We start from the raw sequence: 72089 nt of genomic DNA, 5'->3' as shown, positions 1-72089 counted from the left end.
TCTTGGGTAAGCCCAGTTCAAGTAGTACCCAAGAAATCTGGGGTAACAGTGGTCCAAATGATGCAAACGAACTTATCCCAACTAGGACCCAAACGGGATGGAGGGTCTGTATAGACTATAGAAAGTTGAATGCTGCGACAGGAAAGATCACTTTTCTTGCCATTTATTGATCAAATGTTGGAAAGACTAGCCGGACAAGAGTTTTACTGTTTTCTTGATGGATACTCCGGTTACAACCAGATCCCCATAGCCGCTGAAGATCAAGAAAAGACTACATTCACCTGTCCCATTTGGTACTTTTGCCTATAGACGAATGCCCTTTGGACTATGTAATGCACCGGCAACCTTTCAGAGATGCATGATCAGCATATTTTCAGATATGATAGAACGATTTCTAGAAATTTTTATGGATGACTTTTCTGTTTTTGGTCTAACCTTCTCCGAGTGTCTGAATCACCTGCAATTAGTTCTAGAACGATGTAAGGAGAAGCACCTAGTTCTCAACTGGGAAAAATGTCAGTTTATGGTCAAACAGGGAATAGTTCTTGGCCATGTCATTTCTAAAAAGGGGATTGAAGTGGACAAGGCCAAAATAGATCTAATTGCAAGTCTTCCACCACCTAAATCTGTAAAAGAAATACGTTCATTTTTAGGTCATGCTGGATTCTATAGAAGGTTTATTGCCAACTTTAGCAAAGTAGCACGTCCACTGACTAATCTTTTGGCAAAGGATACTAAATTTGAATTTACTCATGAGTGCTTGAAATCCTTTGAATTTCTAAAAAATGCACTTGTATCAGCTCCAATCATTCATCCTCCTATCTGGTCTGAACCATTTAAATTAATGTGTGATGCGTCCGATCATGTTGTGGGCGCAATCTTAGGTCAACGAATAAATAAGTTGCCTAGAGTGATATATTATGCAAGTAAAACCTTAAATGATGCGCAGCTTAACTACACCACAACTGAGAAGGAGTTCCTTGCCGTTGTCTTTGCTTTAGAGAAATTTAGATCTTATTTGGTTGGGACCCACACCATTATTTACACCGATCACTCAGCCATTAGACATCTCCTAGCAAAGAAGGATGCCAAGGCACGTTTAATCAGATGGATTTTGCTCCTTCAAGAATTTGACCTAGAAATTAGGGACAAGAAAGGCACTGAGAACGTTGTAGCAGATCATTTGTCCCGAATTCCAGTTGCACCATCTAGTGAACCACCCATCAATGAATCTTTCCCAGATGAGCAACTCATGTCTTTGTCTACTGAACCTTGGTTTGCTGATATTGTAAATTATTTAGCCATAGGCAAGATACCTTCTCATTAGACTAAGCAGGATAAATATAAATTCTTTGCCCAAGTGAAGTATTTCATTTGGGATGATCCTTATCTTTTTAAACAATGTCCTGATCAAATTATTAGAAGGTGTATCCCAGATAACGAAGTCATGAATATTTTATCTTTTTGTCATGATCAAGCATGTGGGGGTCACTTCGCGTCTAAGAAAACTGCTGCTAAGGTTCTCCAATGTGGTTTTTATTGGCCCAATTTGTTTAAGGATGCTCACGAATATTGTAAAAATTGTGCTCAATGTCAGAAAAATGGGCCGAATCACCAAGCGACACATGATGCCACTCAACCCAATCTTGGTAGTTGAAGTTTTTGATGTTTGGGGGATCGATTTCATGGGACCATTTCCAAATTCCTTTGGAAATGAATATATTCTAGTAGCAGTTGATTATGTTTCAAAATGGGTAGAAGCAATTGCATGTAGAACACCCGATAGCAAAATGGTCATTAAGTTTCTTAAAGAAAATATTCTCTCCCGTTTCGGTATTCCTAGGGCAATCATTAGTGATCGGGGAACCCATTTTTGTAACCGACCTTTTGCAACATTGATGAAAAAGTATAATGTCACCCACAAATTGGCCACACCATATCATCCTCAAACTAGTGGGCAAGTTGAAGTGTCAAACCGACAAATCAAACAGATCCTGGAAAAAACTGTTAATGCCAATAGAAAGGATTGGTCTTTAAAATTAATTGATGCACTTTGGGCATACCGAACCGCTTTCAAGACCAATCTAGGAATGTCTCCTTATAGGATTGTGTTTGGTAAACCATGTCACTTGCCTATTGAGATAGAACACAAAGCCATGTGGGCCATCAAACAACTAAATACAAATTTGAACGATGCTGGAAACCATAGGAAGCTTCAATTGAATGAATTAGAAGAACTTAGAAATGAAGCCTATGAAAATGCAAGGATATACAAGGAACGAACCAAAGCATTTCATGATCAATCAATTATAAGAAAAACTTTCAATATCGGACAAAAGGTGCTCTTATATAACTCTAGATTACATCTGTTTCCAGGAAAGCTTAGGTCTAGATGGACAGGACCATTTTTAGTAAAGGAAGTTTTTTCACACGGAGCTGTTGAGATTGAAAACCCAAGTAATGGTGTTATCTTTAAAGTTAATGGTCAACGATTAAAACCATTCTTGGAATTACCTGTCAAGACTGTTGAAGATGCCATGGTTCTTTATGAACCAACTTATTCTGATTAAGTTGCTTCGAGGTTTGGTCTGGCTGAAGACATAAAACTTAGCGCTTCTGGGAGGTAACCCAGCTTATTTAATTTCTAATGCTTTCTTTGTTTTCAGTTTGCTTAGGACAAATAAATTAGATAAACTCCATTGGGGACAATGTCGGTCAAGTTGAGGGGAGAGCTTGAACAAAATCAGGTGTTATCATTTCCTTTTCCTTCCACTATGAGTTATTTCTTGCATTTAATATATTATGTAAAAAAAAAATAAAAAAAAAATAAAAATATATATATATATATATATGAAATAAATTAATCTATAAAAGAAATAAGAGTAAGTTAGAAAGTATTTGCTAATGTAGTGAGTCACGGAGAAGATTAGCTGGTTAGACTCTTGGTGGCTTAGGTCATTTAAAGACTATTAGCACTTCCAATTGCACATGCACACTAACAAGGTAAAGTAGGTGTTAATTGTAAGGCCAATTAAGGATTTGAGTATTATTTAAATTAGATAATTTTTCTACACCCCAATTGAAGAAATTTGAATTTAAGGAAAGAGCTACCTGCCTGAAATAAAATGCAAAACACAGAGTAAATGTGGATTGCCCTAAGCCTAGTAACCGGGTCTCTTCACCTAAGTCAAGTGTTGAGATTCGCGTCAAACGGTGGTGGGAAGGCCAGGATGCTCAGCAAAAAAAAAAAAAAAAAAAAAAAAAAAAAAAAAAACAGTGTGAAAGCTACCTTAGTTCTTTGTTTAATCTGGGGTGTATAGAAAATTAATCGAACTAAGTTATGAAAAATGATACAATTGGCCTGTACAAGTTAATACTGAAATACTAAGTTAGTTATCACTCACACAAGTGCTATAAAACTTTAAGTGTACTCTAAGAAAGCTTCTAAGTAGACTGACTACCGATTCTAATTCAAAGCTCATTACTTAGTAATACTAGAAAACTTCTTGAATTTCGATCTTAAATTAATTTGCAAAGGAAGGATCTTTTTGGAATATGATCTTATTTTGGTACATTGCTAAGGGACTAGCAATGATTAAGTTGGGGGGTGTGATTTATGTCACAAATTGACATAAAAAGTATCAATTAATATCTAAATTATCTAACTTTATTAAGAAATTGATACTTGTTATTATATTTTGCAGAAGAAGAGATCATCAATAGAAAGAACAAGGAAAGAGGATTCCAACGGCGCAAATTTTATGCAAAACGGAGTTAAATTGACCCAGGAATTGAAGAATGAAGAAAGAAGACTCAATTGGGTCAAACCCGAGTCAAATCAGATCAAAATTGGTCAAAAATCAACTGATTTGGTGATCTGGTTAGCCGCCTGGTCCACAGCAACAGGCGCATGGACCATGGACCCATCGGCGCACCATAAACCCCTAAAACCTCTTAGTCCCACATCGGAAGTTTTGAAAACCTTATAACCCCCAAATGCCTATAAAAAGCCCCCAAAGGCCCTTGTTTTATGTATTCTTCCTTCCGATCAAGCTTGTAACCCTAGATAGTGGGGTTTTTAGCTCTCTTTTCAAGCCTCGAGCTTTGAAGTTTTTGTAATAAATTTTTTTTATATATAAAATCTTATTTTTATGCAATTTCATCTCTTTACATTATGCAATTTATTTTCTTGCAATTAGGATAGTTTAATTTATGCAATTTAATTTTATGCAATTAGGTTAGTTTAAATTATGCAGTTTAAATTTATTAGGATAGTTTAATTTATGAAATTAGGGTAGTTTATTTTTTTGTATTTAAATTTTGCAAGTAGATTTAGATCATGTCTAGCTAAGCATCCCTTCTAGGGTTTGCGATGAAGCTAGATCATGAGTAGAGATTTACATAGGGTTCTTTCTTTTTCTTAGGGTTTCTTTTTCTTCCTCTTTTGCCAAGAATTTTTGATGAACTACAGTTGGGTCAGAGTCCCTTCATAGTTCATGCTTGATTCAGTGCATAGGAGGAGAAAACCCTAAGGGATCCTAGTTACTACTCCCCTGTAAAGAATCTTGATGGGTTATCGTTGGGCCTTAGTCCCTTCATAATCTATGCTTGGGAAAGACAAGAGGAGTAGTCGTTAGGATCAATAAGAAAAATTTTAGGTAGAATTCCCTAATCTAGATCTAGTGGATTCAAAAACCCTAGATCCTTAGTCTTATTGTCTTTAGCAAACAACTTTCGACTTTCGATTTTTGTTAAAGCTCACTTGAGCATAGATTTGAAAATCATTTTTAAAACCAAGTCTCTGTGGGATCGACCCGTACTCGCTGGTCGTGCTACTCTGCACACCGTGCGCTTGCGGTTTTATTTACAAATTTTAAGATTTGAACATCAGAAAGCTTCTGTGTGGGAGAAAATTCATGAGAAGTTGTTTCTCGTGAATTCAAATGGGCGCAGATAAGTGAGGTGGCGCAGGGAGATGAGGTCAAAGTGGTTTCAACCTAATTGAGCCAACCTAATCACAATAGGTTAGGCACAATTAGACTAAGTTAAACCCAACTTAATTAGGCTTAATTAGGCTCAATAAAATCTTAATCAAATCAAGAATTGACTAAGTCCAACCCCTAATCAGATCAGGGACCAAACCACCTTGGCGATTAGGTCAACACTTAACCTAATCGGGTCAAACCCAACTAAATCCAATTCAATTGGACTTGATCCAAAAATAATTACTCAATCAAATTGAGTTAATTAGTGATCAAATCATAAATTAAACCTCTCATAAATACTGAGTCTAAATCCGATGGGCAATCGGGCATCAGAGTCCATCGATATGAAACCCTGATCAAAAAGTCCCAAACCAGTGGGACTCTTGACCCCGATATCCAAAATGTGTGAAACTCGTGATTAGAGAATCCTGATTCTCGATCACAGAGTTTCAGACATGTAGGACTCAAAGACCATGAGCATTAGGACTCTTCACCAGCCATCAGATCAGATAGGAATCTCTAATGTGTGTGACCTCGCAGGTTCGAACCTAAGTCAGTAGCACAGGAACCAATTTCTGTACTAATCGAAGTGACCATCTAGCAATGGTACCCGACATCTGGATAGGTCGAATAGTCACAATCGCAACACTCAGAACCTACATGAATATGGTTATTGTATAATTCATCCTTTTGATCCCTGTGTTTAGGATGACTCAGGGTTAAACTGTCAACCCTGATTAGATCATCCGAATCATGCTCAACTCAAATAGTTCTGTGACTCCTCACTAGGACTACCCTAGCTAAGATTTTGTTAAATTGAAACACGTCTGTATATAGCTCCTGAACTGAAGTGGTCAATCCCATCTTGACACACGCACCGATAAGTCAAGTACTTGACTACACCCAGCAGCCTTCCGTCACTAAATTAAAAATTCAGGTAGTCCAGTGCCTAAGTGTAGTGAGTTACTTGCAAGTCACCGTGGCGGTCTCAGGTCGAAGGGACAGTTATATCCATATCCCATCTGAGCAAATCTTGATAGCAGAAAAAGCTCTGGAGTCGGTCATGTTCAGTGTAGATGTACCCTTACATCTCACCTGTATGCCATACCAGTGTCTCCACACTCCTTGGTTAAGAGGACAACCAACCCATATGGCACACAACGACCTATACTTGATAATCGTTGTTATCTTTGGTAACAATGTATCATTTGGTTGCGAACATATTTAAGGACTAAACGATAAATCCTCCTTTGTCGAATCTAAATAGTCCTAAAGACTTCATCACAACACAGGAGTTCATTAGAAGATGAAATAATTTATGATGAAAAATATCAAAATAATATTTATTTATTTATAATTCATATACTAATACAAGAAAGAGCACAATCGTCAACAGACTGACGATTGGCTTTGGGATACTATTTCTAACAATCTCCCACTTGGCCTAAAGCCAATCGATGCAGTATCTAATACCCATCTTCGACTTAAAGTCGTCGAACTCCTTCACCACAATATTTTTAGTGAATGGGTCGGTCAGGTTCTCCTTTCCATCGATCTTCTGAAGATCGACGTCACCTCGATCCATGATTTCTCGGATGAGATGGTAGCGGCACAGAATATGCTTCGTCCGCTGGTGTGCCTTCAATTCCTTCGCCTGAGCAATAGCTCCAGAGCTGTCATAGTAGAGCAGAACTAGATCAACAAGGGAGGGTGCTACTGTAAGATCGGTGATGAATTTTTTCAGCCACACTGCTTCTTTGGCAGCATCTGATGCAGCGACATACTCTGCCTCGCAAACTGAATCAGCCACTGTGTGCTGCTTGGAACTCTTCCAGCAGACAACCCCACCACTAAGGGTAAAAATAAATCCTGACACACTCTTGCTGTCATCATGATCAGACTGGAAACTAGAGTCTGTAAACCCTATAAGTCTCAAGTCTGATTCACCATAAACAAGCCACTGGTCCTTAGTATTTCTTAAATACTTCAGGATAGTTTTAACATCCTTCCAGTGATTCTCTCCTGGATCAGATTGGTATCTACTCACTACCCCTAGTGAGTATGCCACATCTGATCGTGTACATATCATGACATACATGATAGATCCCATTGCCGAAGCATATGAAATTCTATCCATACGCTCTCTCTCTTGAGGTGTTGTCGGACAATTCCTTTTTGAGAGAAAAATTTCATGGCCTATCGGTAGATAGCCTTTCTTGAAATTCTCCATGCTGAACCTCTTCAGCATAGTATCAATGTATGTGGACTGGGATAAGCCAAGCAACCTTTTAGATCTATCCCTATAGATCCTCATCCCTAGGATGTAGGAAGCTTCTCCCAGATCCTTCATGGAGAACTGTGACGACAGTCAAATCTTTATTCCCTGTAATGCAGGGACATCATTCTCGATTAAGAGAATGTCATCCACATACAATACAAGAAATACCACTACTGGACCATTAGCCCACTTATAAATGCAGGGCTCTTCTCCATTTTTAACGAAGCCATACGTCTTGATCGTCCTATCAAAATGTATGTTCCAACTCTGAGATGCCTGCTTAAGTCCATAAATGGACCTCTGTAGCCTGCACACCTTAGACTCATCTGTGGATGTGAACCCTTCAGGTTGTATCATATACACCTCTTCGTCCAGCTCTTCGTTTAGCAAAGCTGTCTTCACATCCATCTGTCAGATTTCATAGTTCAGATGGGCAGCTATCACAAGCATAATCCGGATGGATTTGAGCATTGCCACAGGAGAAAATGTCTCGTCATAGTCTATACCATAACGTTGACGATATTTTTTGACAACCAGACAGACTTTATAAGTCTCCACCTTTCCGTCTGTACCCCTCTTCCTCTTGAAGACCCACTTACACCCTATGGGTTTTACTCCTTCAGATGGGTCAACCAATGTCCACACATCGTTGACCTTCATGGACTCCATTTCGGATTTCATGGCCTCTAACCATTTCTCAGAGTCAGGTCTCTGCATTGCATCTATGTAGGTGATCGGATCCTTATCATTTTCATCAAGTTCGACAGGATCGCCGTCTCGGACCAAGAAACCATAGTATCTGTCTGGTTGACGTGATACTCTACCAGACCGCCTTAAGGGTGCAGGAACAATGGGCTTCGGATCTGATCTAACCAAATCTGGTTCAGGTTCAGCAACTTGTGTCGGCTTTTCCACCTGTCGAACTTCCTCAAGTTTGACCTTAGAGGCAACAGTCCCTTCACCAAGAAACTCCTTTTTCAAAAAGATTGCCTTAAGGCTGACAAATACTTTTTGCTCATCAGCTAGGTAGAAATAATACCCTTTGGTCTCTTTTGGGTACCCTATGAAATAACACTCGTTAGACCTAGGTCCAAGCTTGTCCGTAATTAAACATTTAACATAAGTCGGACACCCCCAAACCCTAAGGTGCGAGAGTATTGGCTTACATCCTATCCATATCTCATATGGCGTTTTGGTTACAGACTTACTCGGAACCCTATTTAGAAGGTAACAAGCCGATTCGAGCGCATATCTCCAGAGAGAGATTGGCAGACCAGCAAACCCCATTATGGATCGAACCATGTCCAACAAGGTCCGATTCTTCCTTTCAGACACACCATTATGCTGTGGTGTTCCGGGAGGAGTCCACTGAGAGAGAATCCCATTCTCCCTAAGATATGTCAGAAATTCATTGGAAAGGTATTCACCTCCTCGATCAGATCGAAGAGTTTTAATACACTTTTCAGTTTATTTTTCTACCTCATTTCGAAATAGTTTGAATATTTCAAACGACTCCGACTTATGCTTCATTAAGTAGACATACCCATACCTCGATAGGTCGTCTGTGAAGGTTATGAAGTAGAAATATCCACCTCTTGCACTTGAGCTCATGGATCCACATATATCAGAATGTATCAGACCCAAGAGTTCACTGGCTCACTCACCTTTTTCAGTAATAGATGATTTGGTCATCTTCCCAAGAAGATAGGACTCACAGGTTGGAAGTGATTCACAATCACCAACTTCAAGAATTTCTTCTTGAGCCAACCTATTTATCTTATTCTTATTGATATGACCTAGTCTACAGTGCCAAAGGTAGACTTTTGACATATTCTCTATTTTAGGATGTTTACCGGAGGTTTGAACCACATTAACAGGCTGTGATAGTAAGTAAATTCTATTATTTAGTTGTCCAACAAATATTGTAACACCATTCAAAATAATATTGCAAACATTTTTTTTTATTAAAAATTTATAACTGTACATGGCCAAAAGGCCTACAGAAATAATATTTAATAAAAAACTTGGATAATAGTGACATTCACTCAGAATTACATTACGAGAGTTGATTACAAGGTTCATGATTCCTAAAGCTAGAACTGGAACTTTGCTTCCATCTCCAACGTTCAGGAACCTCTCGCCTTCATCAAATCTCCTACTGACCTGCAGACCCTACATCGAATTACAGATATGATAAGGACTTCCGGTATCCAATACCCAGATAGTAGTATCACAAATGAAAAAGTTGCAAGGTGTTATCATATAATTACCTTGCTTCTTCTTCGGCCTGTTCAGGTCCAGGGAGGCAATGTATAGAGGATAGTTCCTCTTCCAATGCCCCTGCTTCTTGCAAAAGAAGCACTCCGCCTGGCTCTGGTCAGGCTTGCATTTCTTGGTCTGACCCTATGCAGACGTCCCAGCATGCGGATGCACTTTCTTCTTCTTCTTCTTCTTCTTCTTTCCTTTCTTAAAGGGTCAACATCCAGAAGAAGACCCTCCCACAACATTCACCGACTCTTTATGGAGCTGGTGGTCCTTCTCAAAGTTCTGCAGCAACCCCAACAAGCCGTGGTAGTTCACTGCAGACTTTATCATTCGAAAATAAGTAAGGAAGGGGAGGAAGGACTTGGGCAAAGAATTAAGGATCGCATCCTTACTGAGCTACTCGTGCAAGGAAAAGCCCAGTTTACTTAGGTACTCAATCATTTCGATCATGTACAGTACATGATCGGTGACTGAGGCTCCATCCCTCATCCGAGCATTGAAAATGGCACAACTAGTTTTATGCCTTTCAACATCGTTTGGCATGCCAAAGGAGTCATTCAACATTTGAAGCATCTCCTGCGGCTGGGCATTTTCGAACCTGCGACTAAACTCATCATTCATTGCCGCCAGCATTATGCATCGAATGGTGGTGCGGTCGTTGAGCCACTTCTAATAAGTGTCTCAGACCGTCCCTCTAGCGTTCGGGGCTGGCTCCTCAGGTGCCGGATCCGTTACTACATAAAGGATCCGTTCATGCTCAAGGACGATTTTTAATTTTCGATACCAGCTATCAAAATTAGGTCCCATGAGCTTGTCATTATCTAATAATGACCGGAGCGACAGGGTAGTGGCCATAGCTGCATAAAGAAAAATCAGACCTTTATTAGTACATAAATTATTAATACTAAAGACTTGGACTTTAGTTTAAAGTTTCTCTCAGTATTTTTATGAACTGGTAGCCTCAACCTCCAATTCGAGGAATTACTTTAATTCCTTAGTGGGTACTAGAATCCACACAGACTACACACGAGTCCAACTTTGGTTGGTCAACCCATGTGCATCTATGGGTAGGTTCATAACCAGTTATTTCTCTAAATAACTTCTAGTAATTAATTTTGCCCCAGAACCTAATCAGTAGGCTTTGGCCTCCATTGAAAAGATCTGGTTAGGTCTAACCATTAACATGACTTGATTTGATGAATCGGACCAATAAATGATCAGGCCTGACTTTGGCCGACCAACCTGACCACCATTAAAAAGACTCAACCAAATTATCATATTATGAATGATAATTCCATTAGTCAATAAGCATCAGGCCTTTGGGCCTCCAATGATTATTAAACTAATGGACTCATTATCACTTACTTAATGGGAGGCTATGACTTAGTTATCACTATAACTTAATCATTTTAGGGACTTAATAATTTTTGAGGATTTTTATTAAAGGATAGAAGAGAAGAAATTAACCAGTCAATTTCAATCCTCTCACTGACTTCACCAAGTCAGATTAAAAAAAATTTAATTAAAGCCGGCATTAGGAGTACTTAAATCAGTCACACTGATTTATCTAATGACATGGGTGAGCCCTAATCACCAAGTGATCTAATCAAAACCTAACTCACCAGGTTAGCCAGGTAAGTGAGATCAGTGGTGAGGATAAGCCATTAACTCATTAGAGATTGAATCAATGCGAGTAGCTCCCACTTAAAAATCACTAGTCAGACTGTCAAACTTACCTTAGACACCAACCGGTTCATTAGTTTTAATTTGATCAACTTAGTAAATAGAGTTCCACCGTGTAGCCATGAATTAAGTCTATCTTGGTCTAGTTAAAGACATGGACCCATTCAACTACAACTATTGAAGTTGAGTTTAGAGTGTCCTTGACCTAATCTAATTCAACTTTTGATTAGATTTGACCAATTACTCTAATTTAGTCTATTTTTTTAAGCTAACCTTAGGTCTAACCCAATTATGGACCTAATCCATCTAACCCATTGACCCACAAGTTTATGCAATTATCTTAGGTCTTAATTCACAATTCTAGACCAACTAGACAACACTTAATTTTTTTAATTAAGTATTTGGACTGATGGGTCGGGGTTTGACATTTCAAAAATAATTTTTAAATTTGAAAGGTTTTATTTTTTATTCACCAAATGTGTTGACTCATTTCACAAACGGATCAACACATTTCATAAACAGCAATCCTATTGCTAATTACATAACAGAAAATAACTCAATCAAAATAAATCATGAATATTTCTTTAGATCTAATCTAACATATTCATGATAAATTTTATAATTCAACCTTTACAATAAAGTCCTTTCACTGATTCATCTGCATGGGATATAATCGCATCGGTACCCCTACCGCCATAGGAGAATCCCATCGAATGGGAGGAGAGGGCCTTTAAACCCATCTTTTCTCCTATGACCGGACGACCATGGCAACCAACCCAATTAGACTACTTGCTACTTGGATCAAGTATATCTAAATATACCAATTTTAAAATTTAAATTTCAAATTTTAAATTTGAAATAAATTTTAAATTTCAAATTTCAAATTTTTGAATTTTAATTTTTGAATTTTAAATTTTGAATTTTAAATTTGAAATTTTAAATAAATTTCAAATTTTGAATTTTGAATTTCAAATTTTTGAATTTTGAATTTTAAATTTCAAATTTCAAAATTCAAAATTCAAATTTTAAATTTTTGAATTTTGAATTTTGAATAAATTTTAAATTTTAAATTTTAAATTTAAACTTTTAGATTACTACTTAATCTATACATGCAAATGTATATCATATTTTAAAACCCGCTCTGATACCATTTATGGGAAGAACGGTGCAGGGGTAAAATGATAATTTTAAAACTTTTTAAAATTATAATTTTACAGTAAAAATTATTAATTAATCTAATTAATTAATATATTTTAACCCTACATAAAGATCTAAATATGATATATATAGCATATATTTAAATTTAAAATTTTAAATTCTCTATAGTAAATATTTTACTGTTATGTGTTCAGAACACATTACCTTCGTGCAGGTAGTCGATCGCTGTAGTCTGATCATCATCGAGAAGGTCTGATCATTGTAATGCAGTCACACAGTGTGTCTGATGGATCATCCACATGAAGCTCCCGATCTGATCGGCTCCTCACGAATGCTAGTTCATCATAGAACCCTTTCGACGGTCGATGTTGATCGAACTCCTTCGATCTTGTTCTATCAACTCTTCAGATGCTTCGGATCATCAACAGATGTATTTGAGAGGTTGATGAAGCTCTTCCTAAAATTTGATGGGCTTACGACACTCGTAGCTCACCTTCTCACTTCCCGAACCCTAGGCAGAAACCCTAGGGTACTCACTGAAAACCCTGCGTCCACTTTTGTTTCTTTTCTTTTCTTTTCTCTCAAAAGTTTTTGAACTTTCAACTCATGCACAAGGCTTCCTCACGTCCTCTATTCTCTCTCAAAAAATTCTATGCACGCCCCACCTTCTCTTCTCTTTTAAAACAGTGCAAGACGCATCTTATCCGCGTGAGAGGATAAAGATAGATGGTTGCTCACTTGAATTCAAATCGAATTTGAATTCAAATGCAAACCAACCCATCCTTATCCACTCTGGGCAAGAGAAGAGAGGAGGCATGGGTTCTTTGTGCATGGAGAATTTACACGAGAAACTCTTTCTCGTGTAGATTAAATGGCACACAAGATAAGGTGGGTGGCGCATGGATTAGTTGCCCATTCAAATTCAAACATCCTTTGAATTTGAATGGCCAACAAACCAATCTTTATCCAGATAATTGGCACACAAGGGAGGGCATGGGAAGGCTTCTGCGTGGGAGAAAATTCATGAGAAGTTATTTCTCGTGAATTCAAATGGGTGCAGATAAGTGAGGTGGCGCAGGGAGATGAGGTCAAAGTGGTTTCAACCTAATTGAGCCAACCTAATCAAAATAAGTTAGGCACAATTAGACTAAGTTAAATCTAATTTAATTAGATTTAATTAGGCTCAATAAAATCTTAATCAAATCAAGAATTGACTAAGTCCAACCCCTGATCAGATCAGGGACCAAACCACCTTGGCGATTAGGTCAACACTTAACCTAATCGGGTCAAACCCAACTAAATCCAATTCAATTGGACTTGATCCAAAAATAATTACTCAATCAAATTGAATTAATTAGCAATCAAATCACTAATTAAACCTCTCATAAATACTGAGTCTAAATCCGATGGGCCATCGGGCATCAGAGTCCATCGATATGAAATCCTGATCAAAAAGTTCCAAACCAGTGGGACTCTTGAACCCGATACCCGAAATGTGTGAAACTCATGATTAGAGAATCTTGATTCTCGATCACAGAGTTTCAGACATGTAGGACTCAAAGTCTATGAGCATTAGGACTTTTCACCAGCCATCAGATCAGATAGGAACCTCTAATGTGTGTGACCCCGCAGGTTCGAACCTAAGCCGGTAGCACAGGAACTAATTTTTGTACTAATTGAAGTGACCATCTAGAAATGATATCCGACGTTCGGATAGGTCGAATAGTCGCAATCACAACACTCAAAATCTACGTGAATATGGTTATTGTATAATTCATCCTTTTGACCCCTGTGTTTAGGACGACTCAGGGTTAAACTGTCAACCTGATTAGATCATCCGAATCGTGCTCAACTCAAACAGTCCTGTGACTCCTCACTAGGACTACCCTAGCCAAGATTTTGCTAAATTGAAATACGACTGTACACAGCTCCTGAACTGGAGTAGTCAATCCCATCTTGACACACGCACCGACAAGTCAAGTACTTGACTACACCCAGCAGCCTTCCGTCACTAAATTAGAAATTCAGGTAGTCCAGTGCCTAAGTGCAGTGAGTTGCTTGCAAGTCACCATGACGGTCTCAGGTCAGAGGGACAGTTATACCCATATCCCATCGGAGCAAATCTTGACAGCAGAAAAAACTCTGGAGTCGGTCATGTTCAGTGCAGATGTACCCTTATATCTTACCTGTATGCCATACCAGTGTCTCCACACTCTTTGGTTAAGAGGACAACCAACCCATATGGCACACAATGACCTATACTTGATAAATATTGTTGTCCTTGGTAACAACGTATCATTTGGTCACGAACAGGTTTAAGGACTAAACGACAAATCCTCCTTTGTTGAGTCTAAATAGTCCTAAGGACTTCACCACAACATAGGAGTTCATTAGAAGATGAAATAATTTATGATAAAAAATATTAAAATAATTTTTATTTATTTATAATTCATATACTAATACAAAAAAGAGCACAATCGTCAACAGGCTGATGATTGATTTTGGGATACTATTCCCAACAAAGGGGGACTGAAAAGATGGGTCATCACCATACCTCTCAGCAACGTACGTCGCATAATGCATCTGCACAGTTTAAAAATATATTAGTTCTAATATAAAAATTAGTTCCTGTAACAACTTAATTAGTAAATAAAGTTTGAAGTTCTAACCACAATCTATCACAATGTATAATCTAAATAGTCACTAGTCCTCCTAGACTGGTGTGTGACTCGCCACAACTGCTACTGGTCTAGTGGACGACCTCACTACCGTATCTATAATAAATAAATAATTAAATTAAATTAATTAAAATATATATATAAGAGATTTTATAGTTCTAGTGAAGAGTTTTGATATATATTTCTTATCAGTCTGTCAGCCACAACATGTGTGCCGATGAATGTGCCTGATCGGATCCTATTGGGCTATCTGATTCTGTCGGGCCCTCTGCCACCTACCGACGTACTCCTCGCTCCTCTACTAATCACAGACGACCTCCCATACGTTCGCCCACATCCAGTGAACTCTGTAGGACTTTCAGTTCGATGGTGACTAAGAATCAGAATGCTTGATGGTGGATTGCCGTAGGCTATGTAGTCCATCTCGAAACCTACATATGGCCACCTACTCGAAGATTGGATGGTCAGCCTCCTCATCCTGAGGAGATAAGAATCGGTAGTAGTCTTACAAGTAGAAGCAAGTGTGTATTAATAAATAGAATACAAACCTACTATGAATTATTAAATTAAACACCTTTGACTTACTCGTAATATCTCCCAGGCTGCATCATATGCCCCTGATGGCCAATTGGAGAACATGTCCATCAGCTCTGGCATCCATCACCGGATGATCCCGATAACCACATAAGGCACGGAGCTCTCTTTAAATGTACTGTAAAATTAATTTTGAATAATAAATGTTAGACTTTAGAATGACTAAATTTTAAATATATTTAGTAAAGATATAGTACTTACGAGTGGCGCTGAATATGGATGAGCTCTTTATCCTCCGATCGAGTTGGAGGTGTCATGAGTTGGATGGATCCTCTACCACATCTCTGTGTTTGAGAGTCGATCGTTGCTGCGTGTGACTGTGGAGTCACTAGTGACCCCTTGTCATCTGAATCTGCGAGTATCAAGATATCATAAAGAATATTATATTAGATAATAAAGAATAAAATAACATAAAAGAGAATAACTAAAGTATTAGAGTTTACCACATGGTATGTGTGCCACAGAACCATGTGAGCTGACGGCATGAGAGCTCCCTCCTTGACTGTGATGGCTCCGATCTTGGAAAGACATGATCTATAATCTTTAAAAATAAAAATAACTATGTATCATATTGTATTAACATATATCAAAATAAAATATCTATATATCATATTTATTTAACTGTATATCATGATATCTTAATTTTGTACCACATTCATAAAAGTAACGTGCATAATTTATGACTAAAGCAAAAATGAGTAATATTAGTCTGAAATATAAATAAAAAAAAAAGATATCTAATTGCATCAATAGGATACTTTTGCCCAGATCTTGATGATGTACAATTCTAGTTTTCTTTCGAGCATCCTAGTTTCTACAAGAAGTAGTTCTTCTTCGATGAAAGGCAATTTGTCACAAGTATTTGTTATTCAATGGAGTTTGACTTCTATCTTTATAGCCATACAGACCAACACATTATCATATACTATTGGATGAGAATCATTTTTTCTGCTGATACATTATAGATACTAACTAACAATCTTACATAACATCTGATCTCTCTGATGAAGGATTGACATCGATTGGTAGGTCTAGGGATAGGTCTGTTATGGTGCATCACCTACCGTAGATTAAGGACAATGTTACTAGAGGCATCGAGTTGATCTAGTAAAAATAAATAGATATTTAGGTAAGTGGAGCCCCAGTCCATGACTTCCTAGACTTGTAGGATTCCAAGGAAATTACTATTTGTATGGGTGTTTAAGGGAAGGCAAGTTTCAGTCCATAGTGTACTAGCAAGTTATTGCTCCAGGGCTAATGACCTCACAAAGGGAGAAAAAAGGATGTAGGACTTCGAACGTGTAAAAGAAAAGATTAGTTTTCATTGCGTAAAATCTTTTGTTGTCCTCAAAAAGGACAAACAAAATCCATTGGCACCCATCAGATTTTAGATATCATATGGGAACAAGAAAAAGAGCCCATAGCAATATGTGGAGCCATTCTCTTCAATATCCATTAATTAAGTTTGAATCATCATTAGAAAAAATAAGAAGGCAACTATAAGAATATAGCAAGCAAAATCCATTGGCACCCATTAGCTTTAAAACATCATATGGGTAGAAGAAAAAGTGGTCAGTTCTTTCAATATCCATTTAGTTTGGATCATCATCAGGAAAAATAAAAAGACAATCGTAAGAATATAGCAACCAAAATCTATCGACACCCATCAGCTTCAAGACATCATATGGAAAGAAGAAAAAGAGAACAGTTTCTTCAATATCCATTTAATTTGGATCATCATCAGAAAAAATAAGAAGACAACTATAAGAATATAGCAACCAAAATCTATTGGTACCCATCAGCTTTAAGACATCATATGGGAAGAAGAAAAAGAGGCCAGTCCCTTCAATATCCATTTAGTTTGGATCATCATCAGGAAAATTAAGAAGGCAATCATAAGAGTATAATCGTTGGAAAATAAGGCATTGCAAGTTTTTCTACACCTTTAACTATGAGACAGCACTAGCCATTGCTACTGCTATCACTAATACTAACAATAGTAGGTGCGCTGGCATGGGGATGGGGCCATGGGGCAGGGGCCGTAGGGTCGGGGCCACGGGCTGGGGGCAGAAGGGTAGGGGCCGCATGGTCAGGTCGACAGGGATAGGGCCACGAGGATATCGATGGGGCAGCGGCCACAAAGTTTGGCTAGTGGGGTCGGGGCTGCTGCGGGTGAGGCAGGGCTGAGGCGGCTGGCTCGGGGCCATAGTGTAGGGGCACCAGCGAGGTCAGGGTGGCTATGGGCGAGGTGGGGGCGAGGCAGCGGGCTCAGGACTGCAGTAGGGTGCCGGTGGGGTCGGGGCAGCCGCAGGCAAGGTGGGGCCGGGGTGTTGGGAAATGTGTCCCAAAAAGCCAATCGTCAAGCTGTTGACGGTTGAGCAACCAAGTATTGTAATTGATTTGTTAATAAATAAAATATATTTGGCATCTTCATCATAAGCTTTCATCTTCTAATGAACTCCGTTGTTATGATGAAGTCCTTAGGACTATTTAAGTTCGATAAAGAGAGGATTTATCGATTAGTCCTTAAAACTGTTCATGACCAAATGATAAGCTGTTAATAAAGACGACAGCTTCTATCGAGCATAGGTCGCTGTAGGCCATATGGGTTGGTTGTCCTCTTAACCAAGGAGTGTGGAGACACTGGTATGGTATACAGGTGAGATGTAAGGGTACATCATCATTGAACGTGACCAACTCCAGAGTATTCTGCTGTCGAGAATGTCTCTGATGGGATATAGGTATAAGTGTCCCTTAGACTTGAGATCACCTCAGTGACTTGCAAGCAACTCACTGTGCTTTGGTACTGGACTAACTGAATTTCTAATTCAGGGATGGAAGGCTTCTGAGCACAGTCAAGTACTTGCGAAGTTAGAGTGTGATCGAGATGGGATTGACCACTCCAAGAGTTGGAGAAGAATGAGTCGCTGTATTTCAATTTAGCAAAACCTTGGCCAGGGTAATCCATCAGATGGATTTGATATTTTGAAATACAATGTGGACAACCTGATCAGAGTTGACAGTTGAACTCTGGGGTGTCCTATGATCATTTTGGTCAAGGGGATGAATTATATGAAAACTATATCCGCATGGGTTCTAAGGATGTTGTTCTACACATTCGACCTATCCGATCGTCGGGTACCATTGCTAGATGGTCACTTCGATTAGTACAAAAATTTATTCCTGTGCTACCGGCTTAGGTTCGGACCTATGAGGTCACACACATTAGAGTTCATGATCCGATCGGATGGTTGATCAACGATTAAGAATCGTTCTAGGGTTAAATGATCAATACGATTGACATTTGACCCAGTGCAAGTATTGCAGGAAGATCGATTAGCAATTCGATTGCTAATTGACTTAATTTGATTAAGCCAATGGACTGAGATTAAGTCTAATTAAATATTATTTAATTAAATTTATTTTGGGATTGATTGGATCAAGTCCAATGGGTTTATTGGATAAGCCAAGTGCAAGAAAAAACTAATCCTAGTTCAACTAGGACTTGGGTCAATCTAATTTCTAATTTGATTAAAAAATTAAATCAGATTTAAATCTAATTTAATCTGATTAAATTAGATTCTTAATTGGGTTAAGACCTATTTTAATTAGGTTGATCTAATTTTGGTTTGATTTGATTTGGAAAACCAAATTAAAACAAGTCATAAGATAGAATCCTAGTAAGACTAGGATTCCACCTTGCGCCACATAAGCCTTCCCCACGCCCTCTCTCTTATTCAATGCCAATCTCCACTTATTTTGTGTGACAAAAGCCCTCTCCCAGGTCTCTCCCACGTTCACAAAAGGTTTTCTCTCTTCTTTCTTACATGGAAGGTGGTTTGGATCAAATCAAAAAGGAATAAGTTTGGATTTCGAATTCTATGAGATAGAGTTTTAGAAATCCAAAACTCTTTCAATTTTGCACCGAATTTATCCAAATTTTTTTTGAAATTTTTATGGCTTTTAGGGTAAATATTATGCACCCTTTGCTAGTGATCCATGCATGAAAATAAGGAGGAGGTGCTCAAGAGTTGGGCGCCCCTTAACTTGCCATGTTTGGATAAGCCTTGACTAGGTATTTGACCTAGACAAGGACTCTATCATATCTCTCTGTATAAAATGAGTTTCTTTATAAAATTTTTCAAAAAGATAGAGATTTGAGAGACCTTTGAGCTATCCAAAAATTATTGAGAAAGACCTTTCGATCGTGGAGATATAAAAGATGCAAGTTAGGGTGTCTAGAGAGAAAAACGTGAAGAAGAAGAGGGTCTTCTTCTAAGTTTTTTGTTTTCATATCTTTCCTCTCTCCATCTTGAGTTTCCTGAGAGCGTCTCAGATCTGAAACTCCTTTTACTTTTCATCTTTGGAAGAGTCCAAATCAAGAAGAAGGAGGCACCTGATCAACCATCAAAGAAGGATCAGCGCAGTACTAGCATACTGTGCTGATTTCCTGAAGCAGGACTTCTAATCGAGATTCGTGGGCTCGTGTGGATGACTCCTAGAGGCCGGACACGTGTGCGGCTTGCAACATCATCCTCAAGCCCAGATCAGCGAGGTTAGAGCGTCTAACTTGCAAGGTAATAGATCTGATCTATTGTTTAATACATACATTAGATATGGTATAGAAACATGTTGATATGATCAACATGTAGTTCATGCTATATTTATATATTTTAATTTTTAATTTAATGCTATGTAATAATCATATAATAGAATCTTAGATCTAGGGATTCTCTAATTTTAGAAAATAAATTTTGATTTATTTTAGTCTTCCGCTGTATGATCTTGAAAAAGTTTTAAGATCTAACCCTAAAACCCTAGATCTGGTTCCTACAATTAGTATCAGAGCCTAGGTTCTTTATTACATGATTATTTATACATGCTTAGATTATTTTTTAGATTAGATCTAATTTATAATCTGATTATTAAATTTAAAATTAAAATTTTAGATCAATCACAAACTGCAAGGTTGTCCTGCTGTAAGGTTTACCCCTTACAGTGCAAAGGTTGTCCTAGTTTGTGTAGATCTATCTTTAATCATAAATTTGTTAGATATGATCTAGATTAAATTTATAATTTATTAGATTTAAAAGATATTTAAATCTGAAATAAAATTTCTTTGTTAATAATTTTTGTGCAAAAAAATTGTTTAAAGTTGAAATTGTTTCAATTACATGAACCTGTTTAGATTAGATCTAAAGTAGTTTCATGTTTATTTCACTTATATCTTGATTATGAATCAAACATGCAATATGGTTGGTAGAATTATATTGTAAAATTATTTTACAAATATAAAAATTATTTTTTGAAAAGCCAAACCCAACCCTCAGCCCAAAACTTAATTAAGAATTAAGAAGTTGTTTGATTAGGTTCTAGGATTGTGAATTGAAGAACCTAAGACACAAATCATAACATATTGGGTTAATGGGTTAGTGGAAATTAGGTCCATTAATTGGGTTAGACCTATGGTTAGATTAAAGATGGACTTAATTAGAGAATTGACTAAATCTAATCAATTATTGTCTTAGATTAGATCAAGGATTCTCTAGATCAATTACAATAGTTGTAGTTGGTCAAGTCCATGTCTTTAACGAGAACCAAATGGACTTGATTCTTGACTAAGCGGTCTAGCACGAACTGTTAGGTTGATCTAATCAAAACTAATTAAACCAGTTGGTGTCTAAGGTAAACCAGATCGATGGTTTTTAATTGGGAGACCGCTTACCTGACCATTTCTGATGGTGTCTAAGGCAAGCTTTGGCAGACCCTCCCACTGATCGAACTTACCTGGCCTCTTGGTGAAATTATGTTTTGATCGGATCACTTGACTATTCGAGCTGACCCATGTCAGCTAGGTAAATCAGTGTGACTGATTTAGGTGCTCCTAGACCAGCCCTTTTAATGGTCTCCCTTAAGCTGACTTGGTGAAGCCAGTGGGAGGATCATGATAAGCTGGTTCATCTGACCTCATCCTCTATATTATTTAAATCTTCTAAAATTATTAGGTCCTTAAAATGATAAAGTTATGGAGATAACTGAGTCATAGCCTCCCATTAAGGTGTTTGATAATGAGTCCATTAACTCAATAATCATTGCAGACCCAAAGGCCTGGTGCTTGTTGACTAATGAAATTATCACTCATCATATGATGACTTGGAAGTGTCTCTCTAATGGTGGTTAGGTGAGCCAACCAAAGTTGGACTTAATCATTCGTTGGTTAGATACACCAAGTATGATCATGTTAATGGTTGGACCTAACTGGATCCTTACAGTGGAGGCCAAAGCCTACTGATTAGGTTTCTGGGGCAAAATTAATATTACTAGAAATTGTTTAGAGAAACAATTGGTTATGAACCTACCCTTAGATGTACATGGGTTGGCCAACCAAAGTTGGGCTTGTGTTCAGTCTAAGTGGATTCTAGTACCCACTAAGGAATTAGGGTAATTCCTCGAATTAGAGGTAGAGGCTATCAATTCGAATAAAATAGTGGGAGAAACCTTTTGATTAAAGTCCAAATCTTTAGGTTTAATGAATCAATTACTAATTAGGTTATGGTTCTCCTTTGTGCAAATATGGCCACTTCCCTATCGCTCCGATCATTGTTGGACAATGATAAGTTGGTGGGACCCAACTTCGGTAGCTGGTACCGAAAGTTGAAGATAGTCTTGGAGCATGAACGGATCCTATATGTGATAATGGATCCTGCACCTGAGGAGCCAGCTGTCAATGCACGTGGAACAGTCAGAGACACTTACCAGAAGTGGCTCAGTGATCGGACCATGGTGCGCTGTATCATGCTGGCTGCTATGAGCGACGAGTTCAGTCGCAGATTCGAGATGGCTCAGTCAAAGGACATGCTTCAAGTATTGGAGGATGCCTTTGGCACACCCGATGACGTAGAGAGGCATAAGACTAGTTGTGCCATCTTCAACACCAAAATACGGGATGGTGCCTCTATCACTGATCATGTATTATACATGATCGAGCTGATGAAACGATTGAGCAAGCTCGACTTTCTCTTGCATGAGCAGCTTGGGAAAGATGCAATACTGAACTCGCTGCCCAAGTCTTATCTCCCATTCCTCACTCATTATAGAATGACAAAGCCTGAAGAGAACTACCACGGGTTACTGGGGTTGCTTCAGAACTTTGAGAAGGATCACCAACTTTACAAGGAGTCGGTGAACTTAGTGGGAGGTTTGTCTTTTGGTTCTCGACCTTTTAAGAAAGAGAAGAAGAACAAGAAGAAGAAAGTGAAGAAGGTGCAAGTTCAGGCTGGGACATCAGTGCAAAGCCAGACCAAAAAGATCAAGCCCGATAAGAGTCTATTCAACTGACAAGCACCCTAGATTAGATAGTATCTACTTATGGCACTGTAGGCTAGGTCATATAAACAAGAACAGAATAAACAGGTTGACTCAAGAGGAAATCCTCGAAGTCAGTGATTGTGAATCACTTCCAACCTGTGAGTCATGTCTTCTTGATAAAATGACCAAGTCACCTTTTACTGAAAAAGGTGAGAGAGCTACTGAGCTCTTGGGCCTAGTACATACTGATGTATGCGGGCCCATGAGCACCAGTGCTAGAGGTGGATATTTCTACTTCATAACTTTCACGGATGACCTATCCCGATATGGATATGTCTATCTGATGAAACATAAGTCGGATTCATTTGAAATGTTCAAACGATTCCGAAGTGAAGTAGAAAAACAAACTGGGAAGAGTATTAAAATTTTTTGATCTGATCGAGGAGAAGAATACCTTTCTAATAAATTTCTCACATATCTAGGAGAGAATGGGATTCTCTCCCAATGGACTCCTCCAGGAACACCACAGCATAATGGTGTGTCTGAAAGGAGGAATCGAATTCTGTTAGACATGGTCCGATCCATGATGGGTTTTGCTAGCTTGCCGATATCCTTCTGGAGATATGCACTCGAATCGGCCAGTTATCTGTTAAATAGGGTTCCAAGTAAGTCTGTAATTAAGACTCCATATGAGATATGGATGAGACGTAAGCCAGCACTTCACACCTTAGGGTCTGGGGGTGCCCGGCCTATGTCAAACGATTAGTCACAGACAAACTTGGACCTAGGTCTGACAAATGCTCCTTCATAGGGTACCCCAAAGAGACAAAAGGATATTTTTTCTACCATGCTGATGAACAAAATGTGTTCATCAGCCTTAAGGCAATCTTTTTAGAAAAGGAGTTTCTTGGTGAAGGAACCGTTGCCTCTAAGGTTGAACTTGATGAAGTTCAACAGGTAGAAGGACCGACACCAATAGCTGAACCTGAGTCAGATATGATTAGATCAGATCCGGAGCCCAATATACCTGCACCATTAAGGCGATCCGGTAGAGTACCGCGTCAGCCGGACAGATACTACGGTTTCTTGGTCCGGGACGGTGATCCCATCGAACTTGATGAGAATAATGAGGATCTGATCATCTATATGGATGTAATGCAGAGACCTGATTCCGAGAAATGGCTTGAAGCCATGAAATCCGAAATGGAGTCCATGAAGGTCAACGATGTATGGACATTGGTTGACCCACCTGAAGGGGTTAAATCCATTGGGTGTAAATGGGTCTTCAAAAGGAAGAGGGGCGTAGACAAAAAGGTGGAGACCTATAAAACCCGTCTGGTCGCCAAGGGGTATCGTCAACGTTATGGTATTGACTATGACGAGATATTTTTCCCTGTGGCAATGCTCAAATCCATTCGGATAATGCTTGCAATAGCTGCCCATCTGGATTATGAGATCTGGCAGATGGATGTAAAGACAGCTTTTCTGAATGGAGAGCTGACTGAAGAGGTGTATATGATACAACCTGAGGGGTTTACATCCACAGATGAGTCCAAGGTGTGCAAGCTTCAGAGATCCATTTATGGACTGAAGCAAGCTTCTCGGAGTTGGAACATGCATTTTGATAAGGTGATCAAAACGTATGGCTTCATTAAGAATGGAGAAGAGCTCTGCATCTATAAATGGGCAAATGGTCCAGTTGTGGTATTTCTTGTCTTGTACGTGGATGACATTCTCTTAATCGGGAATGACATCCCCGCACTACAGGGAATAAAAGTTTGGTTGTCATCACAGTTCTCCATGAAGGATTTGGGTGAAGCATCCTACATCCTAGGGATGAAGATCTATAGAGATAGATCTAAAAGGATGCTTGGGTTATCCCAGTCCATGTACATAGACACTGTGTTGAAGAGGTTCAGCATGGAGAATTCTAAGAAGGGCTATCTACCGATAGGCCATGGAATTTCTCTCTCTAAGAAGGATTGTCCGACAACTTCTGAAGAGAGAGAGCGTATGAGCAGAGTCTCATATACTTCAGCCGTGGGATCTATCATGTACGCCATGACATGTACAAGACCAGATGTGGCATACTCACTAGGAGAAGTGAGTAGATACCAATCTGATCCTGGAGAAAATTACTGGAAAGTGGTTAAAGCCATCCTTAAGTATTTGAGAAATACTAAGGACCAATGGTTGGTTTATGGCGAGTCAGATCTGAAACTTGTGGGGTTCACAGACTCCAGCTTCCAATCTGACCATGATGACAGCAGGAGCGTGTCGGGTTATATCTTTACTCTGAATGGTGGAGCCATCTGCTGGAAGAGTTCCAAGCAACATACTGTGGCGGACTCTATTTGTGAAGCAGAGTACATCGCAGCATCAGATGCCGTGAAGGAAGCTGTGTGGCTGAGAAAATTCATCAATGAGCTCGGAGTAGCACCCTCCCTCGATGGTCCGATCCTGCTCTACTGCGACAGCACTGGTGCCATAGCTCAGGTGAAGGAACCCAAAGCACATCAGCGGACGAAGCACATCTTGCGCCGCTTCCACCTGGTCCGAGAGATCGTGGATCAAGGTGACGTCGACCTTCAGAAGATCAACGGAAAGAAAAATCTAGCCGACCCCTTCACTAAAGCCCTGGCGATAAAGGAGTTCAACAACCACAAGTTGAAGATGGGTATTAGATACTGTGCCGAGTGGCTTTAGGATAAGTGGGAGTTGTTGGGAAATGTGTCCCAAAAAGCCAATCGTCAAGCTGTTGACGGTTGAGCAACCAAGTATTGTAATTAATTTGTTAATAAATAAAATATATTTGGCATCTTCATCATAAGCTTTCATCTTCTAATGAACTCCGATGTTATGATGAAGTCCTTAGGACTATTTAAGTTCGATAAAGAGAGGATTTATCGATTAGTCCTTAAAACTGTTCACGACCAAATGATAAGCTGTTAATAAGGACGACAGCTTCTATCGAGCATAGGTCGCTGTAGGCCATATGGGTTGGTTGTCCTCTTAATCAAGGAGTGTGGAGACACTGGTATGGCATACAGGTGAGATGTAAGGGTACATCATCATTGAACGTGACCAACTCCAGAGTATTCTGCTGTCGAGAATGTCTCTGATGGGATATAGGTATAAGTGTCCCTTAGACTTGAGATCGCCTCAGTGACTTGCAAGCAACTCACTGTGCTTTGATACTGGACTAACTGAATTTTTAATTCAGGGACGGAAGGCTTCTGGGCACAGTCAAGTACTTGCGAAGTCAGAGTGTGATCGAGATGAGATTGACCACTCCAAGAGTTGGAGAAGAATGAGTCGCTTTATTCCAATTTAGCAAAACTTTGGCCAGGATAATCCATCAGATGGATTTGATATTTTGAAATACAATGTGGACAACCTGATCAGAGTTGACAGTTGAACTCTGGGGTGTCCTATGATCATTTTGGTCAAGGAGATGAATTATATGAAAACTATATCCGCATGGGTTCTAAGGATGTTGTTCTACACATTCGACCTATCCGGTCGTCGGGTACCATTGCTAGATGGTCACTTCGATTGGTACAGAAATTTATTTCTGTGCTATCGGTTTAGGTTCGGACCTATGAGGTCACACACATTAGAGTTCATGATCCGATCGGATGGTTGATCAACGATTAAGAATCGTTCTAGGGTTAAATGATCAATACGATTGACATTTAACCCAGTGCAAGTATTGCAGGAGGATCGATTAGCAATTCGATTACTAATTGGTTTAATTTGATTAAGCCAATGGGCTGAGATTAAGTCTAATTAAATATGATTTAATTAGATTTATTTTGGGTTTGATTGGATCAAATCCAATTGGTTTATTGGATAAGCCAAGTGCAAGAAAAAACTAATCCTAGTTCAACTAGGACTTGGGTCAATCTAATTTCTAATTTGATTAGAAAATTAAATCAGATTTAAATCTAATTTAATCTGATTAAATTAGGTTCTTAATTGGGTTAAGATCTATTTTAATTAGGTTGATCTAATTTTGGTTTGATTTGGTTTGGAAAATCAAATTAAAACAAGTCATAAGATAGAATCCTAGTAAGACTAGGATTCCACCTTGCGCCACATAAGCCTTCCCCATGCCCTCTCTCTTATTCAATGCCAATCTTCACTTATTTTGTGTGACAAAAGCCCTCTCTCAGGTCTCTCCCACGTTCACAAAAGGTTTTCTCTCTTTTTTCTTACATGGAAGGTGGTTTGGATCAAATAAAAAAGGAATAAGTTTGGATTTCAAATTCTATGAGACAGAGTTTTAGAAATCCAAAACTCTTTCAATTTTGCACCGAATTTATCCAATTTTTTTTGAAATTTTTATGGATTTTAGGGTACACATTGTGCACCCTTTGCTGGTGATCCATGCACGAAAATAAGGAGGAGGTGCTCAAGAGTTGGGCGCCCCTTAACTTGCCATGTTTGGATAAGCCTTGACTAGGTATTTGACCTAGACAAGGACTCTATCATATCTCTCTGTATAAAACGAGTTTCTTCATGAAATTTTTTGAAAAGATAGAGATTTGAGAGACCTTTGAGCCATCCAAAAATTAGAGAGAAAAACCTTTGGGTCGTGGAGATATAAAAGACGCAAGTTAGGGTGTCTAGAGAGAAAAACGTGAAGAAGAAGAGGGTCTTCTTCTAAGTTTTTTATTTTCATATCTTTCCTCCCTCCATCTTGAGTTTCCTGAGAGCGTCTCAGATCTAAAACTCCTCCTTTTACTTTCCATCTTTGGAAGAGTCCAAATCAAGAAGAAGGAGGCACCTGATCAACCATCAAAGAAGGATCAGCGCAGTACTAGCATACTGTGTTGATTTCCTGAAGCAGGACTTCTGATCGAGATTCGTGGGCTCGTGTGGATGACTCCTAGAGGTCGGACGCATGTGCGGCTTGCAACATCATCCTCAAGCCCAGATCAACGAGGTTAGAGCGTCTAACTTGCAAGGTAATAGATCTGATCTATTGTTTAATACATACATTAGATGTAGTATAGAAACATGTTGATATGATCAACATGTAGTTCATGCTATATTTATATATTTTAATTTCTGATTTAATGCTATGTAATAATTATGTAATAGGATCTTAGATCTAGGGATTCTCTGATTTGAGAAAATAAATTTTGATTTATTTTAGTCTTCCGCTGTATGATCTTGAAAAAGTTTTAAGATCTAACCATGAAATCCTAGATCTGGTTCCTTCACGGGGCGGTTGGCTCGAGGCTGTGGCATAAGAGGCACCGATGGGGTCGAGGTAGCCACGGATGAGGTGGGGCTGGGGCGGCGGGCTCGGGGTCGCGGCATAGGAGGCACCGGTGGGGTCGGGATGTCGGGAAGGAGGACGCACGGCAAACGGGGAATGTCGGGAAGGACACACTAGGAAGGTGGGTCGCCGCCAGTTAGGAGGCACCGACGAGGTGGGAAAAAGTTGGAAAGGAGAAGAATGAGAGAGGATTCATGGGAAGGAGAAAAATGAGTGCGGATTTTTTTTTCCTCTGATGGGCTGACGGTGTTTTTTAGCCAGATTATTACCGACGGCAAAGGCAGCAGTCGGTAATATAGTAAGGGTATTAGCGACGGCCTTTCCATCGCTAATACCCATTCACTATCACTAATACTATTAAATTTTTAAAAATTTTTAAAATAATATTTTTTTCAAAATTATTAGTGATGACAAATTATTTTGTCACTAATGTCATCTCTAATACTATTAAAATTTTTTAATATTAATTTTTATCTCCTTGATCATTTTTTGGATGGTTAAAAATTATTATTGGATTTTATTAAATTTTTAAGCTTAATTAATTTATGGATCAAGTCCTAATTAATTTAAATTAGATTTAATTTAATTAGGCTTGCTTAATTTAAAGTTAATTGAGTTTTAATATATCAAGTAGGACTTAGATTCAAAGCCTAATTGAATTAGGTTTGATAGGATTTCGAATTGAATTCGAATCAGGTTTGAATTGGATTCGAATTGAATCATGGATCAAGTCCTAATTGATTTAAATTAGATTTAACTTAATTAAGCTTGACTTAATTTGAGGCTAATTGAATTTTATAATCCATATAGGACTTGAATTCAAAGCCTAATTGAATTAGACTTGACAAAATTTTTAATTGGATTCGAATCAGATTCAAATTGAATTATAGATCAAGTTCTAATTGATTTAAATCAAATTTAATTTAATTAAGCTTGACTTAATTTGAGACTAATTGGATTTTATAATTCAAGCAGGACTTGGATTCAAAGTCTAATTGAATTAGGTTTGACAAGATTTCAAATTAGATTCAAACAGATTCGAATTGGATTCAAATTAAATCATGGATCCAATCTTAATTGACTTAAATTAGATTTAATTTAATTAGACTTAATTTAATTTAAGGTTAATTGGGATTTATAATCCAAGTAGGATTTGGATTCAAAGTCTAATTGAATTAGGTTTGATAGGATTTTGAATCGAATTCGAATCGGATTCAAATTAGATTCGAATTGAATCCAAATTATTTTTTAGATTATTAGTGATAGAAAAGTATCATCGTCACTAATTTCATCGCTAATAATATTTTCCAAATTTTTTTTTCAAATTATTATTCATTTTTTTAAAAAAATATTACCGAGGATAAGATTTCTATTGCTAATAATCTCAATTTGTCGTTGCTAATAATTATTTTATATTTAAATATTATAAAAAAATTAAATACTTTTAGTGATAACTTTTGTCGTTGCTAATAATTAAATTATCGTTGCTAATAGTATTAGCAATCGCAAAATTTTTGATTGATTTTATGGTGGCTAAAAGATATTATTAGCGATGGAATTTTTTTCCATCACTAATATTGTTGCTAATATTCAATATTCTTGTAGTGTCTATTAAAATAAAAAAATCTACTATGCCTTCAGATTATATGATATATCTGACTGATATGGGTCAAAAGATTAAAGATTTTGAGATGTTCTTACAAGCCATAAAAGGTAAAAGCTCCTTATAATGGTTGAGCTGTATGGATAACAACTATGTCTAGGAATAAGTTGACTTATCCAAAAAATATGACAAATAGAATGCAAAAGGGTCTATGTGATCAAAAAAAAATCATAATGGTTAAGTTGGATGATGTAAAGCCAAACTTGTAGCAAAGGGGTCTACACAAAAGAAAGGCATTGGCTATTCATCTTTTAGGATTGTCATAGCCTTGGTAGCTTATTTTTAACTTAAAACTATATTGGAGGGATATAAGAATGATCTTCCTTGATAGTAATCTAGATCAACCTTTAGATTTTTATGATCAATGGACAAATGCATATGATTTGCAAATTAAAATAATTCAGTTATAGACTTAAAGAGGTTTCGACATAGCGATATCTTATTTTTAATGAGATAATCACTTTATTTAGATCTAAAGATAGATATATTTGATTAATGTATATATCCGAGAGTCAGTGAGAGTAAGTTTATAATTTTGATATTATATAGATAATATTCTGCTTGCCAATAGTGATTTTAGTCTACTTAAGAAAATCAAATAGGTTCTATCCCAAGATTTTGAGATGTAAGATATAAATGAAGCTACTTATGATATCGGTATTGAGATCTATATAGATAAATTCTTAGGACTACTTGGACTATTTTAAAGGACTTACATCTCTATAATATAAAATTTGAGATGAAAAATATTTCTCTGAGTGTATTCATATAGTAAAGGATAATAAATCTAATAAAGCTCAATATTCAAAAATTAAGATAAAGATAGAGAAAATAAAGTTCATAATCTATGCATCTGATGTTGGGACCTATGCATATATTTATATAGGTCCAGTCTTACTTATATCGCATCGATGTTTGGACATTATTAATATGATCTAAGAATAGAGTATAGAAAAGCTGTAAAAAAAGTTATGTATTATCTATAGGATATAAAAGTTTATATATTCATATACAGTCGATTTGATCATCATAAAGTGATGGGCTATTAGAATTCGCACTTTGTTGGATGCACTAATAGTAGAAAGTCTATTGTCGGAATATCTTTCTACTTACAGGTGCTGCTATATTATAGATGTATATAAAATAAGATTTTGTTTACTACATCCATTATAGAAGCAGAGTGCATAGCCGATATGTAACTTCCTCACAGACTATAAGATTGCAAAATTTTATCACAGGACTTAGAGTTGTTGACTCTATTAGCAGACCGATAAAGATATATTATGATAATTCTGTAGTAAGATTTTCTAATATCTTGTAAGTATATCAGTATCAAATACTTTACTCTTCGTGAAAGAATAAAGGAGAACAATCTATGGAATATATTAAAAAAAAGTTGATAATTGCAAATCTATTGAGTAAAGGACTCATTCCCCAGATTTTGAGAATTAAATGGATCATATAGGATATAGATTATTTTATATATTGGACACTATGTATAAAGTCGTTACATTAGGTTTTATGATAAAGTTTAATTTGTTTTATACTGATCAGCTATTTATCGTCTGATATAGGGATGACCAAAAAATAGGCATATAATTTTGTCTACTTATAAATTTAAGTTCCATATAAAAAACTTGATTATGAGATATCATTAGTGTTATGATACATGGAAGATCACATGTTGATTGATTATATATTTACTATCATGACTCACACTGATGATTATTTTGTAATCAAATATATAGTGTATATCCTACAGAGGAATTAAGTTTTCTAAATATAACCACATCAGTTTTCAATTATCAAATCTAAATAAAATTTTATTAAAATTTTTTGAAATACTTTAAATAATTAAAATGAAGATACTTATGTTAGGTTTAGCCAAGTGGGAGAATGTTGTGATTTCTTTGATTATACATATCCAGATGTGGCCCACACTAACATGCATTGAGTTTTATTTTATATATTTTAATTGATCTAAACTTTGACTAAAGATAAATCTCCGATAAAGTGATAGGGATATATTAGATGGTTTGATAAAATTGAGCTCTATATAACTATCATAGATAACATCTATCTTCCAATTTTTGTGATTAATTTAGATATTATCTATGATGGGCGAGGCACATTATACAAGGACTTATGTGGACTTGGTCTCAATCTAATTCGAGAGCTTGTGAGATCCTCTCCATTAGGTATACTCGGATAAGGGATTAAGAAACCAAAGTGTTACTCGATAATAATGAAAAGCATCCAGGATTGGTTCTCAAATGATTGCAGGTTGCAGATGGTTATAGGATGATTCTTTTGAGCTTGAACAACAATGATTGAAGATATGATTATTTCCGCATTCCCGATTAAGATTTCTTATAAGAGCAGCCTTGGAGGACTTTAGATCGTATCATGAAGAGCGGAGTTATATAACAGGATATGTTTGCACCATTTCTTGTAGTTAGCTAAGCTTTAGGTCAGAATCTTTATTTCTACTGCAAGTTTTGAACTAGTATCATGCTAGGAAGAAGAGAAGCAATGATCTGTAAAGAAAAAGTAGAACTCATGTACTCTTAAGCTGGAGTGACGTCAATAGAGAGACATGTGGATTTCTTAAATTCAAGAATAATATTTTGATATATGGTTCGATTTTTCATTTGTGTTTAAAATTTGTTGGACTTCTAGAGCTCATTTGATTTATGAGAAAAATTCTCTCACTTAAATATATTTTTTAAAAAAATTAATGCCTAAAAAAATGATTTTAACATATTTAATTTCCACATGAAAGCAAACATTGCAAAATAATTAATATTTGATTAAATATTAAAAGAAAAAAATATTGGCTCATTGTACTAATAGCTTTAAGAATATTTTCAGAAAAAAAAGAATCTCAATTTCTAGCCACGAAAATAAAAAATTTATATTCCATATAAAATTCTCTTTTTCATAAAATATAAAATTTTTATTCCGATAAAAATATCATTTTTCAATCTCTCCTTTAAAATTCCAATCAAATATGATGGGCTTCTATAATTTTCCCATTGACCATACTTTTCCTACTTTCCCTTCTCCTCCTGCAAACCAAAGAAGTCCCCAGATTCAACTGCCTACTGCAAGACCATTGTTTGCTTAGGCATTTGCTGAAACTCGAATAACCATGATTGGTCTAGGTAAACCAATATTTTTGTTCATCTTTTCTTCCTCGAAGATTTGCTGCTTAGTGGAAAAGATAATAGCAATTTCCAGACAAGTAAAACAAGCTGAGATCTGCTCACTTTCACTGGAAAAGAGGGTCCAATATGAATAACATTGGAGACATGTCATCATGTTACTCCTGCCACAGGGATGATGCAGGATTCCTTGTAACCAATCATATAACAATCCCAGAATGTAAATCTGCTATCGCCAATGCAGGAACATGTACAAAGGTGTGGGCAATCCTGTGTCCACGCATGCATCTAACACAGTACCATGTGTTCTTTATGCCACTGCCATTTTACAATCTACTTTGAATTGTTTTCAGAGGTTTGAGGACGGTCACCTTACTTGAATTTGGGGAAACCAAATATGCATGGATAAAGCAAGCCTCACGTCATCTTCTTCCCTTTTTTTTTTTTTTTTTTGGGTACAGACCTCATGTCATCTCCTGTTTACAGGCATCAGAATTAACGTTTTACCGCAAGCCGCTATCACAAGTGAAACAATGCAATTAGATCCACAGTTGGAGTACCACTGAAGACAGAACATTTCTATTACAGAGAGAATACAGGCTAACAGCGTTCTGAGGTTTCATGATACAAGATTTCCTACTTATTTGACGCCTTCGGCATTCACATTTTAGGCATCGCATCCTGTTCTTGAAACAGAATGAAGAGGTAGGGTAGCACAACAAAAATATGTCAAATTTAAAAACAAGCATCTAGTCCATTTGCAAGGAAACTTTGGTAATATAGGCTATGGCGAATGTTGTTTCTATAGGTGACATTTACATTTACTCGCACTTGATTGAACGGTAAATGTGCCGCACAAACAGCAGAGAGGCACGGAAACCAACGGTCCCCAACATGAGGAAGAACCCATAGCAGATACAGGTCATGTAACCAAAGAAGAAAGACGTTTGCATGAACCCTGACATGTCTGATCTTGCATGATAGTAGTATATGCAGTAGAAAAAGATGAATATACCGGTGGATCCTCCACAAAGAACCGACCTGCATAAAATATTGAAGCTTTTAGTCCATAAAAGAGACAACAGAGGATTTTAAATCCCAACATTTGTCTATTGTTTTGCTAAGACTCATAGTACTGCTTATATGCATCCTAACAAAAATCAGACTTTTCTTTTTTGCATCCAAAGTTCTTCAAAGATCCATGGACACATAAATGTCATACATTTCTTTGATGCAATATGTCTGACTACTTAGCCAACAAAATATCATCTTATATTCAACATGGAGATGAAAATGGATTCAAGGTGGATCTAACACCGATAAATAATATATTCTTCAACTTCATCACATAATGAAAGCCATACCTCAAAAAACTCAAATAATGATTAATAAGGAGCAGCAACCTAAATAATGCATTGTAAGTTTAAAAAGCATAGTTACTTAAAAAGCCATGATCACTGATAAAATGAACAATAGGAACTGAGATAAGTGCAACTTCTGATGCACAAGAAAAAGAAGTAAAATGACATTAATTATAACTTTTGCAGAACAACACTGCCGTGAACTTGAAAAGCATGCACCAGATGAATGTCATAGCAATATCCAAAGCATCATATTACACGACTTTCAAAGTTTGAGATATAAGACATAATGATTTGCCCAATATATCTATCACGTGATCTCCAGCAGTGATAAAATAAAAGAGTTGTAGTTTTACCTCCACCACCATTCATGATCCTCAGCAGCAAGCTGAAAGTATGTCATTGCCACAGTGATGAATGCTGTGACAATAATGAGGATGATGAAAACAATAAACAGTATGCTATATATGGTGTAAATTTTGTGACCCCAGACACTCGCAAATATATAATACAGCTCAATGTAGATGGCACTAAAGGGAAGGAACCCTGCCATGGCCATTTGAGGAATAGTGCCCCGATACCATGGCAACTGAGGAATTTCTCGTGGATACTTTGTTGTGCGACACGGAGCCTGGAATTCGGTCCTGCTGTTCTTACCAGCAATGCCACCCAACACAAGCAAAGGCAAAGTTACCAGGGCCCATATGAGGATAATCACGAGGATGGTACCAAATGGCAAGGCTGCAGTGGCACTGTATACTATGGCAATAGTGTTAAGAAAGCAGAAAGTTAGGAACAAAGGACCACAAAATAAGCAGCCAGTCAACAGTAAATTTCCCACCTGCAATTCACAGGAGAGAGAAAAATTAAAACAAGTCTACTAAAAAAAAAAATAGAGAGTTCTGTTCTTGAAAATTCCAATTTGCTGAAGCAATCTCATACCCAATTAGTCCCTTCTAGTTGCAAATAGAAGGACGTCGCTGTATATCCAGCTATACCGGAGGTAAGAGCATAGATAACAACAAGAGCTGTGAAAAGGGATCCACGGTTGTATGGATAAAACACCCCCACAAGTGCCAGAAGGAAGATAAAAATTGCACTAGCAGCAGCAAGCAGGTATCAGACTATATTGGACAAAATAAAAAATCTGAAAAATATAGCATAGGGTTCTTACATAGCTAGAAGCTGAGTTCCAGATCCAATTACAGCTGAAAACAAAGACTTGTGCTTTGGGAATCGAAAGACATCCCCATGAATATACTTCCACCCAGTCTCTTCCTCTTCTTCAAGCGACTCATCATCATTAGAGTATCTACAAGAAGACAAGTAAATAGTACTCAGCATTAACGTAAGGAACCACAGATCAGAAGTGAAAAATACTGTGCAGTTCTTACTTGATGAAGTCATTCCTTAGAACACGCATGAGAATGGTAGCAAGAAATCCAGTTAGAAGGAGGACCGTCACACATGAGTTGATAATAGAGAACCAATGAATTTCTAAATGCTGGGGCATAAAAGAAGACTTCTTGTACTTATCCATTCTATTCTCAAAGGGAATATCAGTTTTCTTCCATGTCACTGAATATGAGAACTCCACATCAACTTCCTTATCCTCCGTTATGTCCACAGACAGATTGGGGTCAGTTTGGACATTAATTTCAATGACACGGTCATCATTGTACAAAATCTCAAAGTGAATGTGTTTAAAGAGCAGGTACTTGTTCTCGTTTGGGTCGAGCTTGTCCTTCTCAACCTTTCCCAAGAATCCCCAAAAGGGAAGGTCATCATAGTACATCTGAAAGTAATAATCCTTTGAGACTGCATTTCTGAGCTCTGCAACATTTTCTTTGGATAAAGTTTTCGTACAAAGAGATATGGACTGTTTGTCCTCCCGGAAATTTAACTCATACGGTGCATCAACCAAACGATCACCATTTAACACTTCTCCTAGAGCTTCCTTCTTCTCAGTCACATGCTCTGTGATCATGTGCATCCATCAAGCAGTGAAAGTTTAGAAACCAATAAACCAAGAAAGAGTGTAGTTTGAAAAAAAAAAAAGAATTTGATAGCAAACCTGGTGAACAAAATGGCAAATCATAGTACCGATATGTCTCACTGGAAATAAAAAAGAAAATGCATGGTCACATTCATGATAAACTAAAGAAAGTTCAAAGGAAATTAAACGTCAGCATAAAAATTAAAACGTGAAAAGTTAATCCCAGATCCAAGGGCTGATGGTGGCAGAACAGTTGTCCCTTGGGAACCCCAGAAGCATAAGTCCCATACCAAGCACATAATATATATAATAGCAGAAGCAGAAGAACATGAAACAAACATCTGAAATAATATATTGAAATGGTAATACAAAATGGAGTTAAATTGCGACAGCAGAAAACGATGCATGTCAAGGGCAAGATCTATTATCTTCAATACAAAAGTACGCACATAGACAAGAAAAAAATAAAAAACAAACAGTGAATGGAGATATGTCAACTTAATCTGGCAAAGAGATTGGATCCCCAACAATTAAAATAAAATCAATATATCCAACTTATATCAAGGATTAACCACATTGAAACCCAGCGCATTAACGAGTTAGCAATCAGATATCTCCCATTTAACATGAATTATCTGGTACAAGTCATGATGCATATTGGAAGACACAAAAGAAGCCCTTACACAAGATTTTGACAAATGCTTGAACACTAAATCTCTCATTTCTGGAGGAACTTCGAAGAAAACAAGTAATTAAATTACTACACTTCCCATATTACCTTGGATTGTGAAAAGGCCCTACTTTGTTAGCATACAGAGGGACATGATCCCCCTCCTTGTACCTGTGATCAGACCCATCAGCTTCAACCCCGAATCCACAAGCTGACACTAGAACCACAAGAACAGCTACCTCTATTCTTACCATCATCAAATCTAAGATCTCCAACAAAGAACCCTGATCTCCAGAGCTCCCCCACGGTTTTCTAAGAGGGAAACAAGCCTAACACCCAACCATCCTCACCAAGCAAAGATTTTTCCCAACAAAAAAACGCATCTTTTTCACAGATCCTCGGTTTCCAAGCACGCCCTAACTCATGAAGAGTTGGGCAGGCAGATCCATCGGGAAAGGCGAGATCTTTCCGCGAAAGGTCGGACTGTGGCAGGGAAAACGTAGAATTCGGAGGAAGAGGAGAGATAAATCTCGAGATCCGAGAGGAGGGAGTAAATGCCCCGTGCCAATCTTACCCAGAACTCGAGAGAGTAAAATAAGAAGAGAAAGGATATAGGGAGGCTGAGATCGAATTAATGAGGTGCTCCGATTTTTTGTTGAATTTTATCATAATTTTTTTTTTTATATTTATTTATTTACGCTATCAAATTTAATTATCTCGAACCAATATATATATATATATATATATATATATATATATATATATATATATATATTGATTCGAGATAATTAAATTTGAAAGTATAAATAAATAAAAATAAAAAAAATCTTAACAAAAAATTCAACAAAAAAAAATGGCGCATATATATATATATAGATCAAATTAATGAGGTGCTTTGATTTTTTGTTGAATTTTTGGATAAGATTTTTTTTTATTTTTATTTGTTTATGCTCTCAAATTTAATTATCTCGAATATATATATATATATATATATATATATATATATATATATATATATATATATATATTGTTGGGTATAAAATATTCTCAGCCGAAGTTCTCAACGGGTTTAATTATCTCGAACCAATATATATATATATATATATATATATATATATATATATATATATATATTGATTCGAGATAATTAAATTTGAAAGTATAAATAAATAAAAATAAAAAAAATCTTAACAAAAAATTCAACAAAAAAAAATGGCGCATATATATATATATAGATCAAATTAATGAGGTGCTTTGATTTTTTGTTGAATTTTTGGATAAGATTTTTTTTTATTTTTATTTGTTTATGCTCTCAAATTTAATTATCTCGAATATATATATATATATATATATATATATATATATATATATATATATATATATATATATATATATTGTTGGGTATAAAATATTCTCAGCCGAAGTTCTCAACGGGATTGATCCTCCCAAGACTCATCCGGCTTTCGACTGTAGATGGTATCTCTCCGGACTTCTCCAACAGCCGGATTTTCACAGTGCTGACTGAACTCCCCCAATGGACGAACTCCCACTGCACCACCCCCAAACTCCAACATGAGTTCCCCCAGTCGCCTATCAAGCTGCCCCAAGCGCTCACTAAGCTCTGCCGCCAGTCGACCTCCTACGACCGTCGGCTGCTCCCCGAATCCCTTCCAGACTTCTTCCAGTCAGGTTCAACTCCAATCCGAACTACCTCGGACCTCGCCAACGACCGAACTTCACCAACGGCAGATTTCTACAACTACCAGACTTCGTCCGGACTCCTACGGGAGCCGGACTTCGTCTCCGACTCCAGCTACAGGAAGACTCCGTCTGGACTCCTACGGGAGCCGGACTTCGTCCCCAACCTCAACTGCTGGAAGACTCCGTCTGGACTCTTACAGGAGTCGGACCTCATCCTCGATCTCGACTACAGGTAGACTCTGTCCAGACTCCTACGGGAGTCGGACCTCGTCTCCGACTCCAGCTACAGGCAGACTCCGTCCGAACTCCTACGGGAGCCGGACCTCGTCTCCGACTCCAGCTACAGGCAGACTCCGTCCGGACTCCTACGGGAGCCGGACTTCGTCCCCAACCTCAACTGCTGGAAGCCTCCGTCCGGACTCTTACGGGAGCCAGACCTCATCCTCGACCTCGACTACAGGTAGACTATGTCCGGACTCCTACGAGAGTCGGATCTCGTCCCCAACTTCGATTGCAGGTAGGCTTCGACCGGACTCCTATGGGAGCCGGACCTCGTCTTCGACTCTGGCTACGGGAAGACTCCTCCCGGACTCCTACGGGGGCCGGACTTCACTCCCGACCTCGACTGATGGTAAACTTCATCCGGACTCCTACGGGAGCCGGACTTCGCCCCCTGACTCTAATTGCAGGTGAACTTCGCCCAGACTCCTACGGGAGCCAGACCTCGTCTCCGACTCCGACTACGGAAAGACTCCGCTCGGACTCCTATGGGAGCCGGACTTCACCCCCGACTTTGACTGAAGGAAGACTCCATCCGAACTCCTATGGGAGCCAGACCTCGCCCCCAACTTCTACTACTGGCGGATCTCGTCCGGATTCCTACGGGAGCCGAACTCCGCCTCCGACTCCGATCACAGCCCGCCAGCAACATCTGAGCTCCTTTCAGATGGATTGCCACTTCTCTCCGTCGGACGCCTCAACCGAGCTTCGGCCAACAGGCCTGGACCCCCCGGAAGGCCGCAGTAATGGCCACGACTCTGCTCCACTTCCTGCAACGGCTTTCACGCGGCTCCATCACTCCCTGACAGGCCGCAGTAACGGCCACGATCCTGCTCCACTACCTACGACGGATACGACGCAGGTCCCTCACCCTCTGGCAAGTCGCGATAACGGGCGCCGCTCCACTTCCCGCAACAGACTCCACGTGGCACACCCCGCTGATGGCCACGATTCCACTCCACTACTCCCCACAATTAATTCTTCCTGACCCCACGCGGCCCACGATGAGGCGGTTACAAACAATCGCTATCAACCCGCTGTTTCTCCTGCCTATAAAAGGGGGGACCCCAGATACGTTATTCTCTAAGCTCTATTTTCTATCCCAAAATTCTGCTAAAATTTTCGTTCGAGCACTCTATTCTTGTTGAGGCAGAGAACTGACTTGAGCGTTGGAGGATCTTGCCGGAGCAACCCCAACTCCGGTTTAGACTTCTTTTGCAGGTCCCGACGGCGATCACGACTCCCTCGACTCCAGCTTCTCCGGCGCGAGCGAATTTTTGCTCCAACAGGATTGACGCTAGAGGAAAGGCATGAACCTTCGCAGTCCCCTTGTTCTTAAAGGAGCGCTCAACGGGACTGCCTCTGGTCATCTTCTCCGACATCTACTCCTCCTTCCTTCACTTGGTCTTTGACCGATGCCTCCCCGCAAGGCGTCCACACGGCAATCCACGACCTCCGCGGCCAGATCTCGGGCTCCGGCCTCACCTCCAGTTTCCCAGCCTCCTCCACATCCTCCGGCAATGGTCACCGGCAGGGAGCGGTCGGACAATCGACCTCCGACGGATTTCGCCAATACCATCTCGGGAGGATCCCGACAGGGAGCAACCAACGTACTGGCCGTACCCCCAAGCGACAAAAGATCGAGGAGCCCATAACTTTTACTGAAGAAGATGCTCAGGGAGTTCGATTCCCTCATAACGATGCGGTCGTAGTTTCCTTGAATATAGCAAATTACGACGTCCGCCGCATTTTCATCGACAATGGAAGTTCGGCCGACGTTTTGTTCTACGACGCCTTCTCAAGAATGTCTATCCTTGACGGCCATTTGAGGCCGATTAGCTCCCCTCTAGTAGGGTTTACCGACGACGCTGTTCCGGTGGAGGGAATGATAACTTTGACTGTGGCTGTAGGTCGATATCCAAGGCAATCCAGGGCTATGATGAATTTTTTAGTGGTGAAGGCGCCGTCAGCCTACAACGCAATCCTCGGCCGACCTGGCCTCAATGCTCTCCGAGCCGTCGTGTCAACCTACCATTTGAAGTTGAAATTCCCCACCAACCAGGGGATCGGAGAGGTTCGAGGAGACCAAGCCCCGGCCAGACACTGCTACAACATAGCCTTGCAAAGAAGCGACCAATCTGACCCCTGTCCAGTCGATGGACTGGATGCTCGCGACGACCTCACTGAAGAGAGGGGCGGTCCAATTGAAGATCTGGTACCAATCCCTTTGAACGACAGAAATGCGGAACATGTGGCGATGATCGGCTCCAACCTGAGGAAAGAGGTGCGAATGTGTCTCATCGATTTTCTACGAAAGAACGCGGATGTCTTCGCTTGGGTTCCGACGGACATGCCGGGGATCGACACAGAAGTCATGGAGCACCGACTAGCTATCGATCCAAAACACCGACCAACAAAAGAAAAAATCCGAGGTCAGGCACCAGAGAGGCAAAAGGCAATAGTCGAGGAAGTGGACAAACTCCTTAAGGCCGGATTCATCAGAGAAGTCAATTATCCTGATTGGATTTCCAACGTTGTCCTAGTCAAAAAAGCAAACGGCAAGTGGAGGATGTGCATAGACTTCAAAAAGCTGAATAAGGCCTGCCCCAAAGACAGCTACCCCCTGCCCAGAATCGATCAACTGGTGGATGCGACCTCGGGCCATGAGCTCCTCACCTTCATAGATGCATTCTCCGGCTATAATCAAATCAGGATGGTGCCGGAAGATGAAGAAAAGACTGCTTTCATTACTAACCGTGGCCTTTACTGTTATAGGGTCATGCCTTTCGGTCTCAAAAATACAGGCGCAACTTACCAGCGGTTGGTGAACAAAATCTTCAAGGAGCAGATCGGCCGCAATATGGAGGTCTACGTGGACGACATGCTCGTAAAAAGCAAATCTTCCATGGACCACGTCGCTGACCTCGAGGAGACCTTCGACGCTCTCCGAAAATATAAGATGAAGCTGAACCCGACTAAATGCACTTTCGGAGTAACCTCGAGAAAGTTCCTGGGCTTCATGGTGTCGGGGTGCGGGATTGAAGCCAATCCAGAAAAAATTCGCGCCATCCAGGAGATGGCCGCCCCAAAGTCAATAAAAGAGGTTCAGCGCCTCACGGGGAGGGTAGCGGCTCTGAATCGCTTCGTCGTAAGGTCGGCCGAATGGTGCTTACCCTTCTTTCAAACCCTCAAGCAGCCGAAGAACTTATGTTGGACCCCTGATTGCCAACAGGCGTTCGAAGAACTAAGGAGCTACCTCGGCTCACCCCCGCTGTTGGCAAAGCCAGAGCCTGGGGAGGAACTATTTTTATACCTGACGGTCTCTCCCATGGCTCTCGCGGCTGTCCTTGTCAAAGAAGAAGTGAAAGTCCAACGGCCGATCTACTACGTCATTCGTGCGTTGAGAGACGCCGAGACCAGGTATACCAAATTAGAAAAACTGACTGACGCCTTGTTGATTGCAGCTGGGAGACTCCGACCCTACTTTCAAGGGCACACCGTAACGCTGCTCACCGACCAACCGATCAGGGCGATTTTGCACCGGGCGGATGCCTCCGGGAGGATGGCAAAATGGATGATCGAGCCCACAGAATTCGACATCAACTATCGACCCAGGCTAGCAGTGAAAGCCCAGATATTGACAGATTTCATAGTGGAGTGTACTATCCCAGAGGAGGCCGAACCTGAACAAGGCGAAATTGACGGCTTGAAGCCCCGACCGAACTCCCCCAAGGAAGAAGCAGATCCCTCTGATTGCTTTTGGGCCCTCTACGTGGACAGGTCTTCCAACGTGTCAGGCGCAGGTGCGGGCCTGATCTTGGTCAGTCCGGAGGGAATCGTCACGGAGCATGCTCTGCGCTTTGAGTTCCCCACAATGAATAATGGAGCGGAATATGAAGCTCTGATCGCAGGATTGAGGATCGCCAAAGAGCTGAGAATAGATCGGCTCCGGATCCACAGCGACTCTCAACTAGTAGTGGGACAAGTCAACGAAAATTACGAAGCGCGGGAGGACAGCATGACTAGATACCTCGAAAAGGTAAAGGAGCTCGTCCCCGCCTTCAACAGCTTCAACATCAGACAGATTCCGAGGTTGAAAAATATCAGGGCTGACCTTCTCTCCAAGCTGACAATGTTGGCTCCGGCCGAATTGCCCAAAGGCATTCTTTTCGAAGTCCTAAAGTGCCCAAGTACAGAAGAATTACGGCCCGTGATGGAAATTGACCACGAGCCCAGCTGGATCGACCCATTGATAACCTATCTCAGAGACGGGGTTCTTCCCTAGGGTGCAAAAGAAACTCGAAAGCTCAGAAATCAAGCCTCCCGATACATCCTTTATGAGGACAAGTTGTACAAGAGATTATACTCTTTACCCCTTTTGAAATGTCTCCGACCTTCAGAAGCGACTACGTCTTGAGGGAAGTGCATGAAGGAATCTGCGGAAACTATTTGGGGGCTAGATCTTTATCCCACAAGTTACTCCGTCAAGGATATTACTGGCCGACGATGCATCATGACTCGATCGAATATGTCAGAAGGTGTGATCGATGCCAGAGATATGCCAATATCCAGAGACAGCCCACCACCGAGCTTACACCCTTGAGTGCCCCATGGCCTTTTGCGTAATGGAGGATGGACATCCTTGGACCCTTTCCCATGGCGTCGGGGCAGAGGAAGTTCCTCCTTGTAGCGATCGACTACTTTACCAAATGGGTTGAAGCCGAACCACTAGCAAAAATCACGGAAGCAAAAGTGCAAGACTTCATCTAGAAGTCAATCGTATGTAGGTTCGATCTGCCCAGGACCCTAATCACTGATAATAGGCGGCAATTCGCGGGAGCAAGATTCATCGAATTCTGTGAAGATTTAAACATCTCCCACAATTTCACATCAGTAGCCCATCCTCAGACGAACGGTGAAGCTGAGGTGACTAACAGAACCCTTCTGCAGGGGATCAAGACAAGGCTTGAAAAGGCGAAGGGAACTTGGGCGGACGAACTTTATCATGTGTTGTGGGCGTATCGAACTACCCAAAGACTGCCCACAGGGGAGACCCCCTTTGCTTTGGCCTTCGGAACGGAGGTCGTCATCCCAATTGAGCTTAAACTCCCGTCAGCACGAGTCGTGGCATTCGACGAACATCGAAATTCGCAAGGTCTTAAAGCCAACCTCGACTTGTTGGAAGAAAGGCGAGAGGTAGCTCAAGTTCGAATGGCAGCCTACAGACAGAAAGTCGCTTGCTATTACAACTCCCGAGTCAAGAACAAAGTCTTTAGAGCAGGAGATCTAGTGCTCCGACGAGCCGCTGTCTCGCAACCTCAGGATCAAGGGAAGCTCGCCCCAAACTGGGAAGGCCCGTATGAGGTCAAAGAAGTAGTCTGGTCCGGAACTTATTATCTCAAGGAGCTCGGAGGAGCAGACCTCCCGCGACCATGGAGCTCGAAAAACTTACGGATGTACTACCAATAACTTTATCTTAATTAAAAGTTGTATATCTACATGTCTCCCCCCTTGGCACTATCTTACATCGACAGGGCAGTCCAAACAAACTGTATCAGAAGCAGGAGGGGAACTTCGTCTCGACGAAGTCGAAGGCCCGGTTCTCTTTAGACCGGATGGGGGGAGAGGCCCTACAACGCCCATATGTACCCCCACAGCCCTGTTAGGGACAGGAGGAGAACCTCGTCCTAACTTGAGCAAAGTCGAAGGCCCGATTCTCTTTAGATCGGATGGGGGGAGAGGCCCTGCAATGCCCATATGCACCCCCACAGCCCTGTTAGGGACAGGAGGAGAACCTCGCCCTAACTTGAGCAAAGTCGAAGGCCCAGTTCTCTTTAGACCGGATGGGGGAGAGGCCCTGCAACGCCCATATGTGCCCCCACAGCCCTGTTAGGGACAGGAGGAGAACCTCGCCCTAACTTGAGCAAAGTCGAAGGCCCGGTTCTCTTTAGACCGGATGGGGGGAGAGGCCCTACAACGCCCATATGCGCCCCCATAGCCCTGTTAGGGACAGGAGGAGAACCTCGCCCTAACTTGAGCAGAGTCGAAGGTCCGGTTCTCTTTAGACCGGATGGGGGGAGAGGCCCTGCAACGTCCATATGCGCCCCCACAGCCCTGTTAGGGACAGGAGAAGAACCTCGCCCTAACTTGAGCAAAGTCGGAGGCCCGGTTCTCTTTAGACTGGATGGGGAGAGAGGCCCAGCAACGTCCATATGTGCCCCTACCGCCGCGTTAGAGACAAGAAGAGAACCTCGTCCTAACCGGAGCTGAAACCTGTTACGACAGAAATAGGAAGAAAACCTCACCCCGACATCAATAAAAGTCTGGTCACTCAAGACCAGATGAAAAAAAAGGGGGACCTACCCCAGTGGCCCCTTCACAATAAGACTCCATCCGGACTCCTACGGGAGCCAGACTCCATCTCTAACTTCAAACTGCAGACAAGCTTCATCCAGACTCCTACGAGAATCGGACTCCATCTCCAACTTCAACTGCAGACAAGCTTCGTCCGGACTCCTACGGGAACCGGGCTCTGTTTCCAACTTCAACTGCAGACAAGCTTCGTCCGGACTCCTACGGGAACCGGACTCTGTTTCCAACTTGGATTACAGGTAAACTCCGTCCGGACTCTTACGGGAGCCGGAACCTCGTCCCCGACTTCGACTGATGATGAGCTCCGTCCAGACTCCTACGGGAGTCAGATTTCGTTTCTGACTTCAATTGCAGGTAGACTCCGTCCGGACTCCCACGGGAGTCGGACTTCACCCCGACTTCGCTTACAGAAGCTCGAACCCCCGAGTCCGAACCCCGATGGGAGGCACCAAACCCGAGCGGCCCCAAACAAATCTGCGGCCACGGACGAAAAGGGCGGGTCGACACGATGGCAATCGGGTACCCCCAAACGACGTGAAGGCCTAAAAGAAGCTCGGCAAGCGACAATTCAACACGTGAATATGAGAGGTAGCAGAAAATTCTCTTTTCATTTTATTCGTCCAATATCCATTATAGAGCCATTAAGGTTGAAGGAGAAGGATAACTGGAAGGCGAGCCGACGTGGCAACTACCGGTAACCTACGAACGACGTCAAAAAAAAAAAAAAAAAGAGAAAGAAAAAGGAAGAAAAGAAGAGAAATGGAGAAAAAGGAATACAACAATAATAATGGTAAAGGAAGAAAGTTCGGCAGACAACAACTCGATGCAAAGTACGGGCGAAGTAACAAAATCTCCTTCTCATTTTTTGATTAACAAGACGTGTGCTACAAGACCCAGAGGGCCAGAAAAAGAAAACATTATTACAAAACTCGAAAGAGATACACAGGAGGCCACTTCAAGCTGTAGACTTCTCTTCCCAGTTCTATCCTTCCCAACAGCATTGTCCAGTACGTGTGATAAGCCTCTCGGCTCTCGCCCCCCACCTCGTTCCACTCCATCTTCGAAATCCCAACCCTAGGGGGAAAAGGATGGGATAGAATTCAGGGAGCAGCAAAGACAACGGCAGCGGCGACGACGACCTGTTTCAAGAAGAACCGGGGTTACCCCGAAGACAACGATGGCGCCGGAGATATGCGCCACCACCGTGTGCTCCGCGACAACCACCATCCTAGACATTCTGGCAAGGTCGGCATGCGCTACTTCCACCGTCCCCGCAACAAGTTCAACTGCCCCACCGTCAGCGCCGACCGCTTCTGATCTCTCGGCCCCGATGACATCGAGGATCCCGCCACGGCTTGTGACGACAGCTCTGCCCCCTTGACCGGTGTCGCCCCGTTCAGCTACTCCAAAATTCTCAGGCGGGATGCCTTCACCGGTTGTCCCCGTTATTAAACCCCTGTTGTTGAAGGAATTATCCCTCGAGCCCCCTTTAAGGCGACGGGAGCCCGCGGCGACGGTTTGACAACCAGAGAACTCGCAGACTGCTGTTCCCCTCCCCGCACTCTCCCTAGTTCGTGGCATTCTCTTGAAATTGGCCTCCAGAATGGAGGTCCCGGCGGGAGAACCCCTCTGAGAGACTCGGGGGACCGAAGACGACGGAGGGCCGACAGAGATAGCAAAGACCGGCGTAAAGGATGCTCGGAGTCGGAAAGGGCACCAACGGAGTGGCTGTGTGGCTAGGCTCTCAGGTGGAAGAAGGGCGTCGACCCTCTGGTGAAGTGAAGCCCCTGGAGGAAAGACGGGGGCTTAAATAGGCGACGAAGCCTGGCGCAATTATGGTGGCGGATGTTCCTAGGCCGACCAGTGCCCACCACGTGTCCCACTCACCGCAGCATAAGGTTGACCGCTCGCGGATTTTTATGGCGTGACGCTTAGGATCGCGTCCTGGTGGGAGTTCCGAAAGGGCTTTTCGAGTCGCCCTAATCGGAAAAAGGCTCCAGCATGCGCGTATTAAATGCCAAGATTTTCGAAGGCGGCCACGCACAGAATTCAAGGGGGCAACTTCGGCTGTGACAATCTTTCTGTACTTCCTTTATTCGAAATTCGAACTCGAAAGTAGGGAGACTGGTGTTGGGTATTGTTGGGTATAAAATACCCTCAGCCAAAGTTCTCAACGGGATTGACCCTCCCAAGACTCATCCGGCTTTCGACTGTAGATGGTATCTCTCCAGACTTCTCCAACAGCCGGATTTCCACAGTGCTGACTGAACTCCCCCGACAGATGAACTCCCACTGCACCACCCCCAAACTCCTTCAACATGAGTTTCCCCAGTCGTCTATCAAGCCGCCCCAAGCACTCACTAAGCTCTGCCGCCAGTCGACCTCCTACGACCATCGGCTGCTCCCCGAATCCCTTCCAGACTTCTTCCAGCCAGGTTCAACTCCAATCCGAACTACCTCGGACCTCGCCAACGGCCGAACTTCACCAACGGCAGATTTCTACAACTACCAAACTTCGTCCGGACTCCTACGGGAGCCGGACTTCGTCTTCAACTCCAGCTACAGGCAGACTCCGTCCAGACTCCTACGGGAGCCGGACTTCATCCCCAACCTCAACTGCTAGAAGACTCCGTCCGGACTCTTACGGGAGCCGGACCTCATCCTCAATCTCGACTACAGGTAGACTCTGTCCAGACTCCTACGGGAGCCAGACCTCGTCTCCGACTCCAGCTACAGGCAGACTCCGTTCGGACTCTTACGGGAGCCGGACTTCATCTCTGACTCTAGCTACAGGCAGACTCCGTCCGGACTCCTACGGGAGCCGGACTTCATCCCCAACCTCAACTGCTGGAAGACTCCGTCCGGACTCTTACGGGAGTTGGACCTCATCCTCGACCTCGACTACAGGTAGACTCTGTCCGGACTCCTACGGGAGTCGGATCTCGTCCCCAACTTCGATTGCAGGTAGGCTTCGATCGGACTCCTACGGGAGTCGGACCTTGTCTTCGACTTCGGCTACGGGAAGACTCCTCCCGGACTCCTACAAGGGCCGAACTTCACCCCTGACCTCGACTGATGGTAAACTTCATCCGGACTCCTACGGGAGCCGGACTTCGCCCCCTGATTATAATTGCAGGTGGACTTCGCCCAGACTCCTACGGGAGCCAGACCTCGTCTCCGACTCCGGCTATGGGAAGACTGCGCTCGGACTCCTACGGGAGCCGGACTTCACCCCCGACTTTGACTGAAGGAAGACTCCATTCGAACTCCTACAGGAGCCGGACCTTGCCCCCAACTTCTACTGCTGGCGGATCTCGTCCGGATTCCTACGGGAGCCGGACTCCGCCTCCGACTCCGATTACAGCTCGCCAGCAACATCCGAGCTCCTTTCAGATGGATTGCCACTTCTCTCCGTCGGACGCCTCAACCGAGCTTCGGCCAATAGGCCTGGACCCTCGAAAGGCCGCAGTAACGGCCACGACTCTGCTCCACTTCTTGCAACGACTTCCACGCGGCTCCATCACTCCCTGGCAGGCCGCAGTAGCGGCCATGATCCTGCTCCACTACCTGCGACGGATACGACGCAGGTCCCTCACCCTCTGGCAAGTCGCGATAACGGGCGCCGCTCCACTTTTCGCAACAGACTCCACGTGGCACGCCCCGCTGATGGCCACGATTCCACTCCACTACTCCCCACAATTAATTCTTCCTGACCCCGCGCGGCCCACGACGAAGCGGATACAAACAATCGCTATCAACCCGCTGTTCCCCCTGCCTATAAAAGGGGAGACCCCAGATACGTTATTCTCTAAGCTCTATTTTCTATCCTAAAACTCTGCTAAAATTTTTGTTCGAGCACTCCATTCTTGTTGAGGCAGAGAACTGACTTGAGCATCGGAGGATCTTGCCGGAGCAACCCCAACTCCGGTTTAGACTTCTTTTGCAGGTCCCGGCGGCGACCGTGACTCCCTCGACTCCAGCTTCTCCGGCGCTAGCGGATTTCTACTCCAACATATATATATATATGTATGTATATATATATATGTATGTATATATACATATATATGTATGTATGTATATAAATATATATATGTATGTATATATATATATATATATGTATGTATGTATATATATATATATATGTATGTATATATATATACATACATATATATATATACATATATATATATATATACATACATACATATATATATATATACATACATATATATATATATATATACATATATATATATATATATATATACATACATATATATATATATATACATACATATATATATATTGTTGGGTATAAAATATCCACAGCCGAAGTCCTCAGCGGAATCGACTACATGACAACTCCGCCCGGACTCCTACGGGAGCCGGGCTCCGCCGACAACTCCGACCTCAAGACAACTCCGCCCGGACTCCTACGGGAGCCGGGCTCCGCCGACAACTCCGACCTCAAGTGGACTCCACCCGGACTCCTACGGGAGCCGGGCTCCGCCGCCGACATCGACTACAGGTAGACTCCGCCTAAACTCCTACGGGAGCCGGGCTCCGTCCTCAACTTCAACCGCTGGTAAGCCTTGTCCGGACTCCTACGGGAGCCAGACTCCACCTTTAACTTTAAATTGCAGGAAGACTCCGCCCGGACTCCTACGGGAGCCGGGCTTCATCCTCGACTCCAACGGCTGCAGACAGACTTTGTCCGGACTCCTACGGGAGCCGGATTCCGCCAACGACTTCAACAGCAGGTAGACTCCGCCCGAACTCCTACGGGAGCCGGGCTCCGTCCTCAACTTCAACCGCTGGTAAGCCTTGTCCGGACTCCTATGGGAGCCGGACTCCGCCTTTAACTTTAAATTGCAGGAAGACTCCGCCCGGACTCCTACGGGAGCCAGGCTTCATCCTCGACTCCAACGGCTACAGACAGACTTTGTCCGGACTCCTACGGGAGCCGGATTCCGCCAACGACTTCAACAGCAGGTAGACTCCGCCCGAACTCCTACGGGAGTCGGGCTCCGTCCTCAACATCAACCGCTGGTAAGCCTTGTCCGGACTCCTACGGGAGCCGGACTCCGCCTTTAACTTTAAATTGCAGGAAGACTCCGCCCGGACTCCTACGAGAGCCGGGCTTCATCCTCGACCCCTACGGCTGCAAGACAGACTTCGTCCGGACTCCTACGGGAGCCGAACTCCGTCACCAACCCCGGCCACTGTCGAGCTTCGACCGATGGATCTACATTCCCAGGCTGTATCAACGGCCATGATTCTGCTCCACTCATTGCGGCAGACCTTATGCGATTCCATTATTCTCTGACAGGCTGTATCAACGGCCATGATTCTGCTCCACTCATTGCGGCAGACCCTACGCGACTCTATTATTCTCTGACAGGCTGTATCAACGGCCATGATTCTGCTCCACTCCCTGCGGCGGGCGCCGCGTGACTCCACTGCCTGTAACAGATTTCACGTGGTGAGCTACGGCGATAGCCACGACTCCGCTCCACTACTCTTCGCAGTAAATTCCTCTTGACTGTGGGCGGCCCACTACCTGGCGGTTACAAACATCGCCATCGATCCATTACCTCCTCCGTCTATAAAAAGGGGGACCCAGATACGTTATTCTATAAGCTCATTTTTTATCTCAAAACTCTGCTAAATTCTCCGTTCGAGCACTCCATTCTTGTTGAGGCAGAGAACTGACTTGAGCGTCGGAGGGTCTTGCCGGAGCAACCCCACCTCCGGTTTAGACTTCCTTTGCAGGTCCCGGCGGCGACCGCGGCTTCCCCAACTCCAGCTTCTCTGGCGCAAGCAGATTTTTGCACCAACAGGATTGGCGCTAGAGGAAGGGCTTGAACCTTCGCAGTACCCTTGTTCTTAAAGGAGCGCTCAACGGATCCGCTTCCGGCCATCTTTTCCGGCACCCAATCCTCCTTCCCTCATTTGATGCCTCCTCGCGAGGTCTCTGCACAACTACCTCTGGCTATGGTCGTCGATAAGGGGTGGCCGGATGATCGGTCTCTGCCGGATTCCATCAACGTCATCTCAGGGGAATCCCGGCGGGAGGCAATCAGCACACCAACTGCATCCCCTAAGCGGCAAAAGGTTGAAGAACCCATAACCTTCACCGAAAAAGATACCCAGGGAGTCCAATTCCCTCATAACGATACGGTCGTAGTTTCTTTGAATATAGCGAATTACGACGTCCGTCGCATTCTTATCGACAATGGAAGTTCGGCCGACATCTTGTTCTACGATACCTTTTCAAGAAAGTCCACTCTTAGCGATCATCTGAGATCGATTTGCTCCCCCTTGATAGGGTTTATCGGTGACGCCGTTCCGACGGAGGGAATGATAGCTCTGACTGTGACCGCGGGTCAGTATCCAAAGCAGTCCAGAGCTCTGGTGAATTTTTTGGTGGTAAAGGCGCCATCTGCCTACAATGCAATCCTTGGCCGACCCGGCCTCAATGCCCTCAGAGCTGTCGTTTCAACCTACCATTTGAAATTGAAGTTCCCCACCAACCAGGGGATCGGAGAGGTCCGGGGAGACCAAGCCCTGGCCAGACACTGCTACAACATCGCCTTGCAAAGAAGCGATCAAGCGAACCTCTGTCCGGTCGATGGATTAGATACTCGCGATGACCTCGCTGAAGAGAGGGGCGGTCCAATCGAAGATCTAATACCAATCCCTTTGAATGATGGGAACATGGAGCATGTGGTGTTAATTGGCTCCAACCTGGGGGAGGAGGTGCGGACGCATCTCGTTGATTTTCTCCGAAGGAATGCGAACGTTTTCGCGTGGGTCCCGATGGATATACCGGGGATCGACACAGAAGTCATGGAACATCATCTGGCAGTCGACCCGAAACATCGACCGACAAAAGAAAAAATCCAGAGTCATGCCCCAGAGAGGCAGAAGGCGATAGCCGAGGAAGTGGATAAGCTTCTCAAGGCCGGATTTATTAAGGAAGTCAATTATCCTGAGTGGATCTCCAATGTTGTTTTGGTCAAGAAAGCAAACGGCAAGTGGAGGATGTGTATAGACTTCAAAAAGCTGAATAAGGCTTGTCCAAAGGACAGCTACCCCCTTCCCAGGATCGACCAACTGGTGGACGCTACCTCAGGCCATGAGCTCCTCACTTTTATGGACGCGTTCTCCGGCTATAATCAGATTAGAATGGCATCGAAAGATGAAGAAAAGACAGCTTTCATCACTAATCGCGGCCTTTACTGCTACAGGGTCATGCCATTCGGCCTCAAGAACACGGGCGCAACCTACCAACGACTGGTGAACAAAATCTTCAAAGAGCAGATCGGCCGAAACATGGAGGTTTACGTGGACGATATGCTTGTAAAAAGCAGGTCTTCCAGAAATCATGTCGCCGACCTTGAGGAAACCTTTGACGCTCTTCGAAAGTATAGAATGAAGCTGAACCCAACCAAATACGCTTTTGGGGTAACCTCAGGAAAGTTCCTGGGCTTCATGGTATCGGGGCGCGGGATTGAGGCCAATCCAGAGAAAATTCACGCCATCCAAGAGATGACCGCCCCAAGGTCGATCAAGGAGGTTCAGTGCCTCACAGGAAGGATAGCGGCTCTTAATCGCTTTGTCGCGAGGTCGGTTGAACGATGTTTGCCCTTCTTTCAAACCCTCAAGCAGTCGAAGAACTTCTGTTGGACCTCTGAATGCCAACAGGCGTTGAAGAATTAAAAAGCTACCTTAGCTCACCCCCGCTGCTGGCGAAGCCCGAACCTGGGGAGGAACTATTTTTGTACCTGGCGTCTCTCCCACGGCCCTCGCAGCTGTCCTTGTCAAAGAAGAAACGAAAGTCCAGCGACCGTCTACTACATTAGCCTGCGTTGAGGGACGTCGAGACCAGGTACACTAAATTAGAAAAACTGACCTACGCCTTGTTGGTTGCAGCTCGGAGACTCCGACCTTACTTTCAAGGGCACACGGTGACGCTACTCACCGATCAACCGATCAAGGCGGTCTTGCACCGAGTGATACCTCGGAAGGATGGCAAAATGGGCGATCGAGCTCACGGAATTCGACATCAACTACAGACCTAGACCGCAGTAAAGGCCCAAATATTGGCAGATTTCATTGTAGAGTGCACCATCCCAGAGGAGGCCGAACCTGAGCAAAGCAGAGTTGACAGCCTAAATCTCAACCGAACTCCCCAACGAAGAAGCCAGTCCCTCCGATTGCTTTTGGACCCTCTATGTGGACGGATCTTCCAACATGGCAGGTGCGGGTGCAGGCCTGATCTTGGTCAGCCGGAGGGAGTCATCCGGAGTACGCTCTGCGTTTCGAGTTTCCGCAACAAACAATGGAGCGGAATATGAGGCTCTGATTGCAGGATTAAGGATCGCCAAAGAGCTGGGAATAGGTCAACTCGGGTACACAGCGATTCCCAACTTGTGGTGGGACAAGTCAGCGGGAGTTATGAAGCCGGGAAGACAGTATGGCCAGTACTTGAGAAAGTGAAGGAGCTTACCCCCGCCTTTAGCAGTTTCGATATCAGGCAGATTCCAAGGTCGGAGAATACCAGAGCCGATCTTCTCTCCAAGCTGCGACATCAGCTCCGACCGAATTGCCCAAAGGCGTCCTCTTTGAAGTTCTAAAACATCCGAGTACAGAAGAACCGCGGCCCGTAATGGAGATCGACCACGAGCCCAGCTGGGTCGACCCGCTGATGACCTATCTTAGAGATGGAGTTCTTCCCCGGATGTGAAGGAGGCTCGGAAGCTCCGAAATCAAGCCTCCCGGTACATCCTTTATGAGGGCAAATTGTACAAAAGATCATACTCCTTGCCCCTCTTAAGGTGCCTCCGGCCCTCGAAGCTGACTACGCTTTATGGGAAGTACACGAGGGAGCTTGCGGAAACCATTTGGGTGCCAGATCTTTATCCCACAAGCTACTCCGCCAAGGGTACTACTGGCCAACAATGCATCATGATTCGATTGAATATGTCAAAAAGTGTGATCGATGCCAGAGATACGCCAACATCCAGAGACAGCCCGCTATCCGAGCTCACACCCTTGAGTGCCCCATGGCCTTTTGCACAATGGGGGATGGATATTCTTGGCCCCTTTCCCATGGCGTCTGGGCAAAGGAAGTTTCTCCTTGTAGCGATCGACTACTTCACTAAATGGGTTGAAGCCGAGCCACTAGCAAAAATCACAGAAGCGAAAGTGCAGGATTTCATCTGGAAATCGATCGTTTGCAGGTTGGTTTGCCTAGAACCCTAATCACTGATAATGGACGGCAATTCGCGGGAGCCAGATTCGCGAATTCTGTGAAGATCTAAACATCTCCCACAACTTCATATCGGTAGCCCATCCTCAGGCGAACGGCGAAGCTGAGGTAACTAACAGAACCCTTTTGCAGGGGATTAAGACAAGGCTTGAAAAAGCAAAAGGAACTTGGGCGGACGAGCTTTATCATGTGCTATGGGCTATCGAACCACCCAGAGGTTACCTACGGGGGAGACTCCCTTTGCTTTAGCCTTTGGTACGGAAGTCGTCATCCCGATCGAGCTTAAACTCCCGTCGGCACGAGTCGTGGCATTCGACGAACACCCAAATTCATAAAGTCTCAGAGCCAACCTCGACCTGCTGGAAGAAAGACGGGAGATCGCTCAGGTTCGGATGGCAGCCTACAGACAGAAAGTTGCTCGATATTACAACGCCCGAGTCAAGAACAAAGCATTTAAAGCAGGAGATCTAGTGCTTCGACGAGCTGCTGTCTCGCAACCTCAGGGCCAGGAGAAACTTGCTCCAAACTGGGAGGGACCTTATGAGGTCAAGAAGTAGTCCGGCCCGGAACTTATTATCTTAAGGAGCTCGGAGGAGTCGATCTCCCGCGACCGTGGAGCTCAGAAAACTTACGGATGTACTACCAGTAACTTCGTTTTAATCAAAAAATGCATGCCCATATGTCTTGGGACAATTCAAGCAAACTGTATCAAAAACAAAAGGGCAACCTCATAAAGTTGAAGGCCCGGTTCTTTTAGACCGGATGGGGGGAGAGGCCTTACAGCGCCTTAAGGCCCCCACAGCCCTGTTAGGGACAGGAGGAGAACCTCGCCCTAACTTGAGCAAAGTCGAAGGCCCGGTTCTTTTAGACCGGATGGAGGGAGAGGCCTTACAGCGCCCATATGTGCCCCCACAGCCCTGTTAGGGACAGGAGGAGAACCTCGCCCTAACTTGAGCAAAGTCGAAGGCCCGTTCTTTTAGACCGGATGGGGGGAGAGGCCTAAATGCCCATATGTGCCCCCACAGCCCTGTTAGGGACAGGAGGAGAACCTGCCCTAACTTGAGCAAAGTCGAAGGCCCGGTTCTTTTAGGCCGGATGGGGGGAGAGGCCCTACAACGTCCATATGTGCCCCCACAGCCCTGTTAGGGACAGGAGAGAACCTCGCCCTAACTTGAGCAAAGTCGAAGGTCCGGTTCTCTTAGACCGGATGGGGGGAGAGGCCTTACAATGCCCATATGCGCCCCCACAGTCATGTCAAGAATAGGAGGAGAACCTCGTCCTGACATAAGCAAAGTCAAAAGCTCGGTTCTTTTAGACCGGATGGGGGGAGAGGCCTTACAACGCCCATATGCGCCCCCACAGCCATGTCAAGAACAGGAGGAGAACCTCGTCCTGACATGAGCAAAGTCAAAAGCCCGGTTCTTTTAGACCGGATGGGGGAAGAGGCCTTACAGCGCCCTAACGCGCCCTCACAGCCCAGCCAGGAACAGAAGGAGAACCTCACCCTAGCTCAAATAAAGGGGAAGGCCCGGACTCCTACGGGAGCCGGGTTCCATCCATGATGCCAAAGAAAACTCCGCCCGGACTCCTACGGGAGTCGGGTTCCGTCCATGACGCCAAAGAAAACTTCGCCCGGGCTCCTACGGGAGCCGAGTTCCGTCCACGATGCTCAGAAAAACTTCACCCGGACTCCTACGGGAGCCGGGCTCCATCGCCGACATCAGCTACAGGACAACCCCGCCCGAACTCCTACGGGAGTCGGGCTCCGCTGACAACAGCAACTGCCGATAGGCCTTGTCCGGACTCCTACGGGATCCGGACTTCGCCTTTAATCTTGATTGCAGGAAGACTTCACTCTGACTCCTACGAGAGCCGAGCTTCGCCCACAACTCCAACTTCAAGAGGGATTCTCCGTTCGGGCTCCCACAGGAGCCGAACCTAGCCTCGACTTCAGCAGAGAAAAACTCCAAGCAAAAAAGAAAGGCAATGGATCGCAACAGCGATGATCGGAAAGCAAAAAGCGCACGAGGGCAACGGAAGCTTGGATCCCCGAATTCAAGCCCCAGGAAGGACCCCGGGCCCAAATGGCCCCGAGCGAACCTGCAGCCGTTAACGGAATAACAACTGGGTATCTTCAAACAGCGTAAAAGTCAAAAAGGAGCTCGGCAAATAACAACCCTACGTGAATAAAAGAGGTCGTCGATGACCTTGGGACGACGTGAAAAAGAAAAGAAGAAAAGAAGGAAAAAGAGGAAAGGAAAATGAAGAAGTTCGACAGACAACTATTCAATGCAAGATGCAGACAAGGTAACCAAATCTTCTTTTCATTTAACAAGATATACGTTACAGGACCCGGTGGGTCAAGAAAAAGATATACATCATCGCAAGCCTCGCGGGCACGGCTTGGAAGGGGTATACCAAAGGCCGCTCCGAGCTGCAAACTCCTCTTCTCGTCTCTGTCCTTCTCAACCGCGTTCTCCAGTGCGTGTAACGGACCTATCAGCTCTCGCCCCACCTCGCTTCGCTCCATCTCCGAATTCCCGACCCTAGGGGGAAAAGGGTGGGATAGATTCCCGGGGGCGGTAAGGGCAACGGCGGCAGTGATGAAGACCTGTTTCAAGAAGAACCGGAGTCACCTTGGATGCAGCGGTGATGCCACTCCATCTCCGAATGTTCCACGACAGCCGCCACCCAAAATGCTCCGGCAAGGTCGGCATGCGCTACTTCCACCGTCCCCGCAACAAGTTCCACTGCCCCACCGTCAATGCCGACCGCTTCTGGTCCCTCGGCCCCGACGGTATCAAGGATCCCGCCATAGCTTGTGACGACAGCTCTGCCTCTTCACCGGTATCACCCCACCTTGCTGCTCCGAAATTCTCGGGCAGAATAACTTCACCGGCTGCCCCCGTTATTAAACCCCTGTTGTTGAAGGAATTCTTCCTTGAGCCCCCTTTAAAGCGACGGAGATTCTCACCGGCCACCGTTCTCCTCCTCTCCTTCCTCCAAGCCCTAAACATCCCTTCAAGAATGGCTTTCGGGGTAGAGGACGTGGCGTGGAAACCCTCGGAGAAGAATTGGAGAGCTGAAGAAGGCAAGGACTGGTGCGAGGGGAGTAGCGGAGTAGCTAAGCTCTCGGGCAAAAGAAAGGCACCATCCTATCGGCAGAATGCAGCCACAAAGGGGGATTAGGGGGTTTAAATAGCCGACGGATCCTAGCGCAGTTATGACGGCGGATGTTCCTGGGCCAACTGGTGCGTGCCACGTATCGCGCATGTCCCCCTCATCGCTATCGGGGGTTGACCGTTCACAAATTCCCGTGGCACGATGCTTGGGATCGCGTTCCGACGGGGGTTCCGAAAAGACTCTTCAGGTCACCTTCACCGGAAAGCGGGCTTTGACGTGCACACATTAAATGCTAAAATATCTGGGGGCGGCAGTGCACAGGATTCGAAGGGACGGTTTCGGCTGTGCCCATCTCTCTCTCTCTGTACTTCCTTCGTTTGAAATTCAAACTCGGAAGTAGGGGACTGGTGTTGAGTATAAAATACCCACAGCCGAAGTCCTCAGTGGAATTGACTACACGACAACTTCGCCCAGGCTCCTACGGGAGCCGGGCTCCATCACTAAGAACTCCAACAACTGCAGCCGCAAGCAGACTCCGCCCGGACTCCTACGGGAGCCGGGCTCCGCCGTCGACATCGACTACAGGACAGCTCCGTCCGGACTCCTACGGGAGTCGGGCTCCGTCCTTAGCATCAACCGCTGGTAGGCCTCATCCGGACTCCTACGGGAGCCGGACCTCCCCTCTGACTTTAATTGCAGGGAGACTTCGCCCGGACTCTTATGGGAGCCGGGCTTCATCCTCGATGCCAACAACTGCAGCCGCAAGCAGACTCCGCCCGGACTCCTACGGGAGCCGGGCTCCGCCGCCGACATCGACTACAGGATAGCTCCGTCCGGACTCCTACGGGAGTCGGGCTCCATCCTCAGCATCAACCACTGGTAGGCCTCGTCCGGACTCCTACGGGAGCCGGACCTCCCCTCTGACTTTAATTGCAGGGAGACTTCGCCCGGACTCTTATGGGAGCCGGGCTTCATCCTCGACGCCAACAACTGCAGCCGCAAGCAGACTCCGCCCGGGCTCCTACGGGAGCCGGGCTCCACCGCCGACATCGACTACAGGACAGCTCCGTCCGGACTCCTATGGGAGCCGGGCTCCGTCCTCAGCGTCAACTGCTGGTAAGCCCCGTCCGGACTCCTACGGGAGCCGGACTTCGCCTTTAACCTTGACTGCAGGAAAACTTCGCCCGGACTCCGACGGGAGCCGAGCTTCATTCTCAACAACTCCGACTGCAAGACAGACTGTGTCCGGACTCCTACGGGAGCCGGACTCCGCCAATAATTTCGACAGCAAGCAGACTCCACCCGGACTCCCATGGGAGCCGGGCTCCGTCCTCAACGACAACTGCTGGTAAGCCTTGTCCAGACTCCGACGGGAGCCGGACTTCGCCTTTAACCTTGATTGCAGGAAGACTTCGCCCGGACTCCTACGGGAGCCGGGTTCCGCCCGCATCTTCAGCTCCGAGAGGGTTCCGCCCGGACTCCCACGAAAGCCGGGCTCCACCCACGACCCCAACTGCAAGGAGGACTCCGCCTGGACCTCTACAGAGGCCGGACTCTGACCGCTGCCGAGCTTCAACCGACAGATCCGCGCCCCCTGGCAGGTCACAATAACAACCATGATCCTGTTCCACTTCCTGTAGCGGATTCCGCACGGCTCCATCACTCCCTGCGGCGGACCCATTACTCTCTGACAGACTGTGTCAACGGCCACGATTCTGCTCCGCTCCCTGCGGCAAATGCTGCGCGACTCCACTACTCCCTGACAACTAGCGGCAACGGACGCCGCTCCACCACCTGCAACAGGCTCTACGTGGCAGGCCATAGCAATAGCCACGGGTCTACTCCACTACCCTTCGCAATAAATTCCCCTGATCATGGGCGGCCCACTACCAGACGGTTACAAATGTCGCCATCAATCTGTTGCCTCCTCCGTCTATAAAAGGGGGACCCAGATACGTTATTCTATAAGCTCATTTTCTTATCTCAAAACTCTGCTAAATTCTTCGTTCGAGCACTCCATTCTTGTTGAGGCAGAGAACTGACTTGAGCGTCGGAGGGTCTTGCGGAGCAACCCCACCTCCGGTTTAGACTTCCTTTGCAGGTCCCGGCGGCGATCGCGGCTTCCCCAACTCCAGCTTCTCCGGCGCAAGCAGATTTTTGCACCAACAGGATTCAGAGAACTGACTTGAGCGTCGGAGGGTCTTGCCGGAGCAACCCCACATCCGGTTTAGACTTCCTTTGCAGGTCCCGGCGGCGACCGCGGCTTTTCCAACTCCAGCTTCTCCGGCGCAAGCAGATTTTTGCACCAACACATACATATATATATACATACATATATATATATATATATTATTGGTGTAGAATTCCGTCGATGTCGGAGAAGTTGGAGTCGAGATGACCGCGGCCGCCATCGGGACCTGCAAGGAAAGTCTAAACGGAAGTTGGGGGTGCTCCGGCAAGACTCTCCGACGCTCAAGTCAGTACTCTGCTTCAACAAAAATGGAGCACTCAAATAGGATTTTGACAAAGTTTCGAGATAGAATTTTGAGCTTAGAGAAGAACGTATCTGGGGATCCCTTTTTATAGACGGAGAGCGTAACTGATTGACAGCGATGTCTGTAACCGCCTGGTAGTGGGTCGTTCGTGGCCACGTGGGGTCTGTTGCGAAGAGTAGTGGCATCAATGGGCCGTTCAGAGCCACATGGAATTTGTTATGGAGAGTAGAGTAGTGTCCGTTGTCGTGACTTGCCAAAAAATGGTGGGGCCACATGAAATCTATTACAGAGAGTGAAGTGAGGTAGTGGCCATTGTCGTGACTTGCCAGAGAGTTCGGACCTGATGGCTGAAGCTCGGCTGGAACGTCTGATGGAGCGAAATGGCTCTCTACCTCAGCAATCTGAGAGGAGCTCGGATGTTTTCGGGGTTGCTGACGGGTTAACTGTTATTGGGTGCCGTTGGTGCTGCAAACAGAAGTCATCTGCTGTAGAAGCTCGGACGAGAACTGCCTGTTGGAGAAGTCCAGCAGGAGTTCGATTGCTGGAGAAGTCTGTCTGAAATTTGTATGATGTAGAAGCTTGTCTGAAGAATTGTCTGCTAGAGAGATTCGATTGCACAAGGAATCCGATTGAAGGTCGGGCGATAGAAGAGTCCAAAAGGCATTATGGAAGTTCGTCCACTGGAGGAGTCTGGAGGATCCTGTGGAAGTCCGGTTGACGTTGTTGAAGTCCGGCTAGCGCTGTTGAAGTCCGGCTGACGCTATTGAAGGTTGATGGCTGGAGAGGTACGGAAGACACTGGAGGCAGTCGGTCGTTGTAGAAATTCGTCTGAAATCTATCCGCTATGGAAGTTCAGACGGAGTTCGATTCTTGTAGAAGTCCGGATGGAGACCGCTTATCGAAAAAGCTCGGCTGAAGTCCGTCTGTAATAGAAGTTCGAAAGGAATTCGTTTATAGTAGAAGCTCGGATGGAATTCGCTTACAGTAGAGATCCACTTGCAGTAGAAGTTCGGAGTGGACTGCTTGTGATAGAAGCTCGGAGTAGACCGCTTGTAGTAGAAGTTCGGACGAAGACTAGTTGTCGTGGAAGTTCAGATGGAGACTTCTTATTGTAGAAGCTCGGATGAAGATCGGCTATCGTGGAAGCTCGGATGGAGACTTCTTATTGTAGAAGCTCCGCTGCTAGAGAAGCTCGGTCATTGACGAAGTCCGAAAGAAGTTCGGAGTAGAAATCCGACTGGTGGAGCCCGTCCATTGTAGGAGTTCGTCTGAAATCCATCCACTGTAGAAGTTCGGCTGGGATCCGGCTCTCATTGAAGCTCGGATAAAATTCGAAAGGCGGTCGACCACCGTAGAAACTTGGATTGAATCTGATTATTGTAGAAGTCCTGCTATTGGAGAAGCTCGGACATTGACGAAGCCTGAAAGAAGTTCGGAGTAAAGTCGTTCATGGCCGGAAGAAGTCTAGGCTGAGGTTCGGAGAATAGTTGATCACTGTAGAAAATCGGCTGATAGTGAAGCTTAGAGAGCATTTGGAGCAGTCTGGTAGATGAATGGAGGAGCCCATTATTGGAGAAGTCCAGATGGCATGATAGGAGTTCATCTGTTATAGGAATTTGGAGGACACTGTGGAAGGCCAACCGCTGGAGGAGTCCGGATGGTAATATGGAAGCTCGGACGGTCGGGGAGGTTCAGAAAGGTGCCATGCAAAGTTAGAAGTCAGAAGAGCCCTGAGAGGGTCGGCCTCTTACGAACTTCGACTGGGTTATTTTATACCCAACACCAGTCCCCCTACTTTCGAGTTTGAGTTTCGAATGAAGAAAGTACAGAGAAATTTTCACAGTCAAAGTTGCATCCCTCGATTTCTGTACTCGGTTGTTTTCAGATATTTTGGCGTTTGGCGCGCTGGTGCTGGAGCTTTTTCAAATCGAGGTGATTCGAAAAGATTTTTTCAAAATTTTTGCTGGAGCGTTGCTCTAGGTGCGGTGCAATAATGGTTCTATCAGTTGCCAGCCACTTTTAGCCGCCTGCCATGGTGAGTAGGACACATGGCGGTTGTAGATCGACCAGAGGAGATCCGCAATCATTATTGTGCCGGACCTCATCGCTTATTTAAACCCACCTCCCTCCTTCAGGAGTCTCACTTTGCCTGGGAGTTTCTTCGGTCCCTTCTTCTTCCTGAGAGTTCCGTTCTTCCCCAGCGTTCTTCTCGGCCTTAGGTGTTCTTCGAGTCATCCCCATCTCTGCATCTCTGCATCCTTCAGATCAGCCTAGGTTAATTCCAGAACTCTCCCTTTTTTTGTGGCTCTATTTCTAAGCTGTGCCGATCTTCTTTCATTACAGATATGGACGCGAACGCAGCTTGGATGTTAGCCAAGAGTCTCAAGGCCCACAAGAGAAAAGGCGCTGCAACTTCTGGATCGGCGAAGAAGGTGAGGGTAGAAGAGACAAATTCGATCGTGCTTCACCTTAATCGCCCAGAGCCCGCGTTTGTGGTACATCTTCGACTGCGAGTACTTCCCGATCTCGTGAAAGGGAGAAGCAAAATAGGAGGATTGGAAGAAAAAGTTAAGTACTTAAAGCAATCCTCGATGATGGCTGGAACCGAGAGTTTGAAGTCTGAAGAAGTCGAGCTTCCTTAGAGCTTCTTTTACCTTTCGTTCTTCCGTGTATTCTTTTCTTTTCTTGTCATTTCTCTTTTTTGGCCTTCAAAGGCTTTGTAATGTACACTTTACTAATGAAATGAAAAAAAAATTTCTCATTACCTTGTCTATTCTTGCTTTGAGTTGTTGTTTATCGAGCTTCTTTCATCTTTCATCTTGTTCGATGTTGACGTTGTTTGAAGGTTCATGGTCATCGTCGTGTTGATTGGCCATTTTTTGTTCATGACCGAAGATTTTTTCGAGGCCACTCGAGTTTGACGCTTCCTTTCGGTGCTCGAGGTTGGGGGCCCAAACTTCTCGTTACCTTGAGGAAGTCAATTTTCTCCTGCCAGTGTCGGGTTCCCTCTTAGAGATCGAGGGTTTTTGACGGGGGTCTCCTTCCTCGTTGAGACGAGGTTCTTTGTGTCTTTGATGTAGTTTATTTTTTTCTTATCACTGACGTAGCTCGTCGCTCTCCCCTTTTCTCTTTCCTCCCTTTTTTTTTTGTGTTCGAGTGAGGGTTTTTCCTCTGCTCTTAACGGACGAGGTTTTCCTCCCGTTCCTAATAGGACTGTAGGGGCACGTAAGGGCCGTTGTAAGAGCCTCTCCCTCCATCCGATCTCTAAATAACCAGGCCTTTGATCTTGCTCATGTTAAGACGAGGTTCTCCTCCTATTCCTAACAAGACTGTAGGGGCACGTAAGGGCAGTTGCAAGGGCCTCTCCCCCATCCGATCTTTAAATAATCAGGCCTTCGACTTTGCTCATGTTAGGACGAGGTTCTCCTCCTGTTCCTAATAAGGCTGTGGGGGCACATAAGGGTCGTTGCAAGGACCTCTCCTCCCATCCGATCTTTAAATAATCGGGCCTTCGACTTTGCTCATGTTAGGATGAGGTTCTCCTCCTGTTCCTAATAAGGCTGTGGGGGCACGTAAGGGCCATTGCAAGGGCCTCTCTCTCCATCCAGTCTCTAAATAATCGGGCCTTCGACTTTGCTCATGTTAGGACGAGGTTCTCCTCCTGTTCCAACAGGCTTGATTTTGATTGTTTGAAGGAGCTACTCCTTATCGCTATAAGCTCATACCAAAAGAAAAGATATGCGAATATAAAAAAAAAAAATTTATTTAAGATGAAGTTATCGATAATACATTCGTAGATTTTTCGAATTCCATGATCGTGGAAGGTCTGCTCCTCCGAGCTCCTTTAGATAGTCTGTTCCGGGCCGAACCAATTCTCTGACTTCATACGGGCCTTCCCAGTTAGGGGCAAGTTTCTCTTGATTCTGAGGTTGTGAGACAGCGGCTCGCCAAAGTACCAAGTCCCCCGCTCTGAAGGCCTTGCTTTTGACCCGGGAGTTGTAGTAGCGGGCCACTTTCTGCTTGTAGGCGGCTGTCCGAACTTGAGCTATCTCTCGCTTTTCTTCTAACAAGTCAAGATTGGCCTTGAGACCCTGTGAGTTGCGCTACTCATCGAATGCCATGATTCACACCGACGGAAGCTTGAGTTCAAAGGGGGTCTCTCTGTGGGTAGTCTTCGAGTAGTTTGGCTAGAGCCCTGGATTGTCAGTTTCACCTCGTTCAAGTTCGGCTTCTTTCGGGGTGGTGCATTCCACTGTGAAGTCTGCTAATATTTGGGCTTTAATCACCGGTCGAGGTTGATAGTTGATATCGAATTCTGTAAGCTCGACTGCCCATTTCACTATCCTTTCAGAAGCATCCGCTCGATGCAAAACCGCCTTGATCGGCTGGTCGGTGAGCAGTGTTATGGTGTGTCCTTGAAAGTAAGATCAGAGCTTTCGAGCTGCAATCAACAAGGCGTAAGTTAGTTTCTCTAACTTAGTATATCCGATTTCGATGTCTCTTAATACTCGGCTTATGTAGTAGATCGATCGTTAAATTTTTGCTTCTTCCTTAACCAGAACTGTTGTGAGAGCCATAAGGAAGACCGCCAGGTACAGGAGCAACTCCTCTCCAGGTTTGGACTTTGCCACTAGCGGAGATGAGTCGAGGTAGTTCTTTAATTCTTCGAATGCTTGCTAACATTCAGTGGTCCAACAGAAGTTCTTCGGCTGCTTGAGAGTCTGAAAGAAAGACAGGCATCATTCGGCCGACCTTAAGACGAAGCGATTCAGAGCTGCTACTCTCTCAGTAAGGCACTGAACTTCTTTTATTGACCTCGGGGCAGTTATTTTCTGGATGGCGTGAATCTTTTTCGGATTTGCTTTGATCCCGCGCTCCGACACCATAAAGTCCAAGAATTTTTCTGAGGTTACTCCAAAAGCGCACTAGGCTGGGTTCAGCTTCATCGTATATTTTCGGAGGGTGCTGAAGGTCTCCTCAAGGTCGGCGACATGGTTCATTGAGGATTTACTTTTTATGAGCATATCGTCCACGTAGACCTCCATATTGCAGCCGATCTGCTCTTTGAAGATCTTGTTCACTAGCCATTAATAGGTTGTCCCTATATTTTTTAGGCCAAAAGGTATGACCCTATAACAATAAAGGCCACGGTTAGTAATAAAAGCAGTTTTTTCTTCATCTACTGGCGTCATCCTGATTTGATTGTAATCGGAGAATGCATCCATGAAAGTGAGAAGCTCGTGGCCCGAGGTTGCATCCACTAGTTGGTCGATTTTGGGCAGTAGGTAACTATCCTTCGGGTAGGCTTTATTCAGCTTTTTGAAGTCTGTACACATCCTCCACTTGCCATTCGCCTTCTTGACTAGAACCACATTGGAGACCCCGTTCGGATAGTTAACTTCTCTGATGAACCCGACTTTCAGGAGTTTTTCAACTTCCTCAGCTATTGCCATCTGTCTTTTCGGTGCATGACTTTGGATTTTTTCCTTCGTCGGTCGATGTTTGGGATCAACAGCTAAACGGTGTTCCGTGACTTCAGCATCAATCCCTGGCATGTCCGTCGGAACCCAAGCGAAAACATCTGCATTCTTTTGTAGAAAATTGATAAGCTGTGTCTGCACCTCTTTCCCCAAGTTGGAGCTGATCTTCACCACATGCTCTTCATTCCCATCATTCAAAGAAATTGAGACAAGATCTTCCATTGGCTCACCCCGTTCTTTAGCAAGATCATCGCGAGTGTCCAATCCATCAACCGGATAGGGGTTAGGCTGACCATTTCTTTGTAGGGCTATGTTATAGCAGTATCTTGCTAGGGCTTGATCTCCTCTGACCTCTCTGACCCCCTAGCCAGTAGGAAATTTCAATTTCAAATGGTAGGTCGATAAACAGCTCGGAGGGTGTTGAGGCCAGGTCGGTCGAGTATTGCGTTGTAGGCAGACGGCGCCCTTACTACCAGAAAATCCACTTGTGTTCTAGATTATTTCGGATACCGACCTGCAACTACAGTCAAAGTTATTACTCCTTCCACCGCCACAGCATCGCCAGTGAACCCTATCAACGGAGAGCTGATCGGCCCTAATCGTCCATCTGGGATGGACATTTTTGAGAATGCATTGTAAAACAAAATATCGATCAAGTTTTTACTATCAACAAGAATGCGGTTATCATCATAGTCAGCAATATTTAAAGAAACTACAACCACATCATTATGGGAGAATTAAATCTCCCGGGCATCTTCTTCAGTAAAGGTTATAGATTCTTCAGTTCTCTATCGCTTTGGCGGTTCGGCCGATCCCCTGGCTGCTCCCTTCCGGGGCCCTCCAGAGATGGTGTTGATGATCCTGATGGAAGGCCGATCTTCAAGTTGCTCTTCCCTCCTTGACAGCTCTGGCTGTGGTAGGGCCCTCGGCCGATCCTCCTTACCTTCAGACCGACGTCGGATGAATCTATCGAGCCGACCTTGCCTGATGAACTCCTCGATCTCATCTTGGAGCTGAATACACTCCTCCGTGTCGTGGCCGTGGTCACGATGATATAGATAGAACTTGTTAGGGTTGTGTTTCCCGAGGTGTATGAGCATCCTTTCCGGCCTTGGCAACTACTCCCCGACCTCCATCAGCACTTGGGCTTTTGGAGCATTGAGAGGGGCGTAGTTGTGGAATCTTCCTGGAGGAGAGCTTCGTCGAACTCTACGATCTGGGCTCCTCTGCCTACGAGCTCGGGGAGGAGTTCGGACATGCTTGTGTCCGAGGGGAGTTTGAGAACTTGGCCGAGCTTTACTCGGCCCTTTTTCAGCTGCGGGCTTGCTGGAGCCACCCGCCTGCCACTCCTTCACAGCCTCCTCGTCCTTCAGCTTGAAGGCTTTCTCTGCTCGGGCGTATCCCTCAGCCCGAGCCAGTAAATCAGTGAAGTCCCTGGGGTACTTCTTGTTGCAGCCCATCCCCTCGTCGCCCGATCGTCGGGGTCGCGCACCTGCAAGATAAGTCCTCACTGATCGGAGATGCCTCCGGTGGGGACCCTCCACCGGTCAAGTCAGAGATGAGACTAGGCAATAGTAGAAAATCAGGGGCTCAGTAGGGGAGAGCTAAGGAGAGCTTGAGAAAGCTTAAGAGAGCTTGAGAGCCTAAAGGTGCTTACCAGAACTGTTGCCTTATCCAGTTTTATAGTAGAAGGCGGTCCCGCCCTCAATGGTGCAGACAACTGAAGAATTGTCAAATCGCCGGGAACTACCAAGTCATTGGAATTAATCTATGTCCTTGGCAAGACAATGCCCCGGGGCGACCGCACCACATATCTCTGGCGGGGCAACAGCCCATAGCGGTTGTACAGCGTTCGGACGGGTTGGCCAACCATATGTCGGTATTCGACTGCCAGGACGTCGGGTGGTGACTCGGAGACATCATCGGCTGATCTGGTGCCTTATGAAAGTCGAACATCGGCTGCCACTCCCGACAGTGAGTCGGTGATGTGGGTTCGATCGTTCGGTCGGTTGGAAGTAGTATTGATCTGTTTGGCCAGCATACCTTCGGTCAGATATTGTCGGCAGCCATTATCGACAGTCATTGTCAGAGTCATTGTTGGAGTCGTCCGTCGGTCTGATGGGTAGAGTCGGGCGTCGGTCGGATCGATCCAAGGGTAAGTCGACGTACAGGGGTCAGTCGCGAATCTCAAGGGTCTTCTGGCAGAATGAAGGTAGGGACCCTCCGGGGGTGGAATCGTGATCAGACTGAGGGCTCTCCACCCTCTGCTTCCCCTTTTCGAAGAAGAAAGGGCAACTGGCCCCAGTGGCCCACCCTATCATCGGATTTTGAAACTCCGATGATGCTCTTTCCAGCCGCACAGATGCCTGCGGCTGTTACCGCTGCTGTTGCATGGCCTGCACTACTTCGGTGAGGCCCCTGACCTACTGAACCAGCAGGTCAAACTGCTCCATGCCGACTGTCGCTGTCGGAGGAGGAGGAGCCTGGGAAACAGGAGACGAGGTCGAAACCTGTGGATCTCACTGAGATCTGGCCGCGGAGGCTGTAGATCACCTGGTGGATGCCTTTCGGGGAGGCATCTGGTGAGGATCTGGCTGGAGAAGAAGAGAAAGATGTTGAAGAAGATGATCGAAGATAGTCTCGTTGAGTACTCTTTTAAGAATAAGGGTCCTGCGAAGACACAGTGCCCTTCCTCTAGCGCCAATTATGTTGGTGCAGAATTTCATCGATGTCGGAGAAGCTGGAGTCGAGATGATCACAGTCGCCGTCGGAACCTGCAAGGAAAGTCTAAACCGGAGTTGAGGGTGCTCCGACAAGATCCTCCGACGCTCAAGTCAGTACTCCGCTTTAACAAAAATGGAGCACTCAAATGGGATTTTAGCAGAGTTTTGAGATAGAGTTTTGAGCATAGAGAAGAACGTATCTGGAGATCTCTTTTTATAGATGGAGAGCATAACTGATCGACAGCGATATCTGTAACCGCCTAGTAGTGGGCCGTTCGTGGCCACGTGGGATTTGTTGCGGAGAGTAGTGGCATCAGTAGGTCGTTCAGAGCCACATGGAGTTTGTTATGGAGAGTGGAGTGGTGTCCGTTGTCGCGACTTGTCAGAGAGTGGTGGGGCCATGTGGAATCTGTTACAGAGAGTGGAGTGAGGTAGTGACCATTGTCGTGACTTGTCAGAGAGTTTGAGCCTGACGGCTGAAGCTCGGTTGGGACATCTGATGGAGCGGAATGGCTCTCTGCCTCAGTAATCTGAGAGGAGCTCGGATGTTTCCGAGGTTGCTAACGGGTTAACTGTTGTTGGGTGCCGTTGGTGCTGCAAACGAAAGTCATCTGCTGTAGAAGCTCGGACGAGAACTGCCTGTTGGAGAAGTCCAGTAGGAGTCCGATTGTTGGAGAAGTCTATTTGGAATTTGTATGATGTAGAAGCTTGTCTGAAGAATTGTCTGCTGGAGAGGTCCGATTGCACAAGGAATCTGACTGAAGGTCGATCGATAGAAGAGTTCGAAAGGCGTTGTAGAAGTTCATCCACTGGAGGAGTCTAGAAAATCCTGTGAAAGTTCGGTTGGCATTGCTGAAGTCCAGCTAGCACTGTTGAAGTCCGACTGATGCTATTGAAGGTTGATGGCTGGAGAGGTACGGAAGACACTGGAGGCCGTCGGTCGTTGTAGAAATTCATCCGAAATCCATCCGCTATGGAAGTTCCGACAGAGTCCGGTTCTTGTAGAAGTCTGGATGGAGACCGCTTATCGAAGAAGCTCGGCTGAAGTCTGCCTGTAATAGAAGTTCGGAAGGAATTCGTTTACAGTAGAAGCTCGGATGGAATTCGCTTACAGTAGAGGTCCGCTTGCAGTAGAAGTTCGGAGTGGACCGCTTGTGGTACAAGCTCGGAGTAGACCGCTTGTAGTAGAAGTTCGGACGAAGATCAGTTGTCGTGGAAGTTCAGATGGAGACTTCTTATTATAGAAGCTCGGATGAAGACCGACTGCCGTGGAAGCTCGGATGGAGACTTCTTATTGTAGAAGCTCCACTGCTAGAGAAGCTCGGTCATTGACGAAGTCCGAAAGAAGTTCGGAGTAGAAATCCGACTGGTGGAGTCCATCCATTATAGGAGTTCGTCTGCAATCCATCCACTATAGAAGTTCGGCTGGGATCCGGCTCTCATTGAAGCTCGGATGAAATCCGAAAGGCGGTCGACCACCGTAGAAACTTGGATGGAATCTGATTACTGTAGAAGTCCTGCTATTAGAGAAGCTCGGACATTGACGAAGCTCGAAAGAAGTTCGGAGTAAAGTCGTACGTGGCCGGAAGAAGTCTAGACAGAGATTCGGAGAATAGTCAATCACTGTAGAAAATCGGCTGATAGTGAAGCTCAGAGAGCGTTTGGAGCAGTCCGATAGATAAATGGAGGAGCCCATTATTGGAGAAGTCCGGATGACATGATAGGAGTTTGTTTGTTATAGGAATCTGGAGGACACTATGGAAGGCCGACCGCTGGAGGAGTCCGGATGGTAATATGGAAGCTCGGACGGTTGGGGAGGTTCAGAAAGGTGCCACGCAAAGTCGGAAACTGGAAGAGCCCTGAGCGGGTCGGCCTCTTACGAACTTCGACTGGGGTTATTTTATACCCAACACATATATATATGTATCTATATATAAATATATAAATAAATAAATAAATAAATAAATATATATATATATATATATATATATATATATATATATATATATATATATATATGTATGTATGTATATACATACTGTAGCGAAAATTAGTGCAGGGGCAAAATGATAATTTTAAATCTTTTTCAAAATTATTATTTTACAGTGAAATTATTAATTAATCTCATTAATTAATACTAATTAACCCTATACTAGGATCTAAATATGATACAACAGCATGCATTTAAATTTGAAATTCAAATTTGAATCAGTAAACCTTTTACAGTACTGTGTTCAGAACACATCACCTTTTGCGGATAGTCGATCACCACAATCTGATCACCATCGGGGGGCTCTGATTATCATGTCATAGCCACACAAATGTCTGGCCTCTGCGGATCATCCACACGAAGCTCCCGTCTGATCAGCTCCTCACGAATGCTAGTTCGTGATTTCACCCTTTTGATGGCAGATGTTGATCGAACTCCTTCGATCAATCTGTGCTGACTCCTCGGATGCTCTGGATCATTTGTATGGTTGCTTGAGAGGCTGATGGATCTCTCCCTAAAATTTGGTGGACTCACGACACTCGTGGCACACCAATCTCACTTCCCAAACCCTAAGTAGAAACCCTAGGGTACACACTAGAAACCCTGCGCTCAATTTTCTTTCTTTTCTTTTTTTTTTTCTCTCGGAAGGTTTTGGACCTTCACCTTGCGTACAAACTTTTCTCACACCCCAAAGTTTCTCTCCTAAAATTTCTACGCACGTCCCACCTTTCTCCTCTTTTTAAAACAATGTCGAACGTGTCTTATCTGCGTGAGAGGATAAAGATAAGTGGTTGCACATTTGAATTCAAATCAAATTTGAATTCAAATGCAAAACCAACTCATCCCTATCCACTTGTGCGTGAGAAGAGAAGGGGCGTGAGTTGATTTGTGCATGGAGAGTTTACACGAGAAATATTTTCTCATATAAAATATGGGGCGCACAAGATAAGACCATGGCACATGGATTAGTTGGTTGCTCATTCAAATTCAAACTTTCTTTTGAATTTGAATGGCCAACTAACTTATTTTTATCCAGATATTTGGTGCACAAGGGTGGGCATGGGATGGCTTCTGTGTGGAGAAAATTCATGAGAAGTTGCTTCTCATGAATTTAAATATGCACAGAAGAAGTGAGGTGGCGCAGGGAGAAAAGTCAAGGTGGTTTGAACCTAATTGAGCCAACCTAATCTAAATAGGTTAAGCACAATTAGAATAAATTAAATCTAACTTAATTAAGCTTAATTAGGCTCAATAAAATCTTAATTAAATCAAGAATTAACTAAACCTAACCCCTGATCAAATCAGGGACTAAACCACCTTAGCGATTAGGTCAACATTTAACCTAATCGGGTCAATCCAAACTGAATCCAATTCAATTGGACTTGATCCAAAAATAATTACTCAATCAAATTGAGTTAATTAGTGATCAAATCACTAATTAAATCTTTCATAAATATTGAGTCCAAATCCGATGGGCAATCAGGCATCAGAGACCATCGATATGAAACCCTGATCAAATAGTTCAAATTTCAAATTCAAAATTTAAAATTCAAAATTTTGAC

General features: G+C 43.8%; 1 protein-coding gene across 1 annotated transcript; it reads right to left on the bottom strand.

Moving 5' to 3' along the window:
* Positions 1-33614: 33614 nt before the first annotated feature.
* Positions 33615-37664, bottom strand: LOC105036406 (transmembrane 9 superfamily member 2). The gene is made up of 7 exons (XM_010912171.4): positions 37199-37664; positions 36499-36539; positions 35819-36401; positions 35599-35736; positions 35367-35523; positions 34781-35265; positions 33615-34104 (listed from the first exon to the last, which is right to left on the bottom strand). Exons 1-7 carry the CDS (start codon positions 37345-37347, stop codon positions 33885-33887), a joined length of 1773 nt encoding a protein of 590 aa, XP_010910473.1. The 5' UTR covers positions 37348-37664; the 3' UTR covers positions 33615-33884.
* Between the last annotated feature and the right edge of the window lie 34425 nt (positions 37665-72089).

Source organism: Elaeis guineensis, chromosome 12 (assembly GCF_000442705.2).
Source record: "Elaeis guineensis isolate ETL-2024a chromosome 12, EG11, whole genome shotgun sequence".
Taxonomy (NCBI): Eukaryota; Viridiplantae; Streptophyta; class Magnoliopsida; order Arecales; family Arecaceae; genus Elaeis; species Elaeis guineensis.
Note: the sequence above shows the minus strand (reverse complement) of the source record. Positions and strands in the feature narration are given on the sequence as shown.

Excerpts from the sequence above, each read along its gene's own strand:
- LOC105036406 (XM_010912171.4), bottom strand. The coding sequence starts at position 37,347 with ATGATGGTAAGAATAGAGGTAGCTGTTCTTGTGGTTCTAGTGTCAGCT. Across the intron at positions 35,524-35,598 it reads GGAACTCAGCTTCTAGCTAT|TGCAATTTTTATCTTCCTTC; the intron begins GTAAGAACCCTA and ends TGCTGCTGCTAG. Across the intron at positions 34,105-34,780 it reads GATCATGAATGGTGGTGGAG|GTCGGTTCTTTGTGGAGGAT; the intron begins GTAAAACTACAA and ends TATTTTATGCAG.